Source organism: Plecotus auritus (assembly GCF_963455305.1).
Source record: "Plecotus auritus genome assembly, chromosome: 8".
NCBI lineage: Eukaryota > Metazoa > Chordata > Mammalia > Chiroptera > Vespertilionidae > Plecotus > Plecotus auritus.
In genome coordinates, this window is record NC_137782.1 from 30,099,956 (window position 1) to 30,170,886 (window position 70,931).

Genomic DNA, 70,931 nt, shown 5'->3' on the forward strand with positions numbered 1-70,931 from the left:
GCAGGGAATGTGACAAGCACAGTTCTGTCCTCATGACACTGACATTCTGGTGAGGGAGGAAGGCTGATGACTAACTAGGAAGCAAATTAATATAATGTTAATGAGATGGTGCTCAGAAAGAAAAAAAAGGGCATTATGTGACAAAGACTGGACAGCTACTTTAGCTAGAATGTTAAGGAGGGTATGTGACAAAGAGCCAGCCAGGCAGTGGACAGATGCAGGGACCCGCAGGCAGGAACAAGCTTGGTCTAGTCAAGGAAGAGAAACAGAAACCACTGTGGCTTGAACAGCTGAATGAGGAGGGGGTTGGTGGGAGATGAGGACTCAGAAAAGGGGGCAGGCTATGAGGGGCCAGCGTGAGAAGAGCCAGGAGAGAACACAGCATAGATGTCAGAAAGGCATGGACAGGGAAGGCTTCACTGAGGAAGTTACCTGAAGAATTGTTGAAGTTAGAAATGCGAGCTGAGGCAGTTCAAAGCAGAGCGTCTAAGCTTTGTCATTTCCTAGTTGTGTGGCTTTGAACAAGTTATTTAACTTCTCTAAGCCTCAAGTTCCTCCTCCGTAAAATGCGATTAGTAATAACCTTCCTGCAGGGTTGTTGTGAAAATTAGTGCCTATAACCTGGACGATGCTCAATAATGCCAGTGCGATTTGATGGAGGCTGTCCAGGCAGCGTGGCACGCCGGTGGAAACGCGTCACTCAGGTGCTGAGAAACACGCCAGCTGCTCAGCCCCACGGCGGCTTCCGGTCCCCGCCTGGGCTCTGCCTTTGAGGTCAGAGGGCCCCGCCCATTTGGCACCTGATTGGCTCTTTCCGCTGCGTAGCACCATTCCTATTGGCTATTGGGGGCTGGGGCGGGTCCTAATGCTCCGAGGAAGGACTGTGGCTGTTTTTGCAGTTTTGGCTGAACTAAAAGGACGTCCCTTCCTTCCGGGTCGACGCTGCGAGGAGGAGTCTCATGGCGTCCTGAGAGCCGGTGGGCCCGGCTCGTTGACCACCTCTCGCCTTCCCCTCTGACCTGTCATTTCCGCGGAGCCGGCCGCCTGCCCCAGGTGCTGGAGGCCGGAGTCCCGCGGTCTGTGCCGGGTCCGCGCACCAGCGGCTGCGGATGGGCTACCGCGGCGGCGGGGCCTGATCGCGGCCCGGAGCCCTCAGGTAAAAGGGACCCTCGACTCCTGTCATTGGCTTGAAGCCCTACGATTGGGCTGGCACCTCCACTCCAGAGAGGTCCCCGGCCTCCGCCTCCCGTCTACAGCCCTTCCCTCTCCCCGGCGGGTAGCCCTGGAGCCTGGGTGCATTTGGGATCTCTCCACGGCAGCTGTAAGGGAGCCCAGAGCTGATATGGACTCCTATCCCCACAGCTGGACCGGGGCCCACCTGCCCCGCTCCTTTCTTCTGGGTGTCACCACTTCTCGCACAGCCTCAGAGAATACACCGTTGAGGAAGTTTCAGGGGGCCCAGGGGGGTCTCTGGGTGTGGGGACTCAAAGGAAAAGGGGACGAGGTAACTAGGAATCCCATGGGGGTGGGGGAGAGGGGAAGGCCCTAGGAGGGGGCACTGACCACACACATAGCTGCACAGGCCCAGGGCTGTGGCTAGTGAGCAGGGCTTGCTGACCTGTGGCTTGAGGCTGTGCAGGAAGAGGTCTAGGGCCAAGACACCTCCACATCTGGGCCTCTGTTCCCATCTACAAACAGGGTGACAGGGCCTGCCTCCAGCTTTGCTCTGGCCTTCAGCAGCCTGAAAGGGGCAGGGGAGTGTTGTTTATGTGCTGAGGTTTTGCGGTTGTGCGAGGGGCCATCTGGAAGGCTGCAGGACTCTGCTTCCACAGGACCAGGGGAAGGAGGTGGGGAGTTGTGCCGTGGGGATGGGGCTGTGGGGTCCTTCCACCTGGATCCTTCTCCCACTTCCCAGAGGGGCTTGGTTGCACTGTACTGGGGATTTATTTGTCCAAATCATAACATTTGTTGAGAACTTATTTTGTGCCCGGCCCTGTTCTAGGGCAGTGGTCAGCAAACTGCGGCTTGCGAGTGTCGGCAAAGTCATTATTCAACAGAGCAGCAAACTGCGGCTCGCGAGCCGCAGTTTGCCGACCACTGGGGTATTGGGCCACGAGCACACCTGGGGTGGACAGCTGATAAATAAACACACAGCCAGGGTCACTTCTGACAGAGGCCAAGTGCCGTAAAGAAAACACAGTGTGGGTTAGCCGGGAGAGATGGTTAAGGAGGGCTGCTCTGAGGGGGTGGCCAGAAAGGTGAGACAGTGCTGGGACAGGAGCAAGCCCTGAGGTAGGCAAAAGTTTGGAGAACAAGCCAGGGCCTGGGGAGTAGAAGGGACTGAGGCAGAGCAGTAGGCAGGGGTCAGGTCAAGTTGGGCCTTGAAGGCGAGGGAAGGGGCCCAGGGTTTCTCTTCCTTCTTGGGGCTCCCCGTTGGGCTGCTGGCAGCTCACTTGGAGTGGCCTCTCTAGGACAGTGTCCACCACGGCTGAAGGATAAGGGGGTTTAAAAGTGCAACAAACAGCCTGCTAGGGGTTGGAAGCACTGAAGGGCATTACGGCAACTATGAAGAAGTGTCGCCAGTCTCTTTCTTCTCAAGGCTTTCTGACTTCCCCAGGTTTCCCATCTGGTAGCTCTGGGAGAGGTTTGGTCAGTCCCATTGCACAGATGAGGGATAAGGAAGCTACGGCCGAGAGAGGAGAGGCACTGTCCAGGAGCTCACAGCAGGTCCAGCACGGCCTGACCTGGGCCTCGCTGGCATCTTGCCCTGCAGCCTGGCCAAAGACAGAGGGAAGGACGTGGAGGCCCAAGCACTGGGTGGGAAGATAGCTTCTGGAATGTTAATGACGGCAAGAGACGCCTGCCCAGGTGGGAGAAACAGTCTCAGTTTCTCTGGTCCTGGGAAGCTAAGACCAGAAGTTCGCTCCACAGGGAGTGGGGAGTGAGCCGGAAGGGGCTATGGAATCGCTCTCCTGTCTCACAGTCACTTGAACATTATCTCAGGTCTCCAGACTCTTGAGGGAGGCAGCATACCCCCTCCCAGTTGTAAACTCCCTGTGCTCACCATGGTGGCCTGGTCCTCATGTGGGTACAGCATGCCCCCAGTTATACCTCAACAGTCACATACAGGTACAGAGAAGGGGGCTTTTGTCTTTGGGGGTGCCTGCTGGTCAGGGAGGAACACTTTTCTCAGGAGACTCCCCATGTGACATCACATGCTCTGCCTAACCAGCCGCTGACAAGGAGAGTGGGCCCACCCTCCCTGACTGAGCAGAGCTCCTGTGCAGGGCACTGCTGGCAAAGGGAGGACGGCCCTTCATTTGGTGGACTGCCTCGTGCATTGCAGGCCGTTTGGCAGTCCTGGACGCTGTCTGTGAAAAACCCAGAGCACCCTGCCCTGAAGTCCCTGTGTCACACGGGAGCACCTGTGCACCTGCTGAGGTGTCCAGTATTGCTCTGTACAGTCGGCTTCTACTCACTGAGCTTCAGCTTCTGGTGCTGAGGTTCGGCTTCTGGTGCTGGAACACAGGGCATCATGGAGCGGGGTCCTGGAACAAAATAGTAGCTTGTAGCAAAGAAGATGGGGGCAGTGTCTGCTGAGGATGCTGTGGGCAGTGTTGGCCACACCTGCCTTCTTTGCTCTCTTTTCTCCATCTTTGTGTCTGCCAGCAAGTCTTGGGGTCTAACCTCCCTAAGGTATCCCACATCCCTCCACCCCACCCCACTACTACCACTGTTTAAGCCACTATCCTCTTGTGTCCTGACTGGTGCAGTACCTCCTGAGTCTCCCTGCCTCTACTCTTTTCGCTGTTTAGTCCATTGTCCATGGCAGCTGAGCAATCCTTTCCTCAGGAAAATGGGACCCTGTCAACTGCTTTCGGAACACCCTTCTTGATGCACTTAGAATAAAATCACATTGCATGTGGTCATGTGGCCCCGTCTGACCTGGCCCCACCAACCTTTCTGATCTCATGTCCAACCACACCGACTTGTTTTTTACCCTTTGAACAGGCCAAGCCTGTTTCTATCTCAGGGCCTTTGCATTGTCCTCTCCCTGGTTGCTCTTTGTCCAGATTGTTTAAAGGCTGGCTCCTAATCAGTTATTTGGATCTCAGCTCATATTTACCTTGTATAACAGCCTAATTTGAGGCAGCACCCCTTTATGTTCCCTGGGATTCAGGCTTAGCCATTGAAACAAAGGCCAAGATAACAAGATGGATTATTCCTGTCTGTTGCATGGTAGTCTTCATGCAACCTGTTCAGGACATAAATGGAGCCCTACCATGTCTGGGACCCAGAAACCAACCTACCTTCCTTCCTTCCTTCCTTCCTTCCTTCCTTCCTTCCTTCCTTCCTTCCTTTCTTTCTTTCTTTCTTTCTTTCTTTCTTTCTTTTTTTCAGATTTTTAAAATTGATTTTTAGAGAGAAAGTAAGGGAGAGGGAGAGAGAGATAAACATCAATGTGAGAGCAAAATATTGATTGGCTGACTCCTGCACTCCCTTTAGTGGGGATTGAGTCTGTAATCGGGGCATGCGCCCTGACTGGGAATGGAACCGGCAACCTTTGGGTGCATGGGACGATGCCCAACTGGCCAGGGCCAGACACCTTTCTTATTACTCTGTTATCCTCAATATATGTGGCTTCTGCCTTGTGATCTAAGATGGCTCTGCTCTTGTTCCTACCACCACATTCACATTCCAGCCAGTGGGAACAGAGAAGGGCACAACCTGAAATTGGCAAACCTCACTACTCATGTCCTGTTGGATACAACTTGTTCACATGGCCACAGCCAGGGGCCGGGGACCTGGGAGAGTGGCTATTACTCTGGGGAGGCATGTGCAAGCTAAAATCCAGGGGCTCGAGTTCTCCAGGAAAGGATACATGTTGGGACTGCAGCAGTCTCGACTGTTTCCTGTCCTGTGCCAGCAGTCGCCAACCTTTCGGACCTCACGGACCATCAGTGGTCCACGGACCACCGGTTGGCGACTGCTGTTCTGTACCACTCCTCTGTGCTCTTATTGTCTCAGCACTTATCTCTAGAAGTTTGCTTTTAAAATATGGGCGTTTGCACTGGCTCTAGGCCTCCCCTCCTAGAACGAAGGCCCTGTGGGGGCAGGTGTGTCCCAGCACCTGGACTCCTGCCTGGCTCACAGTAGGTGCTTGGCACTGCCTGCCATGGGTGGGTGGAAGAATGCATGAATGAAGGAAGGGGTGGACTTCTTTGGTTGCCTCTCGCATTAGTAGAGAACAGGAAGGAACCAACTTCTGTTTTTGGACCTACTATGTGTCAGGCATATGTTCTCTTTAGTATTCCTCACTGTTGGTATGTCCTTAAGTTGCAGGTGGTCATGTGATCCCAGAGCTATTCAGTGGCCTGTTGGTGAGAGGGATGGAGGGGCCTGAGCCCCAGGTCTTGCCCAGCCCTTGGGCGTCTTCTCGCTCTTTAAGCCGGAGGCAGCACTCGTTTCATGGCTGTGAGAAACAGTGAGCACGTCCCTGCATTCCCTCTAGCCCTGTCTTGGCCTGCTGTTGTTCAGCAATAGTGTTAGTGCCAAAGCATAGGTCCGTGGCTCAATGAATTGTGACACAGTGAGCACACCTGGGTACCCACCACCCAGATCAAGTATCTAGAAGGTGTGCCTCCCTCCACCCCTCTACCCTCCATTCTCCACAAAGGTGACCCTTATTCAGTCTCTCCATGGGGTTAAACCGCACGTCTGCTCTGCTCCTGTGTGTGGCTTTCCCGAGATTCTTATCTGTGAGGCCCTTCTGTGTTGCTGCCTGTAGCAGTAACCCATTCTTTCTATTTCTGTGCAGTATTCCACTGTTGTTTATGTGAGCACTGCTGTTCTCACATGCATTCTCATTTGGGCTGCCTGCAGCCCAGGGCTATTATAAACATACCCCGAAGTGGAGACATGGGCATAATTCTGTCCAAGTCCTCATTTTATTTTATTTTTTTAAAATATATTTTATTGATTTTTTTACAGAGAGGAAGAGAGAGGGATACAGTTAGAAACATCGATGAGAGACATCCATCAGCTGCCTCCTGCATGCCCCCTACTGGGGATGTGCCCGCAACCCAGGTACATGCCCTTGACTGGAATCGAATCTGGGACCCTTCAGTCCGCAGGCTGATGCTCTATCCACTGAGCCAAACCGGTTAGGGCCAAGTCATCATTTTAAACGCTGGCATCTGTTACATCCTGGTGAGCAGGCCACACCTGGCTCACCTGCCCTGAGCCCCCGAGCTCCCTGTGGAAGTCCCTGCCACTGTCGATGAAGGCCAGATCTACTGATACTCTCCTGAGTCCTGTGACCTGCAAGCCTGCCTCAGTTGTCCACGGTGGCTCCAGGACCCTAAACCAGCAGGTCTCCTATCTTCAGGCTGGACTCTAACCTCTCATTCTCAAATCATCATGTGGGCGCTTGACTGCACCCCACCCTTCATACTTCCTCAGCAGCTCCCTCTAACTCCCATCACAGCGCCTCCTCTTCTCTCACCCTCTCCACTTAGAGACCTCTGTGCTTCTTCTAGGCGACAGTGCAGTGTACCCTCCAGTTGTATCTGTCTTTCTAGGGTGGCAGCAAAGGGAGACAAGGGCTTGAGGGCTACTTGAGTGTGCATGATACCCTGCTCAGGCACTTGGTGGCTGTGACCGCACTCTGCCTCCAAGTGGGTTCTGCCTGGGTGTGGAAGGTTGGAGCTGAAGCTCAGCTACTGAGGACTTCATGTGTGTTGGCTGCTGGAGGCACCTGGCATCACTTATCTAGTACTCACTGCAACCTCACTGGACGGACACTTGTTACTCCCATTCCTGGGTCGGGAAACAGGCACAGAGAAGACAAGGAAGTAAGAGGCAGGCTGGGACATGAACTCTGTCTCCCCCAGATTTGGAGGGACCAACAAAAGTGATGCCAGATAGCTTGCATTGCTTTGCCTGGCAGGCTCAATCACTGAGGGAGCTTTTATTGTTTGGGGGTCATGAGACAGACAGAGCCTGAGACAAGGGACTGGACCCGTGTGTGGGGTTGGGTTGGGACATGTGCAGGAGCACCACACCTCACCTCCTGCCTGGTGTGATGGGGAGCGGGCAGCAGGCTCGCTGTGGGCAGCCCCTCTTGTACTCCACTGGGAGCCTGAGACCAGAGGCCCAGGGCTACACAGCCTCTGTGCTGCTAACCTTGTGGCTCTCACTCCCCTAAGGCTGGGTGCTGGCAAGATGGAAACCATGCAGGAGGTGGTTTGGGCCAACGGGAGCACAGTGCTGTCCCCGCCCCTGGCTCCCAACATCAGTGTGCCACATCGCTGCCTGCTGCTGCTGTATGAGGACATTGGCACCTCTAGGTAAGGCAGTCACAGCCTTGTTTGGCTGGCTGGCTGTGTGTGAGTGGGTTTTCCTGGTGTGTGTGTGTGTGTGAGTGAGAGAGAGAGAGAGAGAGAGAGAGAGCGGGGCGGGGGAGGGGGAGGTGGTGGAATGCAGACACAACCTTACCAGTGAGCTGGTTTTTATACCTGTTTGTTAGGGTCCGGTACTGGGACCTCTTGCTGCTCATCCCCAATGTGCTCTTCTTCATTTTCCTGCTCTGGAAGCTTCCATTTGCTCGGGCCAAGATCTGCATCACCTCCAGCCCCATTTTTATCACCTTCTATATCCTGGTGAGTTCACTCCAATTGGTGACAGAAAACCCAACTGCAACTGGCTTAAGCAAAAAAGGGAATTATTAACTGCCTCTGAAATGGAAAATCAGCTTCAGGTATGGCTGGATCCAGGGGATTAAGTAATGTCATCAGGACTGTCTCTCTGCATCTCTGCTCTCTGGCCTTCTCTCAGATGAGTTCTCCCCTTATGGTGTCAAAGATAGCCAAGAGCATCTTAGAGCTCATATCCTGCCGCCCTGCTAACTGTAGCAAAGAGTACCTCCAGTATAGACCTGTACTGCCCTCTGATTGGCCCACTTTGATTCTGTGTGCAGCCCTGAGCCAATTACTGTGACTAAGGGGAAAGGGATACTTTGGAGCTGGGAGGGTGGGGTCAGCTCAGCCTGACCAGAGGAGGATGATAGTTCCTGGAAGACAATTGGGGAGCCATTACTAAAGGGAAGATGAATGGATGCTGAGTGGGGAAAAGTTACCCGCTGAGCCTTCATCCATCCTTCTGTCCATCCGTCCATCTGAGACCTCTTTGTAGCAGACTTCCTGCCTGTTGGGAGAGCCTGCATTCTCCTTACTCAGTGGTCTTGGTGGGTGTTGCCTGGGGAGAGGTAGCAGGGCTATGGCTGACAAGGCAATCCCAGGTGTGAGTCTCAGATGTGGGCTGTCCAGCTCCCTTTCTTCAGGGATCACGCCTGACTGACTGGAGTCCTCCCTTTCTGTGCCTCTTAGCTATCACTACCTGAGAGCTGAGTGGCTCCCTGGTCTCCCCTTTGTGGCGGGGGTCAGAACTTCCCAGTCAGAAGAATGGGTAGTGGGCAGGCAGAGAGGCAGGGGAGGCTGTTAGTAGACCTGCTGACTAGACCCCCAGCCTGTGAGGTGGTGTTGAATAGGGATGGGGATCAAGGCCTGCTTTCTTCTTTGCCCTCTCCCACAGCCTCTCTGACCATTTACTTACTTATGTATTTATTCAACAGATATCAAGCATCTACTATATGTCAGGCAGATGCTCTTTCTGGGGGAGTGGGCAGGAAAAGAAACCCAGGGCCAATGCCCAGGAACACGAGGCAGGGCCAGGGGAGTCAGCACTGGCCCCACCCTCTTCCTCCTGGGTACTTTGTCCTTGAGAGGGGGCAGTGGTAAGAGTGCACTTAGGCAGACCACCTCCAAACGCCAGCTGTGCAGGATGACCTTGGGCCGGTGGCTTGACCTCTCTGTGCCTCAGTGCCCTCTTACGTGATGTGTGTCCGATCTGATTTAGGTTGTGGCACTCCTGTGAGCACCAAATGACAGCGTCCATAGCTCCTGCCCAGTGAGGGCTTGGTATACCGTAGGCACGTGGCGTTGGTTGCGTCTGCAGCCTGCTCTTCTGAGTGGTGTAGGCCTTCCCAAGGCTTAGACGTGGCTTACATGGCACAAAGGACAGAGTATGTATGAATGTGGGCTCTTTTGTTTGTGTCAGAAAAGGAAAATCCACAGAAGCCAGACTGAGAAACTGACAAACCACAGGGCTTCGGGCACGGCTGGATTCAGAGGCTCAGTGATGCTCCGGCGCTGTCTCTATCTCCTTAGCTTGGTGTCTTTCTGATGGCCCTGTCCCTAGCAGTCTCCACCCTCATGGCAGCCGGGCAGTCCCAGCAGCTCTGGGTTTGCATTCCCTCAGCTTCCTTTCCCAGTGATTGCACCTCTTGTCCTGGCTGTGACTTTCACTCAACTCCCTTGGGTACCACCCCATTCCCAAACCAGTGGAATGGCATTTTAGAATGGCCAGCCCTAGGCCACAGGCCAGTCCCTGAAGTCAGGAGTGGTGGGGTCAGTCCCTTCCCCCAAACCATGTGAAGGAGGAGGGTGGGAGAGGAATGAAGCTGTTGCCAGAGGAAGAGGGTGGATGCTAGGGTGACAAAAGCTACAGATGCTGAGTGCAGTCACTTCTGCAAAACCTACTCCTATGGCACCTTCCCTAGGGTCTGTGATGCCTCTTCTCCATGGCCTCCTTCCTCAGCCCCAGGTCTCAGAATTAAAACCATTACTATGACAAGACTAACGGCAGATGTGGACCCAGCCCTTCCTGAGAACCAGGCACACGTCTACATTTATTTACCAACTAGAGGCCCAATGCATGAAATTCGTGCAAGAGTAGGCCTTCCTTCCCCGGCTGCCGGGACACCGACTTCCCTCTGGCACCTGGGACCCGGGCTTCCCTTGCAGCCCCAGCTTCGTCCGGAAGGTCGTCCAGAAGAACATCTGGTCTAATTAGCATATTACACTTTTATTTTTATAGATTTGATCCCTCCAGTGCTCAGATGCAGTTGTGCTATTATTACTTCTATTTCATAGACGAGGAAACTGAGGCGTGGAGGAGCAGTTTCTTGTCTGAGGTCACAGAGGCAGGAAGCAGCGGAGCTGGGATTTGAATCTAGGCATTCTGGCTTTATCATACCACCCTACTAACCATTCTGCAGCTGTCAGTGTAGTTGGGACACTGAGGCCTAAGAGGGAGGACCAGGCAAGTGGAGGGTGGTCTCCTCATCTCCTGCCTTGTTTAGTTTGGAACCCTTCCATTCTGGAGGAATCAGAACTACTGCAGATGTGGGGGGTGGGTTTGCTCTCCTTGCGATTCCCGAGGTCTGGTTCCTTGACTCCACCACACCCCCTTCTCACCCAACAGGTGTTCGTGGTGGCACTAGTGGGCATTGCCCGGGCCGTGGTCAGCATGACGGTCAGCACCTCGGATGCTGCAACTGTTGCTGATAAGGTGTGGCTGGGCCTGCTGGCAAGGGGGGTGCTGGGCACTGGGGAGAGGGGTGACTGGGCCCCAGGCTGACACTCTGCCCACTCTGTGTCCAGATCCTGTGGGAGATTACCCGCTTCTTCCTGTTGGCCATCGAGCTGAGTGTGGTTATCCTGGGCCTTGCCTTTGGTGCGTCTGCTGCTGGGGCTAACGCTCTCCCTGCCCCTCCCTGGCTGGGGGCCAACCCCACCATGGTCACCTGGGCTGGCTCCTGCTGACTGACCAGCATATTTTTTCCAGGTCACCTGGAGAGCAAGTCAAGCATCAAGCGTGTGCTGGCCATCACCACTGTGCTGTCCCTGGCCTACTCTGTCACCCAGGTAAGAGCGGGTGGGCGGGGTAGGGCAGCCCTGGGGGCCCCCTGGAGGAGGCTTGTAGTCAGCGAAGGCCAGGGATCCACTGCCTCCTGGTCCTGGATCTGGGTTTGAATGTTTATCGGGTGCAGTGTTCTCAAAATTTAGTGCATCTAAGGAGTCACCTGATGTGCTTGTTAACAAGGCAGGTTCTGGGGGCCCCTGCCAGATTTCCTTCTTATAGATCAGGGTGGGGGAGGGGAGGATGCCCATCACCTGCGGTTTTAACAAGCAGCCCATGTAGGAGAATGTAGGTCTGCCCTTTGCCCAGCTCTGTCCCCTGTCCCAACTGGGCCTGTTCTGGGTGCTGTAGTTGGATGGGAAGGATGTGACCAGAGAGTAAGCTGGAGCAGGAACCCCTGGGGACCAGGCTGGGGCTGGGCTTGGTGTGGTGGATAGCTTCTGTAGTGGAAGGCCCCAGGGAGGGGACTTTCCAAGTGGCAGAATCCTGTGAGACCCTTTCCTGCCTGCCCCTGCAGGGGACCCTGGAGATCCTGTACCCTGATGCCCACCTCTCAGCTGAGGACTTCAACATCTATGGGCACGGGGGCCGCCACTTCTGGCTAGTCAGCTCCTGCTTCTTCTTTCTGGTGAGGCAGAGGGTGGACCCTGGGCCTAGACCCGCTGGGAGTGGCCAAGTTAGCCGGAGCCTGACACCGTGGTACCTGGCCTAGTTCTAGGCCTGGTGCTCCCCAGCACCCTTCTCAGCCCCGCTTCTCTCTCTGTAGGTGTACTCTCTGGTGGTCGTGCTTCCCAAGACCCCTCTGAAGGACCGCATCTCCCTGCCTTGTGAGCTGCTCTGGGACACTGCTGGGTGGGAGGGTAGGGAGGGTCTGTTTGGGCCACAGTGGCCTGGAGCTGGAGAGCCCTGGGTGGGAGGGAGGGAGGGAAGGAGGGCTCCTTGGGAGACCGAGGGGTCCCAGTAACACCCTGGGATGAAGTGTGGAGGAGAGGACAGGATCTCACGCTCCCCCCACCCCCCAGCGCGGAGAAGCTTCTATGTGTACGCAGGCATCCTGGCGTTGCTCAACCTGCTGCAGGGGCTGGGAAGCGCGCTGCTCTGTGCTGACATCATCGAGGGGCTCTGGTATGGAGGCTGGGGGAGCTGGGACAGGAAGCCCCCGGCTGGGGAGGTCCCGCCCAATGAGGCATGCTCTGACCGACGGTCCCCTTTGTCCCCCTCCCCCAGCTGTGTGGACGCCACCACGTTCCTCTACTTCAGCTTCTTCGCACCCCTCATCTACGTGGCCTTCCTCCGGGGTTTTTTCGGGTGAGTCCTTCCACAGGGGCCCAGGAGGGAGTGAGTGGGGGCTGGTGGGCTGGAGGTCTTGACAGAGCTCCAGGCTTTCCAGCCCACCGCCCGGAGTTGGAGGGCTCCAGGCGCCCCCGCGTGGCTGCGGGCGAAACCGCGCCTTCCTCTTCCTGAGCGTGTGTACCTGCCTGGTACAGCTTCTAGAGTTCCCCTGCTTCAGATGTAGGCTAAGACAGGAGAGAGGGGCAGACGAGTGTCTCTGTGTGTGTACATGTACATACATGTAAATACACACAAACACATGCACACTCACACATACAGACATGTGCACATTTGTGCACACACACAAATACAAATATATGCCACACACATGGAAATGTACACTTTACTGTACTACATACACAGTAGCTATGCACATTGTTCTGCTCTGGCTGTTTTTCATTTAAGAATAGATTAGTCCATTCATTCCTCAGCACGCACTCACTGTGCCATGCACTGCTATACCCGAGATACAAATGGGAATAAATTATACAAAGTTTCTCGTGCCCACAGAGCTTCTATTCTAGCTAGGGGTGACTAGGCAGAAGAGCAGGGTTGTGGGGAGTCCAGAGTGTATTTGAGCACGGGGTGGGTGTGCACACTTGGAGGTGTGTTTGGGAGATGGGATGCTAAAGACATGTGGGATTGAGAGTTGGACCCCAGGCCTCTGAGGTGGTGGACCATGCATTTCCCCCCAATCCAGCCTTCCCTACCTGCCAGGTCTGAGGGAGTCTTCCTCCTGAATGGAAAAGCTGGGAGAGGGCTTTAGAGGTGGGGTGAGGACTAGATTGATTCCAGCCTAGCTCTGATCTAGCCTCAGTGAGGCTCCTGTTTGCAAATTGGGTGCAGTTTTTTCTCCCTCAAATAGTGATCCTGAGGATTGAGGGGTTGGGTGAGCTCAGAGTGCAGGGGTGGAGGTCATGGCCAGTGCTTCTGAGTATGCTGACCAGGTACTGTTTCAGGCTGTTCACCCTACACGAAGAGCCTCTGAGGTTGGGGTTGTTGCATCTATTTGGGGCGAGAAAGCAGGCACAGCACCTTTTGCCCAAGCGCACACAGCCAGGAGGAGGCTGGGTTTTAGTCCTGTTGGACTCCATGGTCTAAGCGATAGGGACCTCAGGTTTGGCGTTAGGCAGCCGTAAGTGCATTTCCTCCTGGTCTGATGGCCTCATTGCCCAATGAAGAAGGGCCTTTCTGGACTCAGACTGTGGGGCGCCCCATGCCCCTCTGTCCTCCCTACTAGCTCGGAGCCCAAGATCCTTTTCTCCTACAAATGCCAAGTGGATGAGACTGAGGAACCAGACATGCATCTGCCCCATCCCTATGCTGTAACCCGGCGGGAGGGCCCGGAGGGAGCAGGTGCTGCCAGCACACAGTTCGACTCAGCCAGCGGAGTGTCCTACCTGGATGACATCGCTTCCATGCCCTGCCATACCGGCAGCATCAACAGCACAGACAGTGAGCGCTGGAAGGCTCTCAATGCCTGATTGCAGCTGCCCTGGCTGGAAAGAGTCCGGGGCCTGTGGATGGCAGAGGGGAGAGGAGGCCAGGCAGTGCAGAGTCCTCGGAGGACAAGGCCAAGGACCTTGTGTGGGTGGCAGTGCTATGCAGGCTCTGTCCTTCCATCTGGGCCTCCAGTTGCCCTCAGCCATCTCTGCTCTAGCTGTTCCCTACCTCCTCCCCCCTTCCCCCAATTCCGTCTGCCCTTGCCCTGCTCCACAATGTGGTCCAGATTATGATCTCTCATGCTGGCCAAGGACACCTCTTTTCTCCAAAGGAGAAAGCCTGGGCACCCAGAGCTGGCACCCCTCCCTACAGCACTTTGGCCTTTTCAAAGCTCACTCTGGCAGGTGGGCTGAAGTGTGTATATTTTCTTGATCTATTTTTTAATAAAAAGGAAAAGGAGCACAAGGTGTTGCTGTGGAGATTCTGTAGGAGTACTGGGGCTGGGTCCTTTCAGGAGCCCAAGGACTGGGATGTTCAGAGATCCCGGCAGATCCCTCTGCATCCTGAGCCCAGGGAGGCTCAACCAAGAAACACCGGTCAGTGCGCAGGCCCTGCTGACTGCTGGGAGGCGGAGAGAAATCTGGGCCAAGCCATCTCTGTTTGAGTGGAGGGGACAAACGTGGAAGAGAGTTGTGGTTTCTGTGGGCTGTCTTTCCGCTCTGTTAAGTGTGTGGGGGTTGGAATAAGCCCTTCGGTCCCATCCTTTCTCTACTACGGCTCTCTTGACTTGAGCCAGCCACTCCCTCCTGCAGCTCCAGTCTTACCCTCTGTTGAAAGGGATAAGGAGCTCTGTATGTTGGTGAGGACTAGAAAATAGTAAGTGTGGATGACTGGCATTTGGGAATCGAACAGTAATGATAACGTATTATTTTTAGCCTCTGGAATGGTGCTTGGCACCCAGTAGGTACTGAGAAGACACGATGCTGGGGAATGACATTTGTAGTAAGAATGGATGTGATGAGGGGAAGTCAGAGTAAAACACTGGGATGGGAAAATGGAGGGAAGAGGGAAGAGCCACACGTCCATATTGCTGCTGGTGCAGCTAACTTTGGTTTTGAGTCCTTTAGCAGCCAGAGGAAAGAGGGAGTTGCAGCTATGTAATTCCCACTGTCAGAGGGGAGGAGGTCTTAGCCGAGGCAGTGGAGGTGCTGAGAGTCAGACTTGGCACCTACCTCTGCTACTGCCCTTTTTCTCAGGAGGGCACTGAGGGTACCAGCTCCAATATAGCTTGTGACAGTGAGTCCCACGTGCCAGGCTCCCAGAATCCAGGGCCCCGAGGGCTGACATCGGCATGGGCATGGCAAGTGCAAAGACACAGCCAGTGAGCTGAGCTCCGCCTCACAACTTTTGAAGAATCCTGTTAGTGAGAAAGGGAAGCCTGCAAGTGTTGGAGGCCAGACAGGGGTTTTTACAGTCAAATTCAGAGCTGGGTTCAATATTGGAAGCCTCTGATGTATACACAATCTAAGACGTCATAGCGACAGCCTGCTTTACTCAGATTACTGAGCAAGCAGCCAAGTCCTCAGGGAGGTATCAACAGAAGAAAAGAGGTTAGAAGCCTGCTGCTTTTTTGTTCTGATTTTAAAGTTTGTTTCTTTAAATATATGTAGGTGGCAAAAAATGTTCATGCATTACAAGGGATATATACAGCAAGAGGTGAATCTCTGTGACCTTGGCCTTCTGTTTCCTGCCCCCCTCTCAGGAGCACTGGGAAGTGTGTGTGTGTGTGTGTGTGTGTGTGTGTGTGTGTGTGTGTATTACCCCTGGTTTAGGGGCCATAAATGCTCTGTAGCTTCTTTTCTCCACTTGGTAATTGATCTGCTGATCATTCACTTTGGCAGCTGCACACATCATTATGGATTCATGGCAATTTATTTAACCAGTTCCCTTGGGATGGACTTTTGTTTCTAAGACATTTCCCAACAACAAACAATGCAGCAACAACATTTCTTATAAATACGCTTTTGGTAATTCCTGTAAGTGAAATTGCTGGAACACACAATCTTAATTAAATTGTTTTAGTTTTATAGTCTTCTGGGAGACTAATAACTGTCCTCCGATATATGCTCTCCTTTTCCTCCACAGTACTAGAATCCCTGGTTTTTAGCTGGATACACAGCTACCTGGAGTGAAGGCTCTCTTTTCCAGCCTTCCTTGCCGGGGGATGTGGCCATGTAACTGAGTTCTGGCAAGTGCGCTCAGTTAATTTGTTTTCCAACAAGTAGGGAGAGCAAGACTTCAGTTGGAACAAGGAATGTCTTTGGGTTTGCAGGGTCATCCCTTCACCTTCGGCCTCCTGGGCCTCATTTCCAGGCTTCATGGGTCATTGCCAGCTTCACACAGAAGTTGTCCCTTCGGTTTGTGGCTTTCCTCCCTCAGAGACGCTGGGACCAAGCTCATAACCCATTGCCCTCCCCCCTTCCCCTTCCTTCAGGTTCTAGCAGCCTACCTCCACTTTTGGGGCATGGGGGACTATGTGACCTTGGGGAGAGCTGATGCATTGTGGGGGCACAGGCTTGTTTTTGGAGATGGGGCCTGTGAAGTTGAGGAAACACATCATTTATTATTATAGAGCGTCCCCAGGACCCTGTGCTGAGCCACCTCCTGGAATGCCGACAGGGAAGCTCTGTCCCTTCCCTGACAAGGTGTCACTGACAAGCTGCCTGAACTTTGCAGTCCCAGGTCCTGAGCCCAGGAAGGGCAGGCAAGCTGTCTCCTGGGTTGAGGGGAGTCACCCTTAGAGTAGCTTAGCTTCCTGGGCGTGTCTCCAACGATGCTCAGGTTGCCTACACCTGCCACCCGGGCTGTCCGGCACCATGTCACTGAGCCTGGGGCTGCTTGAGAGAACTCCTGCTCCACTTCTTCCTGCAGCCCAAGCCTGCCCCGCCGCCTCCTTAGGGCAGGGTGTCATGAGGGGAAACAGCCAGTCCAGAGAAGCATTTGCCTAGCCATCACAAAGGGAGGCTGCAGCCACAAGCAGCCTCAGTCTCAGAAGCTGGTTTGTGGAGGAGTGAGAGGTCAGAGATATGCACTTGGTTCTAGGCCCCACTGAACAGATTGGTGTGAGTGGCCTGGAGCAGAGTGGCAGTCTGACTGGGCCGGGGACGAGACTCACATCCTCAGAACTACAACAACCGAGTGAGACCTAAAGGATGTAAGTCCTGAGTACCTTGTGTCCGGGGCTTCATACAAGGGCTTGGCCCTCAGACACAGTCCCAGCAGGGCAGGGGCAAGGTAGGCCCTTCTGGGAATCCCGGGGTTGCTGTGGCTCAGAGCACCATTCTCCTCTGAGAGCCGGTTATCCTTGTTCATACCCAGGCCGGCCAACAGAGAACATTCTGCTACACCCTGGTAAGTACCCTGTGAGACAGGTATTCTTTGTGGATCCCATTTTACAAATGAGGACTCCGAAGCTCAGAGGTGTCATTATTGTCTCGTGGGAAGTGGAGCTGGGAGGTGGGCCCCGGGGAGGGTGGGTTGCCATGCTGCACCCCAGCAGCATTGGGAATGGAGGGTGTGAACCAGAGCTGGAGAGGAAGTCCGGGTTATCCAGCAGGGCCCTGTGTTGGCATTCAAGGCTGCTGGTTGGTTATCCTGGGAGATGATTGTTATTCAGGGGGCTGTGATCACAGTGGTTCTAAACACTCCATGTGGGTTTCACTATTAGGACACATTTCCTAACATGGGGAAGCTGAGGCAGAGAGAAGTCCATGGCCAAACACAGGGCAGGTGAGATTTTCCTAGGCCTCTAACCACTGTACCTGACCGCCAAGACACAGAAACACCTCCTGCATAGAAAGGGCGCTAAGCCTTGCCTCTGGGGCCCCTGGACCAAGGTTAGGAAACCACAGACACTCCACAGCCCGTCTGGGGGTGCAGAAAAACACCAAAAGATTGCCAAGGAGGGACAGAGAGCTTCCTGGCATTTATGGCAGAGTGGGGTCCGGAATGCAGACAACCTGGTTCCCATTCCCAGCTCTGCTTTTCCCTCCAGTGTGACCTGGGCAGGGCCCATCCCTCTCTGTGGCTTGATTTCCCCACTTGTAATGTGGCACTGATCAGGCCTCCTAGGCCTCTGTGGAGCCCTTTCCCCCATCCTGTGCGGGGCCTGGCACAGAGCCGCTTCTCCATCTAGGGGGCTGCCTACCTCTGTTCTAAGCAGGACCTTGGCAGGGGTCGGGGTATGGAGCGCTGGGGCTGCTGCTGGGAGTGCTCCTGTAATTGGCCCTGTATATCAGGAGGCACCTGCTGGCCCGAGCGTGGCCAGTGTTTTATTATATTGCTTGGAGCTGGTGACTCAGCTGAACGCATCCAGCAGATCAAGACCCAATCACCTGCTGTGAAGAATGTTTAAAGCTGCTCCAGTCAAGCTCTCATTCGGGGCTCTGGGCACCCTGGGATGCAAAATCAGTTCTGCTCTGCTGGGCCAAAGGGCATCCTGGGGAAGACAGGCCTCATTCCAGGTGGAAAATGTGAGAGCCGCCCAGAGGGGATGGCTCGGGCTGGGCCCTCCCACCATGGCCTATCCCTGGGGTTTGTGTGGGGCATCTGCACTCTCTTATAGTCATCCAAGCAGCCTCCTACCCAGAAGGTGGCCTCTGGAAGGCTCCTGCTCTTCCCCTCACACCCTAATTTCAATTACTGACTCCCACCATCCTCATAAACAGAGATGGCCCATGGGCTTGCTGAAAATTTTTTTTTAACTAGTCAGAATTTAAATATTAGATTTCACATACATGCCCAGATATTCAGTTTCTCAAAAATAAGAAATAATAAATAAATCACAATATGCCACAATCCCCGATTGGGGCATTTTCTCCCCAGTTCTGATAGGTACCCTGGCCTGCAGCAATCATCTGTCTTCTGCTTGGCCCCTGTACGTCTGGGAATTTGAAATATCAGAGAAGTTCTAATGGCACAGCAATGAAGTAACATCTCCCAGGCTGCATCTTGTCCTCCCCCCTTGTGTCATTCCACAAACCTTTTCTGAGCACCTACTGTTTGCTGGTCCAGACACAGGGGGCAATCAAGAAAACGAATCGCAACCTCATATTGCTGTGCTCTTTTGCTTAGTCTACTGATAACCCTATTTCTCACTCTTTAAAAACCTTTTTAGCTTCCACAGCTGAAAGTCCTGTTATTTTAAAATATGTTTTTATTGATTTTAGAGAAAGAGGAAGGGAGAGGGAGAGAGAAAATCATCAGTGTGATTGGCTGCTTACTGGGGATTGAGCTGCAACCTGGGCATGTGCCCTAATTGGGAATTGAACTGGCGACCTCTTGGTGCATGGGACACACCTCAACCAGCCGAGCCACACTGGCCAGGGTTCCATTTCTCACTTTTATGGACGGGCTCTCCAACATTCCCATTCTCAGATTCTCCGCGCCCCGCCCATCAGGCCTAGCCATGTGAGGCTGCAGTGATTGGCTTAGGGATGCAAGTGAGACTTGGGCCTAGCCAATCAGAACCAAGGAGCTGCTTCTGGACCTTGAGAACAAGACCTCTCTTTCTGCAGGGTTGGCTGGGCTGTGGAATGTTGTCTGAAGCTGCTATGAGCAGAGCCAAGATAGGGAGCAAAGCACAGAAACAAATACCAGCACCTGGATCCATCTGTGCCTGAGTGTGCTCTCGCCAGGTTTCCAGGCACAGGAGCTGAAGCGGCCCCATTTTTTGCCCAAGCCAGTTTGAATAGGGCTTCTGTGCCTTGTGGCAAATGTGAATGAAGGGGGATCACACCAAGAAGATGCTGGTGGTGGTGGTGGTGGGGTGGTGCTGAGGGCATGGAGAAGGAGACCCAGCTCTGCCACAGCCAGGGTCCTTCCAACATGGAGACTCTGGATGAGCTTGAAGGTAAACCAGTGTTAATAAAACAAAGGGGGACAGAGTAGGAGGACAGAGGGACATGTGCAAAGCACAGTGCCGATGTCAGTGCAACAATGCTCTTGGCATCTTGGTTTAAATAGAGAATCCGATAATGTCTTAGTTTTAATTTTTTCCTTCTTTCAAATGGCCACGAGCTTCTTATGGTTTGACTCAGAAATTCTAGAAAATAACAGATGCCACACTTAATATTATCCGCAGGGCGAGAAATTATGACATATGACCTCCCATCATGGGCCTCGCAGCCTTAAAGCGAATGTTGGTCCCATTTCACAGGACAGGACAGCCAGGTCCAAGGCTCCTTTGTACAAATAGCCCTTCTAAGGACACTTTTGTACAGACAGACAGTAGAACAGGAGTTTACACTCTCACGTCAATCTCCACGCTGAAGAGGAGAACATATGTGCCTTTTCTGGTGAACATTCCCAATTCCCCCCTCATTGAAACCAACTTGGTGATTGCGAATAGCGCCTGCATTCTTGCAGCTGTAGGAGAGCGGGACCATGTTCTTTCTTATCTTGAAGAGATTTCTTTTCCAGCATAGGAAAGGCTTAGAGTTTTCAAAGCTTAATGCTGAAATCTTATTATTTGGCAAGAAGAGGAGGTGGGGGGTGTCGGCGGGGAGAAAGCAGGCTCAACAAGCTTGAACAGTAGACTCTGGAAAGGCAAAGAGACAAGAGGATTAGCAAGTAAGGCACTGGGGCATCTATCACTGCCTCCGCGGTGAGACACAGCGGGCTCCGAGTGTGTTTCGAGGAGCAGGTGTGTGGGCACACCCCGACCCACGTGCCTTATACAGAGATGCTTTTTCCCGATGAAGTGAGGTCAGGAGGCAGCAGGCGAGGGCTGGTGCCAGGCTTCATGGTCTCATCGGTGCCCAGCTCCCTCTCTCTTTATGTGCGGCCATCTTAGTCTAGGCTCCCACCCTCGAGGTGGCCTCGGTCACAGGATGGTGGCTGCAGCTCTGGCGGTCCTGGGTCCTGTCCTCGGCAGGAAGGAGGAGGAAGGGATGGGGTGAAGAGTGAGAAGAAACCATGCTGTCAGTTGTTCCCGCATCTGTTTGAGGATGTTCCCATAAGCCGCCTTTGATAAGCCTCGCTTTCACCTTGCTGGCCAACGATAGCTGATTTGGCCACCACACTGCAAGGGATCCTGGAACATGTGGGGGTTTCTTTTTCTTTTGACCTGGGCACATGCTGCCCCAGATAAATCAACAAGAAGGAAGGAAAGAAAGAGAGAACGAAAAGAAGAAAATATTAGGGAGGCAGCTGGCCGTCTCTGCTACACGTACTCAAAAATATGAAGAATCAGTTAATGATTCTAACTGGTGGTGGCGCATATCGCAGCTTTACCTTTTCCCACAGTCACTCAAATAGGTATTTTTAAAAGAACGTTATGAATCTGACGTCACAGATACAATGAAACCCCCCACAGGACCCTCCCTTCCACATTCCCTCCCTGACCCCAGTAGCACGTTCTCACTACACCACTATCTTGAATTCTGTGTTTATGAATGCATCAAATAGACCCGTATCCATGAACAATGTGCAGCGCCGTCTTGTTTCTTTACATTCATTAAGCGGGCGCAAGCTGATCCTTTTCCTCCACAACTTGCGTTTTCCTTCAGTCTTGTTGATATTTATCTATGCTGATCCTTCTAGCTGCTGCATAGCACCCTGTTACGCAAACAGCATCGGTTACTTGTCAATGCTGGCAGCCAGGTTGTTTCCAAACTGTGAAAGCAGACGGCGCTGTGATGCACACCCTGTGCCTGCCTTTCTGGTTTCCTGTGCATGGGGAAGAGCTCTTTCAGCGTCTCCTTCTGAGCATCACAGCCGTCCCTGGGGCAGGGAGGTGGTGTAGACCGGGGTGTTCACATTGGGATCCGGCCCTGCAGGGGGTTCTGAGATCCTCGGGAGGAATTGTCAGATCAAAGCTATTTCCAAACTCCTGCTTTATTTTTCAATTAATTTTTTTTCTTTTTAGAGAGAAAGGAAGGGAGAGAGAAACATTGATGTGAGAGAAACATGGATCCGTTGCCTCCTGTGCATGCCCCAACCAGGGATCAAACCCGCAACCCAGGTATGTGCCCTGACCAGGAATTGAACTTGCAACCCTTTGGTGCACGGGCTGATGCTCCAACCAACTGAGTGAGTATAGCCCTTGTCTCATGAGTACACAGTGAAATTTTCCAGACCCGATGTGTGATGACATGATAGCTCGGACAGCCAACAGAATATGTGCTTTAATTTTAATTAAAATTACATTTTGAGTATTTAATTTAGAATAAGGTAAATGTTGATTAACAAAAATCCTACCCACGAAAACTCTTTGGGGTCCTAGATAATCTTTCCGAGTGTGGAGGGGCCCCGAGACCAAAAGGTTCAGAACTGCAACAGACAGACCAGACCCATCATTGAGCTCCACAGGGCTGGAGTGCAGGAGGGACTACGCTTCAGGGCAGGGAGAGCTGGAGGGCTCCCTCCTCCCCTCCCCTATCCTCCCAGACTTACAGGTTGGCTTCCACTGTAAGAAAGCTTTCCTTCTTCCCTTTCCTTTCTTTCTTTAAAATGTGTTATTCAGAGGAAAGCATGGACACCTTGGAGAGTGAAAGGGGTCACAATGATATGAGAGGAATAAACCAGGCCCGTCCCTAGAAAACTGGGATGTGTGCTCACCCATAACTCTCCCCGTTCCCAACTCCAGCTGGCTTCCAGCTCAGGAGAGCTCAACTACTACCGCCCCAGAAGGGCCTGCCCAGCTCAACTACTACCGCCCCACAGGGGCCTGCCCAGATCTGGAAGCCAGGCTTTGGAGGGCTTCCTGCTGCTTCCCACTCTCTCACCCCCTACGCCATTAGGTCACCAAGTCTGTGTACTTTACATTTCCAAAATATAGCCCCAATCTAGGCTTTCCCCTCCTCTGCCAGCAGCTAGGTCCCTGCTGCCCAGCCCATCTTTTCTAGACCAATGCTGTCATTCCCATATGGCCCCATCCCCTTTGCCGACTGAAGCCAGAGAGATCTTTCCAGAGGCAGCTCTGATTTTGTTGCTCAGTCATCCCCTCAATGGCTCCCTTCTAGCATGACTCCCCAGGGCCTCAGTAAGGCCCCCAGTGGTCCCACCCTCCTCACCTGCCTCACCTGAAGCCACAGTCCCCTGTCTACGCTCCAGCACCCAAGTATGGGGACTCCTCCAATTCTGAGTTTTCCAGCACTAATCTACCAGCCACCGAGGGTCACAGATTGTTTGTGGTTGTGATGTTTCATAGCTACCAAATCAGTGTTTTACAACCATTCCACTAAATTCACTTGGAATTATATTAGGACACTATTTTGGCACCCCTCTGTGAACTAATTCAGGCATTGAGACTTGGCTCTGTAGACTTCCCACCGGCCACTAGAAGGCGCTCTGTAGCAGCCTCACAAGGCGGAGCCCACGCTCTCCTTTGTGAGTATCTGCCTGTCTCATCCACAGTGACTATCAAAGAGCCTACAGAACTGGTCCATAAAACAAATCTTGGTGAGACGCTGTATTTAGCCAGCTCAAGCGTGACACCTGATATACTGGTGTAAAAAAAATTGTGTTTGTAGAAGTCAGCTCAATATTCATTTACATATTTAAACTGTTTTATTTGGAAATTTAATGTGCATCCAATATTGAATATCTTTTTCTTGTCATGCTTTATATATAAAGCATCATCCTTTTCACCACGCCTCATGGAGGTGCCTCTGCCCCCCCCTCTCATTTCTTCTCATTCAGGTGAGCCATGATGTGTAAAGGTGGGATGTCCAGTCCCAAAATACCAGGGGTCAGGGTCTGTGCACATACAGCTCCTTCGGTTTGTGATGCTTCTGCTCTCCCCACATGGTTAATTCCTATTTATTCTCCAGCCTCTGCTCAAACCCTAGCCTTTTTTGACCTACCAAAAAGGATAGGCGCCCCCTTCTACCTGTACTTGGGTGTTTGCTGAACAGACACATGTAGAGTTCCTACCATGGGCTAGCCCAGGGGTGGGCAAACTTTTTGACTCGAGGGCCACAATGGGTTCTTAAACTGGACCGGAGGGCCGGAACAAAAGCATGGATGGAGTGTTTGTGTGAACTAATATAAATTCAAAGTAAACATCATTACATAAAAGGGTACGGTCTTTTTTTTTATTTCAATAGTTTTATTCATTTCAAACATTTTAACAAGAATGTAAACACTAATTATTATAATTTGAAACTTCAAAAAATGGAGGAATCATAGCACAATAACATACCTTATATTGAAGATGGCAAAGGCAAAATAAAATTGCCTATCAAAGGAAAGGTACAAAAGCCTTTCAAATTAAACTTAAATATAATAAAATAATTTAAAACTAAAACAAATAGAAAAGAACAAAATGTGTAAACAGTAAATTAAACATTTTCTTTAGTGCAGCTTCCAAATTATGCCCGGGACGTAGATGTAGATGGCAATGTAGACTGGGTTGAAAGGTTTTTGGTCTTTAAAACATCAACTTCAGTGGGAACAGTGTTGTTGGTCTCCTTTTTAGCTAATGCTCTGATACTGTGCTCTCCAGGGGCGTGTCTCCCTACATCACCACGATAACGTGTCTACGCATTCCCAGGGTGATGTCAGGGGACATGTCCGCGGGCATTACAAGGAGCCTCTGGAAGATTGAGAGGTTGTTTCTTCTACTGAATGGGCAGATATAAATTCTCCCACTCAGAAGGAGCTGCGGCCGTGTTTCCCGACATTGCCATGTTAACACTGCTGCTGGTGAAGGAGCGGAGGGGAGAGCAAGAGAACCCTCCGCTCTTTCGGCTCCGCGGGCCGGATAGAACAGCCAAACGGGCCGGATCTGGCCTGCGGGCCGTAGTTTGCCCATGGCTGGGCTAGCCACTGCTCTAAGGTACTTCACCTCCAATGGCTCATTTAATCCTCCCAGCGGATGAAAAGGGAAGGGGCTGCTGTTATCCTTACCGTCGACAAAACAGGCGCAGAGAGGTGTTGAGTGACATGGCCATGCTCCCCCCACTGGTAACTGGCAGAGCTGTGATTCAAACCCAGGCAGCCTGGCTCCATGCCCATGCTCTCAGCTGCTCTGTTATGTTGTCCCTCATTCATTCAGGGTCCTCTGTAATGCACCATTTACTTGTTATATTTGATTATTATGATCTCTTTCAGGATACTCAGCACAAGGCCTGCTTCTTGGTAGGTGCTCAATATACACTATTGAATGAATGTAAACATGCTTGTTTCTTTAGGTGATCAAAATATCCACTTTAGCCTGGCCAGTGTTGAGCGTCACCCTATGAACCAGGAGGTCATGGTTTGATACCTGGTCAGGGCACATGCCAGGGTTATGGGCTTGATCCCCAGCAGGGGGCATGCAGGAAGCAGCTGACCAATGATTCTCTGTCATCATTGATGTTCCTATTTCTCCCTCTCCCTTCCTCTCTGAAGTCAATAAAAATGTATTTTAAAAAATATCCACGTTACCCTAAATTTTTCTTTCACGAACTGAAGCTATATGAGGCTGGGGGAGGTCAGAAACCCTAGACCACTCCCTCCAGCCCAGATCACTGATAGATGGTTGATGCTCAGAGGGCAGAGGTGGGTCATCCTAGACCTGCTAGTGGCAGAGATGACCCACCTCTGCCAGAGGGAGCCAGAGAAGGCTTCCTGGAGGAAGCTACTTTGGATTAGGTTTTGCAGGGTGAATAGAAGTTCGTTGAAGCACAGAAATCCATCCTGAGAGGACCTGGGGTTGGAAGCTCACCTGTGATGAAGGTTCAGTCTTGGCCTCAAATGACCTCCCTTCATTCAGGTTAAGGAGGGACCATGGAGGAGAAGAGGAGCAGCTGTGCGAACATTTACAGAGGTCTCTGTACCAGTGAAACAGGTGTTTTCCAGTCACCCCTTTGGCCAAACTATTTAGTGCTTTGCAGAGAAAAGCAAGTCAAGCCTTGTTCTCTGTGCTTTCTCCCACTTGAAATGATGCTTCTGCCCACCACCTCGGCGCCTCCTGTGTGGCTGGAAGCCCTTAGGATTTCTGGAAGTCTCCTTTGAGACTGCAGGTGTCCTAGGAGTGAGGCAACTAGTGAGAGTAGTTGACCACTGATCTCTCCATTGTTGGCTCCCAGGTGAGCAGACATGGGCAGGGCCACTGAAAGCAGCATTGGCCCTGGAGGGCACTGGCAGAGGTGGGTGGGGTGGGTAGGAGGGCTGGCTCCAACCTCTGGAAGCAGAGGCAGCGTGTGGCCCAGGCTGGCCAACGAGAGCACCGTGGTCCCTTGGATGCATTGATGGTTAGGGCGGTCATGTGATCTTACCTTGTCCCATGAGAGAAAAATCTCAAGCTTTTGTCTGCACTGGTGAGGAAAAGAGAAGGTGTTGGGGTCATAAGTGAGAAGCTGGAGGCCTGGCGCCGATTGCACGCGGTCTTCACCTCCATGTGGGAGGGCCAGCCCACGCATGCAGCTGGTACAGAGAAAACTGGCATCAAGAGACAGGCTTCTGAAGAGACGTCTTTCAACACCTGAATCTGCGTGGGCCCGAGGTCTTGGACATTTAATGACTTGAACTTCTCCCTCGTATTACAGAGCCAGGCTGGGTTGAGTTTCTGATGCTGACTACTGGGAGGATCCAGGGCAGAGGAGAGTTGGCTTAATTAGGCTGTGTCCAGAGGGCATGGCACTGAACAGGCGGGGGAGACACTCCTGTATTTTCCCAGCTACCAGGTAGGGGTGGGCAGCACTGAGTGGTGTAGAGATTACAGGTGGGGAGAAAGCACACACACTCACTTATGCAAAGCCACACAACAGACTTGCTTGGCTACCTGCATGAACCTACAGGCACAGGCCTATAGACTTACAACAGAAACACACATACACAAATACATTTCAAATGGTTTACAAAAGTGCAGTCCAAAACAAAAGTACGCAGCCTGTGACCTAGAAGTTCCGTTTCTGGGAGGCTACCCCAAAGACAGAATAAAGGATGTGTCCCAAGGCTTGGCTCCAGGGAATTTCCCTGCAAGTGCAGCTCGGTAATAACAAAAAGTTGGCAGCTCTCTGGATTCCAGTAAGGGGGTGCTGAACTGCCGTGGTAGAACACAATGGCATGCTAGTCAGCCCTCAGTACGACAGGCACAGCTGTTTACTTATGTGGAAGATGAGTATCATTTATTGTTAAGTGTGTGTGTGTGGGGGGGCGGGGGCAGCGGGGAAAGCAGCTTGAAAATAGTCTGAATGCTACAAACCCATTTGGGTAAAACAGAAGTCAGAATTAGCATGGAATAGGGGCTGGATGTAATGAAGGCTGTTTCTAAATCTTATGATTGTGGTGCTATTTATTCTGGTAGGATGTGAGTGTTGCTTTGCAAGTGGGAAAAAAAAAACACTTGATCTTGAGAAGGAATATGAATTCTACACACATGTACCCTCCTATGTGGGAAAATGAGGGTAAGTATGTGGGTTGAGATTACCATATTGCTTATAAAAGCATACGGTTGGAAACAACCTTGATGTCCAGCCAGAGGGGATTGATGAGAGAAATCAAAGGGCAGTCATTCAATAGTACGGTGATGCAGTTGTTACAAAGAGAGGAAGTTCTAGATAAACTCTTATGAGGCACAGTCTCCAATAAATACTAAGTGGGGGAAAAAGCAGAACAGTGTTTATAGTGTGTGATCATCTGTATAGAAACAGTTGTATGCATATGTAAACATAAACTATTTCTAGAAGGACCCGCGGGAAACAGAAGAGCCTGTCCCTGGGGAAGGGAACTGGTGGTCTGGGATGGGGATGGGGGAAAGGGAGGCTCATGTCAGCTGTAAAGTCATCTATACCTTGAGTTAAAACACCATCTGCATGTGTTCCCTATTCTAAAGCAGGACTTAAACATAAAGAAGAAGCAAGCACAGCCATGCGTAGGGAAGCACACAGCAGAGAGGTCCAAACACGCCAGCAGAAGCATCTGCTCGTCCCAACACACAAGCACCTCCCAGCAGACCCTCACGTGTATCTGTGTGTACAAGGGCCCAGTGCCAGTGCTCCCTTTCCTTGTCTACGTCCTGCAGGTGGCTGAGCCATCCCGTGGGGCTGGGGGTGATGTGTAGGGGGCTTTTGGGCAGCTGGGAGTGGTGGCAGTTCAGTGCTCTGCCTCTTTAATTCCCTCTGGCTGAAATGCCAATTTTCTGCTAGGCTGGCCTGGCTGCTGCCGAATCCCTTCTGCTATCAAACTGCACCGAAGAGCAGAGCAATTAGACAATGAACGGCTTTAAGTGGAACCGAGAGGCCTGATGTTTCTCTGGGAGGGTGGCCTCTTGGCCTTGCCTCTGTCGGTGTGGTGACTGGGAGAGCAGAGGGGGAAAGGGCAGGCACTGGTGATGGGCCTGAGTCGGGTCTGCTCAGGGAAGACTCTAGAGCTGGATACTTAGACCCATGGACCAGTGGGTCTGTGGCCCCCTTCTGGCTTATCCCTACATGCTAGAGTGCACAGGCTCTGGATTCATTCATCCAGTTGTGTATTTACTGAACACCTACTATATGCCAAGCCCTGTTTTAAGCATTGAGATCCAATGGCAAAGGTCCTTGTCCTCTTGAGCGCATATTATACTAGCAGTAGGGGAGGCAGATAATAAGCAAAGAAACAAAAAAGCAAGATGATTCCATAATGAAATGGGAAGATAGCAAAGGGAATGGATGGGGAGCTATGTAAGTTAGAATAGTCAGTGAAGGACTCTCCTAGGAGGTCACGTTCCTGCTAAGACACTGAGGATGAGAAGATGCAGACATAACAAGAGTTTTCCAGGTAGAGGGAGCAGTAGGTGCAAAGACCCTGAGGTGTACCCAGACTTGACTAATTGGGGGAACACCAAAGGTTAATACGGCCGAAGCATGGAGTAAAGGAGAGACGGCCTGGGGCCCCCAGCATGCTGGCACTGCTCCCGGTGCTCACAGCAGTCTGTGGAAGGGGATGTGTTATCCATACAGCCTCAGAGGGAAAGGGCCTTGCCTGAGTTACCCAACAGGGGCTACCACAGGAGCCAGGGCTGTTCAGCCTGAAGAACACCAGGCACCCTGGTCTTTGTGTGCCCAGGCGGCTTTCCCTGGGGGAGGGAGCAGGTGGCCCCAAGGGCGGGTGCCAAGGGCAAGGAGGCACAGCCACTGAGCGAGGAGGAGCTTTTCAACGGAAGCCTCTGGCTATGGGACGCTCTGCCTGTCAGGGGATGAGCTTTCAATCCTGAGAGGTATTCAAGCAAAGAGTGGGCAACCGGTAGAGAGGATTTTATAGAGGAACTCCAATGTTGAGCAGTGTGGGACCACATCAGTGTTTTCCAGTTGCTGGCCTGGGATCATCTCCAGGACTCGATGGGCAGCGTGCCCACCTGTGTGGGAGGCTGGGCAGGGCACCCACCTCTCTTGGCCATTTCCTCAGCTCTAAGACGGAGGGAACAGTAGTACTTGATGGCGCCTTAAAGGAGCTAGTGCATGCAAACACTGAGAAGGGAGCCTGTCTGGCTAGGGCAGACAGTGTGAGAGCTGTTGTATTATTTCAGCAGCCTGCGGGCTCTTATCCACTTTCTTTTTCATCTCTTTTTCTTTTGAATTGAAAACTTCAAATCATATCTATGGTTTAAAAAAGACCCCACCATACAAAAGGATCAGCAAGGAAAGGTGAATCTCCCTCCAACCCCTGGCTCCGTGTTCCTCTCAGAGGCCATGGTTGCCAGCATTTTTTTTTTTTTTTTTTGGGAGGGGTGTTGTCTTCCACAGATACTCCGCACATAAGGAGCCATGCCTTCCCCACACAAATTGCCGAGTCTATATATACTCCTTTGCATTTGGCTTCTCCCCCTCATTCCTCATCAAAGCCACATACGCTGATTTAACAAATTTAAAATTTCTGAATAGAAAATATGTTCTCACAGGGTTTAAAAACTACAATGATTGATACTGAGAGTTTCCTCTCTCCTTCCTGTACCTGACCCCAGACAGGTAAGCACTTGTATTGGTTTCTTAGGGAACCTTTCCCTTTCAGTGTTTCTTCACACAAATCCAAACACACACACACAGGCAGCTTATTCCCAGGCCCGGTTCCTACACCAAGGCCTTCGACTGAACACACAGTGCCGTACGGTACGTCGCTTAACCTGCCCCAGTGTCTTCCAGAATGCGGATTTTCCCGTATCAGCCTCAGAGCCTCCCACTGCAGTGAACAACTGCGTGGTATTCCAGTCTGTGCCCAAAGCAGAGTTTTTGTAACTGGCTCCTGGGTGGGTAGTTTCCCACATTTTCACTGTTCCAAACACAGCATTAACGGCTCCTCTGATAGACCATTGAAACGAATCATTTCATGTACCTGGGTCCACCTGCAGGCCTCATGCTCAGCAATGGGGTTGCTGGATGCCTTGGAGGACAATAGAGACAGCTTCCCTTTGCACTCCCACCAGCAACGGACCTGTGTCCACAGTGTTGCCAACACAGTGTGTCGGCCCCTGGCAAAGGTGCCATTCTGACAGGGGAGAGATGATACCTCAATGTCATTAATTTCCATTCCTTTTACCATATGTGAAGTCAGGCATTTGTCCTATCTTTAGGGCCTTTGAGTTTCCTTTGTTTTTTTGTTTTTTTTTTTTTTTTTAAATCTGTTCATATTCTCTGCTCATTTTTATTGGGTTGTCTTTTATTGATTTCAGGGAGCTTTTTATATATTGGTTAAATTAGACCAAACTGTGGCCTGTGGGCTAACTCAGGTCTGCGGATTTATTTTTTTGGAAATAAGATTCTTTCGGCACACAGCCACACTCGTTGTCTTTGGTTGCTTGCACACTACAACAGCCAAGTTGAGTAGTTGCAAGAGACCTTATACCTAAAAACTGTAAATATTTTCCTTGTGGCCCTTTTCAGAAAAAGCTTGCTGACTTTGTGTTAGACTTTTGTGATATGAGTTGCAGATATTTCCCCCGGTTTGTCATTTATCTCTTGACATTTTTCTTTTGCTGTAAGTGCATTTTAAATATTAATATAGTTCCTTGGGCATAGTATAATAGGGCTAAACACTTGGCTTTGTGAGTGTCTTGCTTCTCGAAAGCCATCATCTTTATATACCAGACTGTGGTTCAAAGTTATGTATGTTTCATTCCAGATCTAAAAAAAAAAAAAGGATGAAAAAGGCAAATTTGAACAGCCCTGCCACTCCCACTCGCACTGGGTGACCTTGGCGGTTTCCCGCTGTGAAGCAAGATCCAGAGCAGGGATGGGCTACCCAAGGTCACAGAACGCGTGCGACCAGGGCCTGGGCTGAGCGTGGTCTCCCTCCCCCGCTCTGTGTCCTCGCAGACCCTCGTCCGTCCTCGGGGCGCATCTGGCCTCAGGAGGTTGCAGGGGCTCCTGACCACTCCTCCCCTCCTCCCCTCCTCCCTCCTCGGCGCAGCCCCAGTGCAGCGCGTGGCGCGATGCTGGGCGCGGGCAGAAGGGGGCGGTGTCGCACCGAGAAGGAGCTCTCGGTCGCCTAGGAAGCTGGGCGGGCGCGGGGCGCCGGGGCTGCCACGGCTCCTCCTGGCTCGGCGAATAGGGCAGGCGCGCCCTGCGGGCTCCCTGTGTGGCGGAGCGCTTGATCAGAACTGGGCCACACCACCCTCCTTATGCGCCCGCCCCTCCCTCGACCCCAGCTCGGGGCCTGGGGCACAACCCCGCTAGTGTCCCACCCCCAGGCCCTACCTCGTGCCCCCACTCAGATCTGGGCCAGTGCTCCTCCCACCCCAGGTCCCCTTTTCCTCGGCCCCAGGTCTTCTCTCTGCCTTCATTTCCTGGCTTAGTCCTCTCTCCTTTCTCTTGTTCTCTCAAGGTAGGAGTCAGACTGCGCTGGATTCATTGTTAACATGTAAAGCCCACCACTGAGCTCCACTCCAAACCCTCTGGGGGCTCCTGTCACCTTAAAATAGAACCCAGCGCCTGGCTCCTAGGCTTGCATGAACGCCCTGCTGCCTGCCTGACATCCCCCACTACTGACAGCGCGCACATCCACCTGCCTTCCTTCCAACAAAGCCTCAAGATTGTGAGGGCTCCAGGCCGCGCGCTTGCAGTTTCCTGCCGCAGTGCCTTCTCCGGTAAGCCCCATTCTCTCATGCCCTCTAGGCTCAGCCGCATGGCCTTCTTGCTGGTCCCTAAGCAGCCCTCATGTTCAAGCGGGTCTCTCGGCCTTTGCATCTGCTGTTCGCCCTGCCTCCTCCCCCCACACTGGCTCCAACTGGCCATCCAGGTCTCAGCTTAAATGTCACCTCCTCAGAGAAGCAACCCTCCAAATCACCACTATACTCCTTTCTCTTGAACTCTGCCTGCAGCATGCTGCATCTGGTCTCACCCTGTGCACTCCCTGTGGGCCTCCCCAGAGCTGTGTGAGCTCCCTCTGGGAGAAGTTTATCTTGTTCACTCCCCAGCACCCCCAGAGCCCATCCAGTGCTCTTGTCCACACTGGAGGTTCTCAATGAATGAATGGATGGATGGATTGGCTGAGAGGGAGGCTGTTTTCCTTCCCTGAGGATCCAGTTAACAGAAAGCCCCTGAGTGTCAGAGCAGCAGCTGGCCAGCCCTCCCCAGCAGCCAAGGTCCATCTGGAGGCTTTGTTTAAAAATGCGGAAATTGGGTGCTCAGGGCACCCCTAAGGTGGATACAGCTCTCTGCTCTCAAGGGCTGTAGGTCCCTCTGGCCCAGTGTTGCTGGGCTCTACAAGGAGAAGCGGGAACTTAGGACTGGCGGGTCCTTTCAGCCCTTCCTTGGAGGCTCAGAGAACCGGGGACTTCCCCATCATCACACTGTGAGGCTGGGACCCGGGCTGAGTGAACAGAGGGGCAGGGACTGGCTCGGCAGGCAAGGGCAGGGTGTGGGTCTTGGTGGCAGGGCACAAGGACCTGTGTCCTCTTGGGGGGAGGGGTGACAGACCTCTTCCTGCCCTAGCTCAGGCCATTGCCCCCTTTCCTCATCACAGCCCCAGTCCCGCCAGCCTCCTTCCTCACAGCCACAGGGGGACCTCTAGTCCTTCAGTATCTGCCGGGAAGCCTCAGGACAAAGTCCACATCCTCAGCCAGCAGGTCACAGTCTCTCAGGTCTGCAGCCTCTTGCCCAGACCCCACTTCCCAGAAGGCTGTCTGCTTTCACTCCCCTCCTGATCTTTCCAGCGAGCGCCTCTCTGTCCTAGCTGAGTCCCCTTGTCCTTCAGGGCTGGGTTCACTGTCACTGCCTGGCTGGTCAGGGGTCCCTCCAGCTCTGCTGCTGTCACTCTGGGTTGGCTGGTTTGTCTCAGGCCTCCCAGGGTTCTGCTCATGGTTGGAGAGAGACCAATGGATTGGAAACTCTCCAAAGACCTGAACTTCAGAAAGGCTTACTCTTTTATTGTATGGCTGAGCCACAATTTATTTATTAACTCATTAAGGCTTGTGGCTTATGTCCAGTTTTACTCTTATAATTAATGCTGCAATAAACATGCTTATTTCTTTCCCTACCCCCTCTCCTCTGAAAAGAAAAATGAATGTATGAATGAGTGAATGAATGAGAAAATTCAGCACTGTTAGGGAAGCCTGTGACCCAGGGGGTTTCCCAGTTCCCTCCTTGCCTCTTCTCCCTCTCCCACCCCTCCCTAAATCTGGTCTGTAGAGAAACCCAGCCCGGCCAGTGTTGCTCAGTGGTTGAGTGTCAATCTATGAACCAGGAGCTCACGATTCCATTCCCTGTCAAGGCACTTGCCTGGGTTGCGGGCTCAATCCCAGTAGGCAGGAGGCAGCTGATTGATGATTCTCTCTCATCCTTGATGTTTCTCTCTCTCCCACTCCCTATCTCTGAAATTAATAAAAACATATTTAAAAAGCAATTAAAAAATGAAAAAAAAGAAGAAATCCAGCCATGTCTGCCTCCAATATATACTCAGAATTGACCTCTCTCCCAACCCCCATTGTCTTCCCCCACTGTTACCACCCTGATCTGAGCTGCTCCACTCTTTCTCTCCTGGTTTGTTGCAACAGCCTATCCCCCCTACTATGCCTCCGCCAAGCAGCTTGAGGGACCGGGCCAAGACTGGAGTCAGACCCTGTCCCTCCATGCCCCCACCTTCCGCAGAGGAGCCCACACAGTCTGTTCCCGTACCTTTCAGGCCTCTTGGCCTGCCTCTCTCCTCAACCCTCACTCGACTCTAGTCACACCCATCTCCTTACCAGTCCCAACACAAGCCAGGCACAGCCTTGCTCCAGGGCCTTTGCATGAGCTGCTCCCGATGCTTGGGTGCTATTCTGCTGGATCCCTCCTGGGCTCCTTCACTTCCTTTGGGTCTCTGCCCAAAAGTCCCAAAGACGCCAACCCTGACCACCCTCTGTCACGCTCTATCCCCTTTACACTGCGGTTTTCCCTTTTAGCTCTTTATTGCCCCAGACATTGTATTTTTGTCTATTGCCAGCCTCCCCGTCAGGGTGTAAGTTCCAGGAAGGCTTTTGGTGGTTTTGTGTCCTGTTGTTTCCTAGGCCCCAGGACATTGCCCAAATACAATAGGCGCTTACTAGATATTTGTTGGATGAGTAAATAGATGCCCGGTGGGGGCAGGAGGGACTGTGGGTGCTGCCTCCTTCCTGCCTGTGTGTGCAAAGCCCACGTTTGGAGCAGCCTTGGCCCTGCCCACGCCTCTTCCTCAGTGTGTCCTGTGCGGTGTGTCTCATTTAACTGTGGCGAGACCCAGGTTTGTTTAGGCAAAGCACTTGGTCTTTGCATTGGAATGAGAAGCTCTGCTGTGATGCACAGGGCCCCCTTTACGGGCCACCCTTAGTGACAGCTGAGTGCCGCTGCCGTCCCTGGGGGCATGGAGCAGGCCTGTCACAATATTTGTTCAACGGGCGGTGGAGGCTAAGCCAGGCTGCAAACACAGTGCTGCCAAGAGGGAACCTCTTGCTGCTGCTGGGCTGCCTCACGGAGCTGGGGTCATGCCGCTCCTGCTCCAGCATCTGCCTCACTGCCGGGGCGGGGGCCGGGGTGCGGGGACTCCCACTGCCCTGCCTCCTTGTCTTCCTTCTGGCCCAGGCCCCCTCCTGCTCTAGCTCCCACTTCCTTTTGCTTGAGCCCCTTTGAAAGACTTAGCTCCTCGACCCTGGCTCCCCACGGCCTGCAGCCAGCCACACAGGCTCCCTTGGGACTCCGCCAGGCCCTGGGCCACCTGGCAGCCCCAGACTTCTTGCCTCTTTGAGTAGGACAAGTGTGGGTAGGACTTGCTCTGGACAGGGCTCCTGAAGGGCCAGGAGCTGGGAGACACATACAAATCCAGCTGTTTGTGTTTAAGTGACTCTTGCTTGTCTGTCTGTCCGTGTCTCACGGTCTGTCTGACACCTGACAGCTCCCCTCTCTGGCTGCCTGTGTGTTCCTCTGCCTGTGACTGCCTGACCCTTTCTCTGTTTTGGCATCTCCAGTGTGCCAGACCCAGCCTGAGATTGCTGGGATCTGTATATAGACTGTCCTGTTGGGTACCCCTGGGCAGAGAGCTCATTTCACAGATGAAGCCGCTGAGACACTGAAGCCCATGGAGGTCACACAGTGCTTACCCATCCCCTACCGTGTCCTGCAGGTTATGGGGCTGCTCTCCTCATTGTCCCTGCACCACCCCTGCTCCTGTCCTACCCCCTGCTAATGCCTTGTCCCCACCAAGAACCTTGTCCCCGGTGTGGCTGCTCCTTCAGCACAGGCTGCCTCCCCAGCCTGGCACAACCTTCCACCTTGCACTCCAAAACACAAAACGTAACACTGAATTATACACTGTGCTCCCTAATTACTTTGTGCCTTATCTCCTCAGCTTGTGTGAGCTCCTCAGGCAGAGCCAAGCTCTCGGGCCCAGCATGGTGTTCCTTGCAGGCAGGGCTCCTGGCTGCGGAGGCTGGGGGGTGTGGCCACACCTTAGCCTGGAGCCCATGGTGTCACACTAGAGGCCACAGGCATGGGCAGAGGCAGCCCATCCGTTAATTTTACAATATTTATGCAGCCCTGTGGGCACAGTGATACACAGGATTGGAAGATGTCCCCTTCCCTGTCCTCCCAGAGCCAACTGCGGGAGACGGGCTTAAGTAGTCCTGAAACACCTGGAGCTCTAACAAGGACCTGACCACACCTGTTCTCTCTGAGGCCTGTCATCCTGCAGTTCATCCTCCCCTCAGTGGCCAGAGGAAGCATTGCTTCCCTCCAAACCCTACTCCACGCAGAATAAAGTGCCAGTCTCTGTCACCCCACGTAGCTGCAACCTGCAGTCCAGTCCCACTTTCCCACAACTCCAGCTTCCTCGGAACACAAGCTCTCAGATGCCTTGCTGTTCTTGCTCTCCTTGTCCCAGGTACCTGCATGGCTCCCCCTCCTCCCTTCATTCAGGTCTCTGCTCCAAGATCTCCTCCCCAGCGAGACTGCAGCAGTCAGGGCTCTACAGAGAACCAGTGGGATATGTGTGGGCATGTGCTCGTATATGAGTGTGTGCATATATGTGTATCTGTTATTATGTGTAAGTGCTTGTACCTGTGTTTTATGTGTGTGCATGTATGTGTGGGGATGTGTATATGTGCATGTGTGTGCATTCACACATGTGTGCATGTGTACTTGTTTGTGTATGTGTTTGTGTGTATGTTCATTTATGTCTGTGTATGTTAGTGTGTATGCATGTATATATGTGTATGTGTGTGGGCATTTGTATGTGTATGTGTGCATGTGTGGAGAGAGAGAGCTATCCTATCTAATAAAGAGGGAATATGGTAATTGACCCTCATGCCGTTGCAAAGATGGTGGCGCCCGCTGTAGAGAGTGCCTGGGAAGGCACATGGGCATTTCTTTAAATTGTCAGCTGAACCCCAGGCGACAGGCAAAGCCACGCCCTGGGAACACGCTTTGCCAAAAAGTCAAGGGTGTTATCAGCTTGACCTTCATTTCAGCCCAGGTGTCGGGTAGTGGGTTTTGATATGTAAATCCAGTCAAGCACCAGGAATGCTCGGGCCTACTCAAGAATGCAAACAATCTCCTTTGTCTTGACTTTTGGTGAAACTTCCTGGTATTTAGGGTTATAAAATAAACACGCTGCATGGGCTCTGGGTCACTGTCTCTCCCTCAGAAGAGGACAGCAGTCCCACCTGGTCCCAGCTTTTTCCTTCCATTTTGTGTCTTGTCTCTTTCTTTCTTTTATTTCTCAATCCCCAGCTCCTCTACTCAGGAACTGGACCTGCTCTGTAGCTGCGCTGGACGCGGAAAAGAGAGAAAATAGTTACAGCCCACAGCCAATAAAGAGGAAATATGCTAATTGACTGCCATGCCCTCAAAGATGGCGGTGCCCACAGCCAATAAGGAGGAAATATGCTAATTGACTGCTCTGCCCTCAAAGATGGCAGTGCCCACAGCCACAATATGGCGGCGCCCAGTCCCCTCAGCCCTGCCGGGGCACCTGCCTCCAGAGTCCCCCAGTCCTCTCAGACCCCCAGCCGCCCAGGGCCGGCCTGAGATGCAGGCAAGCCTTGTATGGTGGCTGCCCAGCCTCCCAGGGCTGCCCGAGGCTCAGGTAACCAGGGCTGGCCGAGGCTCGTGCTGCTGGCAGTGGCAGCAGCAGAGGTGTGATGGGGCATCGCCTTCCCCTGATTGCAGGGTCGCCTCCCACCCCTGAGGGCTCCCAGAATGTGAGAGGGGCCAGGCCGTGCTGAGGGACCCCCCCCCCCCCCTCCAGTGCATGAATTTTCATGCACCAGGCCTCTAGTATATATATAGAGAGACAGATTTATTTTAGGAAATTGGCTCACTCAATTGTGGGAGCTGGCAAGTCTGAAATCTTTAGGGTAGATGGGCAGGCCAGAGACCCCAGGAAGAACTGATGTTGTGTCATGAGTCCGAAGGCTGTCTGCCATTGGGAGCTCCCGTGTGCCTGCAGGCACTGGTGTGAGGTGCTCTATGCATGGCCCACATGAAGCGCCTCCACCTTTACGGGAGGTGGGATTGGACGGGAGGGCAGGTGGTGTTCTCCAGGAGGTTCACTTCTAAGACTTCCGCTCCTTCCAATGAGAGAAGCCCACTTGGAGGCCTTTCGGTCTTCCCTCTGCCATTGCTCTTGAATTTACCTCCTCTTCTCTCCGCCGCCTCTCCCATCACCTGGGCATCCTGGCTCTGGTATCCAGGCTGCCCCCGGCTTCCTCCCTTGCCTCTCGGCCCTCTCTGCATACAGATGCCATTGTGACTTTACCAACTCACAGCCAACCCTGATGCATCTCTGCCTAGTGCTCTTCCGACCCCCTTGCCTCTGAGAGAAGTTCTGAGCCCACAGTCAGGGTCATCAGTGACCTGCCTGCCTTGCCTCTGTTCTTCCTCCATATCCCCTGTGCCTGTGGGGCCTTACACTGCTGGGAAAACTGCTAAAACTTGACAAGGTGGGGTGGGGGGGTGGGGGTGGGGTCCTGGCAGGCACCATCTCAATTACAGCCAAACCGTGTAATAGGCACCCCAGTTGTGATGTGACGAGAGGGTGCCTACCTCTGTGGTCTTCTCCCTCCAAACCCACAACTTCAATGTAACCACAAGAAGTGACAAACCCAAATCGAGGGATACCCTACAAAACAACTGGGCAGTGCTCTTCAAAAGGGTCAAGGTCGTGAGAGATAAGAAAAGACAGAAGAGCGATCCCAGACTGGGGGTGGGGGGAACAAGGGGACACGCTAACTAAATGCAAGATGGAGGCTGGACTGGATGGACGTTAGTGGGTAAACTGGTGTCCAGCATCTATTTCTCAGCCTTGATAAACGCACCTTGGTGATGTGATGCATTAACAGGACCCTTCGGAAAATCTAAAATTATTTCAAAATGAAACATGAAGAAACTCCAGCCGCTAAAAATTCTTTATTGTGATTCTCATTAGAATGGTCATACATGCTCATTGCAATACTTCAAATCAGCAGAGCCGCCTGGGCTGATGGGACCAGCCCACCCCGCAGAGGGAAGGCTGGTTGCAGATATGTCCTCCAGGTTTCATGCATTCGTTAGCACCTATCATTCTCACCATCCTGCTTCTATCACATGGGCTCTAAAGCACACTCTGTCTTGCCACCTGCCTTTCCAATTTTTCTTCCCACAGGATGTCTCCTAGGTCAGCTGGTGTGAATGGTCACAGTTTTTCGAACAGACTTCTCCATGAGTTCGGCATTTTGTGTCCTTCTTCTTGTCTGAGCTGATCAGACAGACACTTTATTTACCCAGTGATGTGATCAGTAATGTGATCAGTGAGCCGCTCCTGGGAGTGAAGTGCCCGTGTTACCATGTTTGTTCTAAGCTCATGCTTGCATTATCTTCGGTCCACATTTCCTTCCCACGAAACTTCTTAAGTCACATGGCCATTTTGCTGGGGTGAGTCTAATTAAAACCAGATGCTATAATCCACAAACCCAGTTACCCTGTCCCTGTGCGGAAAGAGAACGACTGTGCATGCCTTCTGCACTTGGCCTCCCATCCCTTCCTTCCAGGGCACGTGGCTGTTCCAACACCCAGGCCTTGAGGCCCACGCGAGGTGGCATGTTGCCTTTATAGGATGCACTAGTGAGCCTAGTTCTCTCTCTCTCTCTCGATACAAAATAGAAGTTCTAAATTTTCTTCTCACATACTGTGGTTGTGCATAGAAGTTCTAGCATATTCCTGTACCATATTCACCATGGCTTGGCCTGCTTGGAGGGTTGGTGCTCCATTTTGGGGACCCCTGGGCTGGAGCGCCCCACCCTCTATGAGGCTAACATGTTCTCCAACCTCTAGCTAATCTCGCATTTCCCAAGAAGCCCTGCCTGATTCCCAGGCTGCACCACGCTCCTCCCAACTCTGGTCCACAGCCACCACCCTCCCTTAGGACAGGGTGCTGGCCACAGTGAGGCCTGGGCGGGGGAGCCTGTACTTCCGCTGCCCAGCATCGGGCTGTGCTAAAGGAATGGAGGGAGAGTTTGCATTTGCCAGGAACACAGAAGGTGGTGGTCCTGATGGGGAGAAGCATGACACAGGTCAGGGCAGGAGGGAGTCCAGAGTGGGCCTGGCCTCTCCAGTTTCCAAGTCGGGGAGGGGCCCCCATCTACCCCGTTGCCTGAGCTAGAAACGTGAGCCCCCAGGAGTCTTGCTCCTTCCTTCTTCACCCACTCACACCCAGGCATGTGATTCTCCACCCGCCAGGGAGCTCACATCTGCCCCCTTACTCCATCCCCAGGGTGTTGAGTCCACATCTCCAACCAGAACTCACCCCACTTGCCTGCCCAGGTTCTTCCATGGCTCCCACTGCGTTCAGGATGAAGGTGATCCTGACCAGGCACCAGCGGGCTTGCTGGCCCCACCTCAACCTCAGCCCTGCCACGCTTCCCTCATGCACTAGCTGCACACCAGTGCCCTGGTGTCTGCTCCGCCCCTCACACCCCTACATCCACTTTGTACTTGGGACCTTTGACATGCATGGAACTTTTCCACTTGACAGAACCTCCCAAATGTCATCTTCTCAGGGCATCCCAAAACTAGGTCAAGGCCTCTTGTTATAAGCTTGATGTGTTCATTTTCCATAAAACTCTAAATGTCCCAAGGGCAGGGCAAGCTGTTTTCTTCACAGCAGACTCCCCAGACACCCAGTGAATATTGCTTTAAGGTGTAAATGAAAGGATGGGGCATAGTGAGGGTCTCCCCGCTGTGAGGGATAGCAATGGGAAGAGACCCTGGATCTGGCTGAAGGTGGCCCCTGCAATTGAAGGTAACATCAGAGATCCAGGGTGGGCTGAGCTGGGGTGGGAGGTGTGCGGGAGGATGTGATGGTGTGGGTAAGGCTGGAAGCAATTTTCTTGGGTATCCCAGCTTTCTCTCCCCTTGAGGGTTCTCTTTTGTGTCGCTGGCTGTGGCCACGTCTGCATGGTCGGGCCCCTCCCCTCTTTCTGGAGTGTTCCTGTGTGACCAAGAGTGGGTGGTGTCTGGCGCGCACCTGTGTGTGTGTTTGTGTGAATCAGATCTGCCTGTTTTGTGGGCTTAGTACGTGTCTGGATCCATGGAGGGGTGTGTGTATTTGTGTACAAGCATATGATTGTGTGGGAAGGGTTGATGGGGTAGATGTGATCCTGCTGGGGTATGTCTGTGATGATTTGAGTGTGTCTGCCCTCATGTTGTGGGTGTGTCCCCAAATGCCTGTGGGGCTGTGTAGTTGGTTTGTGGGTTCCACAAGTACCTGGATATGCAGGTTCCCCCAGACCAGTGGTCGGCAAACAGCGGCTCGAGAGCCACATGCGGCTCGCGAGCCGCGGTTTGCAGCTCTGTTGACTAATGAGTTTGCCAACCACTGACCTAGACTCTCGATTCCAATAATTACAGACTGTTGTTGTTCCTTGTGATTAAGCCCCTATTCCAATGGTCGGCAAACTCATTAGTCAACAGAGCAGCAAACCGCGGCTCACTCACGAGCCGCAGTTTGTCGACCACTGCCCCAGGCCCATTTTTGCTCCCTACTGGCTCCCCACCCAGTTCCCATCACCTAGCAACGAGGGACTCTAGTCGCCCCAGTGGCCTGGAAGACAAAGGTGTCTCTGTGAGGGAAGAGCTGTGCTCAGAGGGGGAGGGTCTGCAGACCTGCTCAGAGCAGAGCCTTGTTTGGGCCTCAGGCCCGCTATCGGGCTGCCTCTCCCAGCTCATCCCTGTCCCTGGACAGAGCTCTCCCTCCACCCCTGCCTTCCTGTGGGGCTGGCAAGGGCAGGTGCTCGCAGACACACTTGCTGCTCCCACACTGCCCCCCACCCGCCAGGGAGCCTCTCGTGGCCTCAGCTGGTGGGGTGTGAGAACAAGATGGAGTGAATACCCGGTGCACCATCTGGTGGGGTTCGGTTCTGCAGACTGGGGCCTGACCCTGAGCACATTCAGGTGAAGGCAAACCCATCCAGAGCGGGGTGAGCAGCTCCCAGAGAAGGGGGGAGGGCACCCAGATCTGCTCCTCCAGAGACACGGCTTCCTTCCCTGAAAGCCAGAGCCCGAGGGCATTCACCTGCAGCTTGGGCCAGGGGACTGGCCATCCGGGGGGCAGGCGAGGGAGCAGCTCCCAGTGTTTCCCCTGGTCTTCAGTGCTCCGAAGGCCTGGCCTCTTCTGGGGACTCCAGCCTCCTCCTCTCTGTACTCTGCCCATGTGCCAGCCACATGGGCCAACAGGCTGGACCGATTCTTCCTCAGGGCCTTTCTACGGCTCTTCCCTTTGCCTGGCGAACGTTTTCTCCAGGTCTTCACGGAGATTGCTCTGCCATCAGGGCATCAGTCAGAGGCCACCGCTTTGACAAGGCCTGTCCCAGCTCCTCTAAGGCAACTTCCTGTACCCCGCCCCTACTGTGTTTTACCCGCAGCGCTTCTCCCTCTCTAAGATGATCTTATTGAATAAACTACTAATGAAATTAAAATAAATTACTAATAAATAATAATAATAGTAATAGTAATGAAGGCAGTTTTATTTAGTACTTACTGTCTTCTAAGCCCTTGGTACATTTAAACTCAGTTACCCTCACGCTCTAGCTGGTTTTGCTCAGTGGACAGAGCATCAGACTGCAGACTGAAGGGTGCCGGGTTTGATTCGGGTCAAGGGCACATGCCCAAGTTGCGGGCTTGATCCCCAGTAGGGGGCATGCAGGATTCTCTCTCAATGATTTCTGTCATCATTGATGTTTCTATCTCTCTCCCTCTCCCTTCCTCTCTGAAATAAAAAAAATATATATATGTGGAAAAAAAACACAACAACCCCAAAACTCAGTTACCCTCAGAACAACCATGTGATGTGGCAGCTACTGTTATCTCCACTTTACACTTGAGGATCCCGCGTCAGTGAGAGTGGCTCACTCTCATGGTTCCAGAGAGACTGTCCATCTCGTTTGCTGCTGTGTCCCTGCCCCGGGCACATAGAAGGGGCCCGGGGATGTGTTAGTAAGAAAGGATTGTGGCAGGAGAATGCAGAGTTTCTCGGCCCTTGAGAAAGGGGTCCAGGTGCCTCCCTCCCTGCAGCTGTTGCTGTAGCATTTGCTGGTGAGGGCCACAGCCTAGCCAAAGCCCCAGAGGAGGAAGGGGCAGCCAGAGGTCTCTAGCTGCTTCATGGAATCAACATGGACTTGAAGACTTCCTGCAAAACCTCTGGCTCTGGAGATGGGGACCTGCACACAGAAGCCTCCATATCTTGCTCCTCTGAGTCTTGCATCCCAGGTTGGGAAACTGCTGAAAATTGCTAAAGATGCTCAATGCTTTTTTTTTTTTTTTTTTTTTTTTTTTGGCACTCAATAAATATGTATGGAATGAACAAACAAATACACAATGCTTTCATACACATTTCTATCAAGTGGAACAATTTCCCCCAACTTAATAGTGACTTACTAGACAGATTAACAAAAGAATAAATAACAAAAAAACATTCACTGTTAACTTTTTAAGAAATCTAAATAATTTTTGGGCTCTGCTAATTATTATCCTTATGAATACATGTGATGCCATCAAAGTAAAGAACTTAATTTTGCATTCTAACCTTTGTTTCTTAACTTTTTATTTTGAAATAAGTGTGGATTTATAGAAGGTTGAGCAATAATACAAAGAGTTCCTGTGCACCCTTCACCCAATTTCACCAATGGCAACATCTTATGTGACTACATTATAATATTAAAACCAGAGACTGACATTGCTATGTGTCAGATTTGTGTAACCATCACTGTGGTCAATGTGCAAAACTGTCCCTCATGATAAAAATCCTCCTTGTGCTGGCCCTTAACAGTCATAACCACCTCTCCCTCCACCATTTCTAACCCTTGGCAATCAGTAGCTTGCTCTCTATCTCTATAGTTTTGTCATTTCAAGAATTTTATGTAAATGGAATCAAACAGCATGTAACCTTTTGAGTATGACTTTTTTTTCCCCCCACCCAGGATAATGCCCTTGAAATCCACCCAAGTTGTTGGATGTATCAATAGTTTGTTCCTTTTTATTACTTGGGTATAGTCTGTCTCCCCTAGAACATGAGGGCCATGAGGACAGGAATTTGTCCCTCTCACTCATCCCTGTCTCCTTAACACATACTAGGTGCTCAATAAATATGAGTTGAATATTAATGGAATAAATAAATTTAAAAATATAAATAAGCCTGTCCAGCCAGTGTTGCTCAGTGGTTGAACATCAATCCATGAACCAAGAGGTCACCGGTTTGATTCCTGGTTAGGGCATATGCCCGGGTTGCGGCCCGATCCCCAGTGGGGTGTGTGTAGGGGACAGTGATCGATGTTTATCTCATCAATGCTTCTATCTCTCTATCTCGTTTCCTTCCTCTCTCTCTAAAATCCATAAAAACATATTTAAAAATATATAAATAACCCTAATCCAGGGCAGAAAGAACTTCAGCCTGCAGAGGATTACCCAGAGCTGGGGTGTGTGAGGAAGGGAGAGTCCTTGCTTCAGTTGCCCAAAAGAGGTGGAGCAGTGTTGACCTTAGGGAGGATGTCAACCTCTCACTCAGTATCCCCAATTACAAACAAGGGGGTGATGCAGCCTTCCCACCTCCTAGGAAAAGCCCCGGAGTCATTTTTAGGGTGTGTGCATGGGGGAGAATATACTACTACAGATGACCTGACCAAGGTTCAAATCCTGACTCCAGTCCCTCTCTCCACACCCCCTTCGCCTGACGTCATGCAACCCCAATGTCTGCATCTAACAGTGAGTTTGATAAAACGTTAGCTGCCTGCCCTGGCCACTGTAGCACAGTTGGTTGGAGCATTGTCCTTTACACCAAAAGGTGGCGGGCTCGATTCCTGGGCTGGGCACATACTCAGGTTGCAGGTTCAATCTCTGGTTGGAGTGGGTGCAGGAGGCAACTGATCTATGTTTCATACATTGATGTTTCTCCCCCCCCCCTCTCTCCCCCTCCCTCTCTCTCTGACATCATTAAACAAATAAACAAAATTATACCAGCTCCCTGTGGTGCAAATGAAATGAAGTGAGATGATATTAGTTTGCTGGGACTACCATAACAAAGTAACACAGGCTAGGTGGCCTAAACAACAACTTATTTCCTCATAGTTCTGGAGGCTGGAAGTCCAAGATAAAGATGTTGGTAGGGTTGGTTTCTTCTGAGGTTTTTCTCCTTGGCTTAGAGATGCTGCCTTCTCCCTGTGTGTTCACATGGTCTTTCTTCATGTGTGTCTGTGTCTACATTTCCTCTTTTTATAAGGATACCAGTCATATTAGAGGAGGACCCAACCTCATGACTTCATTTCACCTTTAAGGCCCTGTCTTCAAATATAGTCTTAGGTATTAAGTGCAGCCATCCCATGTTCTAGGAAAAGTCCATAGGAAAACGTTCATAGGTTAAGACTTCAACATATGAATTTTGGGAAGATAAAAATCCAGCTCATAAAATGGATTTTATTTTTATCCAGCATAGGTCCTCTGCAAGGTCAAGAGAAACCTTGACACTTCCAATTCTGTTTTGTTTTTAAGAGTTTTGCTTATTAAAAAATGATGAAATGCCTCAATGGCTTAAAAAGTTAGTCTCTATTTTAAATGATGGCTTTAACAAATTAGTACTTTAAACACAATTCATGCAAATAATGCACCCTGATTATGCTAATAACAAGACAATTCCAATATTTAAAATAAAATGATCATTTAGTGCATTCCAGATCCTCTGGCCATGGGACACGATTTTTAAGTTTGTCATGAACAGCTTCTTTTAATCTTATCATGCGTCTCCGTATTTAGGGATAAAATAGTCTAAGCTTTTGATTCCTTGAATGTGATGTCCTTGCCAGGCACATCCTAAGCATTACTCTGCAGACAGCAAATTTCTCCTGGTCTGTCCAGGATGGGGGCAACCCTCCGTGTCCTTCTGCAGCCTGCAAAGCATGTGCCCAGGCCCTTAGCACTGTGGCCAGGAAAGCCGCTCAGTGAGTGGGAGGGGAGCCAGGCCCAGCTTGGGTATCACCATGGTAACGCTCCCCACTCTCTCCTCGCTGAGACCTGGGCATCTGTGGCCATGGAGACTGGCCCCCGCCACTGGCACATCTGCATAGCAACCAGAGAGGGAGCCAGCGCAGCTGGGCCTCGCTTCAGGAAAGCAGGTACACTCAGAGCTTTTATAAATCATTAAGGAGAAGATGGGCGCCTTGATGGGAAAACGGACAAAGGACACGGACAAAAGAGGAAACCACAAGTGGCTAATAAATATATGACAAGTGCTCAACATTACCAGAGATCATAGAAATGCAAATGAAAACAAGATGCCTTTTTTTTTTTCAAGCCAGCGTAATTGGCAAGAGATGTGGAAAACAAAAAGATAAGCCCCCGTGTTGGGGGGTGTGCAGGGAAATGGGGACTTGCAAAGCCTGCTGGTCTGAGTGCACATTTGTAGAACATTTCTGGGAGGGCAATTTGGCAAAATGTATCAAAAGCCTTTAAAATGCACACACTTCTCTAAGCAACAATTCCAGTCCTAGTAATTTATTCCAAGGTAATAATTAAATGAGTAAAGATTTAGCTAGAATTGTGTCCCTGCAGGGGCAATTATAATAGCAAAAAGTTAGAAGCAACCACAATCTGGGGGGGAAAAAGTGATTCAAACATGTATTTTGCATTCATATAATGGAATGCTCTGCAACCATTAAGAAATGTTGCAGAAGAACGTTTGATGGTAGAAAATGCTATACACAGTAATGTGTTAAGTAGGAAAGGAACAGATGATAAAACAGGCGTGTAAGCATATGGAGGTTTAGCAGGGAAGAGCATTCAGGGCCTTTTTCCTAATGTGAGCCCAAGTGTTCAGCACTCTCTGAACTTGAGGAGGAGATGCCAAGACTCACGAAAACTCTGCCCCCAGTCCCTGGAGAGAACTTCCAGAAGATTCTGTGCACATGAGAGCATGTTTGAATGTACATCAGGAGAGGGGCAGCAAAGTGCAGGAGACGTGGGGACTCTGGAGCCCAGGCTACCTCCTTACACCACCACTAAACCGTTGGGCTCAGGGACGGTCCTCTTCCACCTTGTCGTCAGGTTAAGCAGGGGTCCTCAAACTTTTTAAACAGGGGGCCAGTTCACTGTCCCTCAGACCGTTGGAGGGCCAGACTATATTAAAAAAAACAACTATGAACAAATTCCTATGGGCACTGCGGGCCCGGGTAGAGTCGGCTGCTAAGCAGGATAGGCAGCGGCACCCGGCGGGCCGGATAAATGTCCTCAGCGGGCTGCATGTGGCCCGCGGGCCGTAGTTCGAGGACCCCTGGAAGGGATTCACGGCTACACTGGCCACCCCATCCCAGGCCATCTGTTTCCAACCCAGACCCAGTTGGCACAAGTGGATAAAATCATGAAGGGTCAAAAAAATGTGTTTTTAAGGTAACTGTCCAGATTTGGGAACCTTGCTTTCATGAGAAAAAATGGCTTTAATGTAGGGCATTTAAAAAATGTAAACAATTTTTTTGATTTGTGAAAAAATGCACATAACAAAAAATTTATCATCGTAAACATTTTTTAAAAAAATATATATTTTATTGATTTTTTTACAGAGAGGAAGGGAGAGGGATAGAGGGCTAGAAACATCGATGAGAGAGAAACATTGATCAGCCACCTCCTGCACACCCCCCACTGGGGATGTGCCCGCAACCAAGGTACATGCCCTTGACCGGAATCAAACCTGGGACCCTTCAGTCCACAGGCTGACGCTCTATCCACTGAGCCAAACCAGTTTCGGCCATCGTAAACGTTTTTTAAAAATACTCACCTGAGTGTTAAAGAGGATATGTTTATGGATTTGAGAGAGAGAGAGGAAGGGAGAGAGAGAAGGAGAAAGAGAGAGAGAGAGAGAGAGACATTGATGTGAGAGAGAAACACTGATTGGTTGCCTCCTGCACTCAACCCAACCAGGGATCAAACATGAAACCAAGATATGTGCCCTGACAGGGAATCAAATCCACAACCTTTTGATGTATAGGACAATGTTTCAACCCACTGAGCCACCCGGCCAGGGCTCCTCTTAACCATTTTAAGTGTACAGTTCAGTGGCATTAACTACATTCACATCTGCAGAACTCTCATCATCTTCCCACACTGAAACTCTGTGAGGCGAACGTGATAACCACTACACTACGGAAACGCTGTGGCCCCACACTGAAACTCTGTAAACATTAAACACTAGCTCCCCATTTCCCCTTCCCCAGGCCCTGACAACCATCATTTTACCTTCTGTCTCTGAAGTTACTCTAGGGACCTCTTATAAGTGGAATCAGACATATTTGTGTCCGGCCTATTTCACTTAGCATAATGTCCTCAATAGTTCATCCATGCTGTAGCATGAGTCAGAATTTGCTTTCTTTGAAAGGCTGAATAACATCCCATTGTCCATATAGACCACATTTTATGTATCCATTCATCTGTCAGTGGACACCTGAGTTGTTATGTCTTTGCGCTATGGTGAATACCTCTGCCATGAACATGGGTGTGCACATATTTCCTCGGGATCCTATGCAGTGCATTTTTGATGAAGAACCACCCCGCGGAGTTGTTACCGGACAGGGGCTGGCCCGGAGCAGGTCTGCCTCAGGCCTGCCTGTAGTGTGTGGGTTCTTGACTTCATGTAAAGATTTTGTGACACAAGTCCAGGTGGGTTTGAGAGCATGTTCATTAAAGGTAGCGGTAATGAAACAAAGGAAGGAATTAGGGTCGAAGAAACAACAGGGAGAGCCTAGGGGGGCTCTGCTTTGTGTCTAGAAATGTTACAGGGAAGAAGCGAGCCAGGGCAGGGCTGCTTAGCTCACTGGGACGTGAAGGTCACAGTGACGGAAGCGAGCCCAGATGGGACTGCTTTAGCTCACTGGCAAGTCAGAGAAAAGGGGGCCTTGGAGAGAGGATCAGGGGGTGAGCCCAGGTTGAGGTGCTGCTGCCCACTGCTCCCTCCCCTGGATGCAAGTCCTATGGGGACCCTTAGAAATAAAAAGTTCATGCACAGGAAGGGGCATGGGCATGCTCTAGGTTGAGCCCGCATTGAGTCTTTGTCCTGAGGGATTTTTTCCTTATAGGGGAGAATCTTAAGGGGAGGGTTTCAGTAGAATATTCATCAGCTTCCAGGTGCATTTTTAATATACTGATGCATCAAGATGAGTGTATAGGGGAGTTTTGGATTATTCTTTGGCCTATGTTACTATTATCTTGGGTCTATCTGGCTTTCATGGGGTTTTTGTTATTTGCTCCCCAACTTCATCTGTCCTTGGGTTTAGCTGGCACAGATGGCATTAATTGGGCCTTTGTTTTCTATTTTCCCAGGCCAGGGTGATGTCAGCGATGTATTCTCTGGTTAGGGAGGAAGGTATAAACCATTTGCTCTCAAGTGTCCTTGGTTAGGGAAGAGAAGGTTTGCGATTCATAGGCTGGTTGCAAGCTGCCCAAACTATTTGGCCTTATTTAATTTTCTTGTCTCAGTTTCCCCGCTCCACCTGCCCAGGAGTTTTCCTAGCTTCTCACGGTCCTGCTACAGAGTGAAGCTAGAAAGGGTGATGAGAATGTGCTTTGATTCTCATGTGGAAAGTTGGGTCAGTTGGATAAAACAAGGCAAACCAGGAGACATCAGTGACACTCCATCCAGAAGAAAGCGCCAACTCATAAGCAAGTTTAGGAGGACCATGAGATTGAGGGGAAACGTTTTGTCTTCCCACTCGCATACCTAGAATGTACAAAGATGCAGCATAACAACTTAAACAGTCACTAGAAAAGGAAAAATAGTGAGAAGTCATGTAGAAATAAGGAGGGTGAGAAACCCCTCAGAACATTCCCTCTACACAGCACAAAAGAACTCAAATAAAAGATAAATCCTGTCAAATTACTAGTAGGTCAATTTGGTAGCCACAGTGTGTATGTGTGTGTGTGTGTGTGTGTGTGTGTGTGTGTGTGTGTGTATATATATATATATATATATATATATATATATATATATATATGACAATTTACAGGAAATGAGCTATTACATATGAGGTCTATGGCAAGTTTGGAACCACAGTATTATTGGGCATTGGAGAATCTGTGTGGACGAGGGTCCAGATAAATGATAGGTGAACTCCCTCTGAAGTCTTTTGTGCTGCTTCTGATCTTTTCTCGCTCCTGCCAGCTAATTGTTTGTCTTCTTTGTGTGTCTACATCTTTGTTGAGCTCTTATATCTACTTTGTACTCTTGTTTTATACAGGCAGTGACTTCAGTAAGTGAGGTCATTTATGATTGTAATGTAAAATTTAATTCATTTGTTAAAAACTCATTGTCTTATTCTGCTGCTGCTCAGGAGCAATATTTCTAGTAAAATGGTATGCATCTGCCATGTGTTTATCCTGTGAGATTTCTCATTTTTCATTTATTGCAATATCTTCCTAAACATCTGGTGCCCAATTATTTTTGATGACTCATCTCTGTATGAGGCAGTTTTTCATGACGAGCCGTTTCTTTCAGGTTCAGTGGAGGAGGGCCAGGTTTGCACCCGTGCTGGATGTAATTGGTGTGTGGGCATAGAGCCCTGTTGGTCTGGTCACAGACCAGAGTCTCTCTTTCCCATGTGGTCACACGGCCGGCTGGTGTGTTGCAACTATGTTTTCCCTCTGTCTGGGACTGATTGTGGAGCTCAGCCCACTATGTTTCAGACTCAAACTGAGTAGAGAAGATAGCACATTTTTTTTCTTGACCAAAAATGATTTTGCTCTTACAGTTAAGGATTTTGTTTTTCACTTGGATACATGCTTGTCAACTCTTTCTTGCCCCTGCAACCAGGGGTATTTTCTCTGTTTTCTCCTTTTATCAAGTTTTTAATACTTTACTTTTTTGATTTGGCATTTCAGCTAAGTCCAACTTCTGATCAAGGTAATATTTGATTTTCTTGCTATTTCTGAGAGATTCCAGTGAGAAGGCCAACTAAATGGGGCTGTTCTTGAAAATTTTGTTTGTATTTTTAAATTTTCAAACAGTTTTGCTTTCAATCAATGTCAGCCAGTCTACATATCATATTTAGTATGGGTTATATGACAAATTCATACCTAGGTCTTTAGAAAATACAGATTTCAAGAAAAATGTCTAGATTTTCATAGAGATTAAATGATACTGTTTTATCTTGGAATACAGTGTAGATTTCATCACCACATAACATGTTACTATTTTCATAGTCTAGCAATCTGGCTTCTTAGTTGGAAAGCTCAGGAACCAACTTTAGCTCATTTACTGAGAAATAAAGCTTGTTAAAAGAATAGTGGGTATCTCACAGAATTATAAAAATATCTACAGAATCATTTTCAGGGCTAAATCTCTGGACACCACTCTCAGAATCCCGCTGCAGGACTTGGAATCATGCCCCAAGCCCCCATATGTGCATCTTGGTCTGGCAGAGCCTGGGTCACGTGTCCTTGCCAGCTCTGAATGAGACTGGGAAGCAGGACCCTGGGTTCGATGCTGCTTCTAAGTAGTCAGTGGGCTCTGCTTCCTGCCAAAACTCATAAGATGGTGATTTGTCATGCATAGGAGGGTGTCTTAGTCAGCCCAGTTTGCTATAACAAAGATACTGTAGACTGGGGGGCTTAACCAACAGACATTTATTTTCTCCCAGTTCTGGAGTTTGGGAAGTCTGAAATCAAGGTGCTGGCCAATTTGGTTCCTGGTGAGGGCTCTCTTCCTGGTTTGTAGACTGCTGCCTTCTTGCTACATCCTCACATGGTAGAGGGAGAGAGATCATCTCCATTGTGTCCCTTCTTATAAGGCCACTAATCCTCTTTATGAGGACTCTACCCTCAGGACCTAATTACCTCCCAAACACCCCACCTCCTAATACCATCACATTTGGGGGGGGGTAGGGCTCCAACATATTTATTTGGTGAGGGGTGGAGAAATGAAAACATTCAGTCCACAGCAGAGGGTGATTCACTTGCTAAGCAGCAAAACAAACAGGCTTTCTTGACAGCACCATCTTTGACTACCCATATCAGCATGCACTTTATTTTCCACACTTCCACATATTTAAATGTACATGTGTATTGCTGCTGACACAATACAACTCTCTTAGTACCAAAAGCATTCACCTTTTCAAAAGAGTGTTCCTCCAAGTTTCAAAATCTATGAATCTATGTCCAAGCTCAGTGTCTCAGGAGATGCCCATTATTGCTACTGTGAAAATTATTAACAGAGAAAAGGTTCAGATGCTGGGTGTCCAAGAAGAATAGAAGAATTCTAAAAGTAGGTCCAGTTCCTAGTCTGAAAGCAAGGCCTTGGTGAGTCCCTCTGCCTATTTCCAGTATATTTTTTGAGAAGTTTTCTTTAAAAGGGTTTTATAAACTGTAAACCAATTGGTGAAGGTGTAAGCAGTTCACTCGCTAAGATGATTTTAATCCTCACTTGTAATTCGTCATCTGAGCAAATCAGTGTGACTTTGTCTTTGCTACAAGAGTTTTGTTCTATAAAAATGCCTTTTCTTAGGTTATTCTTGGTGCTAAATAATAAGATAAAATAGCCTGTGTTATGGCAAAGAAAGTATTGATATGTAACCCACTGAGGATTCAATTACATCATGATTTACTTTATCAAGATGGTCATGCCACTTGTTCTTGGGTCTTTTTTTTTTATTTAAATATATGTATTTTATTGATTTGTTACAAAGAGGAAGGGAGAGGGATAGAGAGTTAGAGACATCGATGAGAGACATCGATCAGCTGCCTCCTGCACACCCCCTACTGAGGATGTGCCCACAACCAAGGTACATGCCCTTGACCAGAATCGAACCTGGGACCCTTTAGTCCGCAGGCCGACGCTCTATCCACTGAGCCACACCAGTCAGGACTGTTCTTGGGTCTTAACAGGCTTTATATTCTCTTGAATATTCACTCTGAGGTCAAGAACTTCTCCATGATGGTGGCCTTTCTGGGATTTGATATTAGATTGAATTCTTGAAACTTGGCGGGCTCCTTGGCTTCTCCTTGTCCAGGTGGTACAAGTTCACTGCTGGATGGTGCTGGTTTAGTTCTGGTTTGTTGATATCCGTAGACCCCACTGGTTGGGGATCATCTGCCATTGGCTCTCTTCTCTCTCCCTCATGCCCTGTATTTGCTCTGTCTATCCACACTCACTCCCCACCGGTCCTCATTAGTGCCTTGCCTTCCGAGAGGACAAGGACAGCACTACTTCTGACAGCCATTTGCTGGCCAGACACAATAGGTATAACTTACTGAACTGTCTGCTCTTTGAAAAGTATTGAGGTCCTGCAACAACCTGAGTTGGTAGTGCTATTTTCTTTTCTTTTTTTTTTTTTTTTTTAAATATATTTTATTGATTTTCACAGAGAGGAAGGGAGAGGGACAGAGAGCCAGAAACATCGATGAGAGAGAAACATCGATCAGCCGCCTCCTGCACACCTCCCACTGGGGATGTGCCCGCAACCAAGGCACATGCCCCTGACCGGAATCGAACCCGGGACCCTTCAGTCCGCAGGCCGACGCTCTATCCACTGAGCCAAACCGGTTCCGGCGGTAGTGCTATTTTCATAAAATAGGACACATCCACGGGATTATAGATGGAATGTGCTGAAATCTAGTGGTGAGACTTGTGTCAACAGAGAACCATGCTCACCTGAAGGCCCAGAGGAGAATTTTGGTGAAATCTCGAAGGTGATCAGGAGGGTGCTGCTATGTTCTCTCACTGGCATTGCCTCCTAATTATAGTTCCGCAGATTCCTCTGGGAGCAGAGAGCTGAGTCCCTGCACAGACCTGGTGCTGTGCACAGGCGGTGGCGACAATGAGGAGCATCTGGACCCTGCACAGTGAGCCAACCTCCATGGCAGCACCCCAGGAGAAGGGATGCCCAGCATCCGCACGTGATGCGTTCTCCATTTGTACCTGACATCTGATGGTGGTCTTCCCCCAAAATGGAAAGGCAGGATGGCTTATGTATTTGGGATAGTTCTCTCTGTTTTTCTGGATGGATTCCAATTGGATGTTTAAAATAACATTTAAAAAAAGAAAAAAAGAAACTGAAGATGAACCTGTTTTGCTTAAAAAAATAAATGGAAATCCAGTTGTTTCCATTGTGGTTAAAAATATAGATACATGCATAGAAAAACTATTAGAAGGATATATATTAAAATGGTAACAATGGCCCTCCCTCGTTGGTGGGTACAGATGATTTTATTCTCTTCTTGTTGTTTTTCCATGTTTTCTAAATGCTCTAGAACATCTTTTTTAGAACATGCACTACTTTTAGAGTAAGGGAAGAAAGTTAAAAACTATCCACATCTGAAAATATAGATTTGTGCAGCCAGTAACTTAAGGGAGCAGTTAGTCACTTGATGAAAGAACATTTAAGTTTGCAAAGGGGTTCACAGTTCTGTGAATAAAATAGACCTTTGATAAATATTTGCTGAATCAATTAATAAATGAATTCAGTCTGGGGTTGCCTGAGTGGCAGGCTCCCCAGGGCATTTTGAATAAAATCAATTTACAAAAACGTGATTTGCCCTGACCCCCGCCCCCCTTCTCCCAAGACATCTATTGTGAAAAAGTAGATCAGATGTGACTGCACGCTCTGGCTCCTGCTCTGCCACTGCTCCCCGCCCTCCCTCTGTGCCCCGCCCCAGCCTTCGATTCCTTAACTGAAAAAGGGAATAACAGCCACCGGCTACCATGGTGTTTTGATGTTTTCGAAGGACTTTTTTAGAAAGTGTAAGCTGCTTCCAAAGAGTAAGAGTTAAGAGTCTGTGTGACTATAAATACTGGGACCAGAGAAACAGAGGTAGTTAAAACAATTTTTTATTGTCAGTTGTGAACATACAACAGAAAATTGCAACAAACAGAAATGAAAATCTCAGTGAGTTACCACAAGGCAAATACTACTCAGGGAGTCAGCAACCGGGGCAGAAAATCGAACACTGTACGTGCCCTCAGAAATCTCTTAATGTGTCTCCTAACCCTTACCCCTCCCTGCTCCCCCAAAATGACCATTATTCTGACTTTTATGGTGATCACTTCCCCTCTTTTCTATACAGTTTTATCACTCTACTGATGATCCCCAACTTAGGATGGTTTGACTAAATGATTTTTTGACGTTACAACTGATGCAAAAGCAATACGCATTCAGTAAAAAAAAATGAACTTTGGATTTTGATCTTTTCCCGGGTTAGAGATATGCAGTACGATACTCTCTCATGATGCTGGGCAGCAGCCCCAAGATGATTTTGCCCAACTGTAGGCTAATGAAGGTGTTCTGAGGATGTTTAAGGTAAGTGAGACTTTGTTATGATGTTTAGTAGGTCAGGTGTATTCAATGCACTTGTGATGTTTTCTAGTTACGATGGGTTTATTGGGATGTAACCCTGTCACAAGTCAAGGAGCGTCTGTACCAAGTATGCATCCCTAAAACATGATTGCTTGGTTTTGCCTGTGTTTTTTTTTTTCCCCTTTCTCCTCCTCCTCCTCCTCCTCCTCCCCCTCCTCCTCCTCCTCCCCCTCCTCCTCCTCCTCCCCCTCCTCCTCCTCCTCCCCCTCCTCCTCCTCCTCCCCCTCCTCCTCCTCCTCCCCCTCCTCCTCCTCCTTCTTCTTCTTTAATGAAATGAAATCTTGTCTTCTTCTTTTTTTTTTTTTTTAAATATATTTTATTGATATTTTACAGAGAGGAAGAGAGAGGGATAGAGAGCTAGAAACATCGATGAGAGAGAAACATCGATCAGCTGCCTCCTGCACACCTCCCACTGGGGATGTGCCCGCAACCAAGGTACATGCCCTTGACCGGAATCGAACCCGGGACCCTTCAGTCCGCAGGCCGACGCTCTATCCACTGAGCCAAACCGGTTTCGGCATTGTCTTCTTTTTATTTGGCATCTTTTGTTTAGCATCGTCTGTGAGATTCATCAATGCTGTTGTGTGTAGTGCAGTGCATTGAATTGTTGAATGGTATTTACTTCACTGGAGAACTATCGCTGCTCACATTTTTGTTTTCCTGTTGATAGACATGTGGTTGTTTCCAGTGTGGGCATGTGATGCCTGGGGCTGCCATGACCATCAAGTGGCAAGTGCAAGAATGAAGAGCCGAGCCAGCATGCTGAGAATGGCTGAGTGGGAGGGTGGGAGGGTGGGAGGGCCTGATGTTGCTGGGTCAAGGGAGGAGCTCCAGAACAGCCTTCTTCCAGGTGATTGCTAAGGAAGCAGTCAATGTCTGTATGGTTTAAACAACTGGTCACCCTGCCACACACAGCCCAAAGCCTTCCTGAGGAACACACCAACCAGTGGACTCACTCAAACATTCATCAACATTTAATTAAACATTTACTGAATGTTCCCGCATGCTGACACTTTATACTTAATTTAACCAACTCAACTTTTGACGATACCAATTATTATCCCCATTTGAAAGATGAAGAATGTAGGAGTATTAAGGTAGTCCTAGGTGCTTTGGCAGATAAAGACAGATCTCCATGGCTTAGCACAACAGAAGCCTGGATATCACTCACATAAAGTTCAATGGGTGGTTGTGATGGGGTAAAGTGTGGCTGCTCCATGGAGTCATTCAGGAACCCAGGCCTATGGGGACTCTGCCACCTTCAACACGTGACTCCTAATTCATCTTGGGTATAAGGCAGACCTGAGAAGAAAACATGTGGCCTGGGAGGAGAGCGGGGTGGGGAGGCGGGGTCTCACAGGAGGAGTTATGGTCCAGATCTGGGCAGGGTGAACATCATCTCTGCCCATGCACGTTCACTGGCCAAGCCCAAGGGCAAAGAGTCTGAGCCACATTTCCTCCTGAGCAGTTAGCCAATTTCTGTTTAACAGGACTCAGAGGGACTGCATAGTTCACCCAATGAGATTCTCAGTGACTCAGGGGGGCCATGCCCTGCTTTGTGTCAGAAATCCAGGGCTGCACTAGGAACAGGGGTGGTGCTAGCTCAGCCAGGTGCTGCCCCAGGGCCAGTCCTTAGTGAATGCAGATGTCCCTCCTGAACTCCCCTCCATTAAGGCTTTACCTGCCTCCTGGCAAAATATTTTACCGCCTCCAGTTAGTGCATCTGTTCTAGGTGTTTGACTTGCATGGGAGAGGCTGTTTGAAGTAGAGGCGGAGAAGATGTGAGGGGAAAATGGGGTCTTGGACCAGTTCTGCTGCAATCTAACTGTGAGGCCTTGGCACATTATTAAATGTCTCTGTGCTTGTTCCTCATTTGTGGAGGGCACGAATACTGCCTCCAGCGTAGAGCTGCCGGGAGGGTGAGAGGAGTAAGTGCGCAGAAAGCAAGAGTTCGCTGAGTGCGGGCCTGCTTGTGATCTCGTGAGTCCTCGGTCTGCATCTGCCCATTTTACAGATGAGGACACGGAGGCTTATAGGGTGAATTGTTCCTCCTACCAGTCCATTCTTCTTGTGGGTGTGGTTAGGGGAACTCAGGGGCCACCCTACGCAGGCCACGGGGAAGGCCCTGCTTGCTGCCTCCTCCTCCTCTGTAAGCTGCCTCCCTGGAAGGCCTTTTCCTGCCTTCAGATTTCTAGTCCTCTCACTTACATCTGGGACTGGGGCAGGGCAGGGCCTGCTCCTTCCTCCAGCAGTGTGCTCTGTGCCAGCATATTCACACCTCCAGCTGAGCAGATCTGTGATTCTGCCATGCTGTACTCACCCACATGCAAAGTCCGCAGAGCCTACTCTGTTCTGCTCTTGTGGCTCCCCACCCCCACCCGCTGGCAGCTGAGCAGTTCAGAGGAGACCTCAGGATGTTTGTGCATGGAGAGATAAGGCCACATAGGAATGTGAAGTGCTAGACTCCAAGGTTAGGGACACCTTAGGGCCCTTTTCTAATTCCATCTCCTGAATGTTTATCTTCTTCATAGCAGGCTAACAGCTCTTCATTCCTCCTTCCTTCCCTCCCTCCCTGCCTCCCTCCCTCGCTCCCTCCCTCCTTCCTACTTATTCGATGAATTTTTATTGGGCACCTACTAACTGGCAATTTAAAAGAAGGCCCTCAGAGAAGGCCTCACCTAGAAGGCGCCAGTCTGGGAGAAAAGTGTTTTGGACAGAGGCAACAGCCAAGGCAAAGGCCCTGGGGCAGAGTGTGCGGGGCTTGTTGGAGGAGCAGGGAGGAGGGGATAGTGGCAGGGTCAGAGTGAGAAAGGGAAAGGAGGTCTGGGAGGTTACAGGGTGAAGGCAAGACAGACCCGAGTGTGCTGGGAAAGGATTGAGGCTCTAAGGAGAGGAAAACCAGGATCAGGGTCATGGTTTAGCAGTGAACAAAACAAACTTTCCTGGCCTCATCTCTGCCCTGACATTCTAGAGGAGGAAGAGAGGAAAGAAATGAAATAAATAAGAAAATGATATTGCCTGTTAGAAGGTGATAAATCCTGGGAGGGGAAAAAATCGGGGAATGGAAATAGGGAATGTCAATGAGATGAGAATTTTAATTTATAATAGAATGGTCAGGGAGGGCTTTCCTGAGAAGTGACATTGAAGCAAAGACCTCAAGGGGGTGAGGGAGTGCCCTGGTGAGTATCCAGGGAAAAGCAGCTTGGACAGAGGAAACTGCAAGTGCAGAGACCCAGGGGTGGGGGCGTGCCATCATTAGCTCTCTCTTATTATCATTACCCACAAAGTGGGGATTTCATGATAGAGTGAATGTGGAAGTCTGAACACTAACAAATGTCATATATAGTTATTTTTATTATTCACTAGAGACCCGGTGCACGAAATTCGTGCACTGGGGGAGGGTGTCCCTCAGCCCAGCCTGAACCCTCTCCAATCTGGGACTGCTGGCAACCAACCGTTCACCTGCCTGCCAGCCTGATCACCCCCTAACCACTTCCCTGCCAGCCTGATTGACTCCTAACTATTCCCCTGCCGGCCCGATTGCCGCCAACAGCCCTCCCCTGCTGGCCTGGTCGCCCCCAACTTCCCTCCCCTGCCGGCCTGGTTGTCTCTAACTGCCCTCCCCTGCTTGCCTGGTTGCCCACAACTGCCCTCTCCTGCTGGCCATCTTTGACCACATGGGGGCGGCCATCTTGTGTGAGGGCGTGAGGGTCAATTTGTATATTACCTCTTTATTATATAGGATTCTTTTAAAGATTGTCCCAGTCAGCCATGGCCACAAACGTGTTGTCTAACGCACATCCCCAAAACTCAGTGGCTTTCTATGCTAAGCACTATTTTCCCACCCAGGCCTTTGGGCAGCAGGGCTTCTGCTGACCCAGACTAACCACCAGGTTGGGCCATGTCTGCTTAGTGTCATTCATATTCCTCAGCAGTGGCTTCCTGCACATGTTCTTCTCATGCATAAGGGCAATACCAGCCAGCACGTGTGCTGAAAGCTTCTGCTCACCTTCACGTCTGCTCACACGCCTTTGGCCAAACTCAGCAACAAGTGGGTAGAAAAATATCCTTTGCCTCCAGGTTATACGGGGAGGAGTGAAGGACTGAGACAAGGATGTGGGGTCAGCAAATTCTTCTGCAAAGAGACAGGCAGTAAATAATCCTGGCTTTCTGGGTCATACGGCTGCTGTCACAGTGATTTAGCTCTGCTGTGTGACAGCAGCCACAGACAGTACGCAAACAATGACTGTGGCTGTGTTTCAATAAAACTTTATTCACAGACACCGAAATTCAGATTTTATAAAACTTTCTTGTGCCAGAAAATATTATTCTTTAAAAATGTTTTTCAACCACTTAAAAATGTAAAAGCCATTCTTAGCTTGTCGGCTATACGAAAATAGGTGGCAGGTGGCATTTGGCCTGTGGGCCATCATTTGCCAGCCCCTGTAACAGAGACCTAAAGATTCCAGCAGACCTTGAACCAGAGAGCTCAGTGCCGTGCCACACGAAGCCCCCTGTGTCCAGGTTTCCAATCCCATATACGACCAACCGCACAAAGAACCAGACCTGGACTAACTCCATTGTAAACGCATCTGCATCTCTTGGACCACCGACCCCTTCCTGGGGCCTCCAGCCCTGCCGTCGCGGCACGCTCCCTGCCCCTGGCTGTTCCTCTGGGGACACGTGCAGAGCAGGCTGAAGGAAACGTCTGTGAGATTTATGGTCATACGAGCCCTGAGGCTAATGAAGAAGAGGGCATTTCTGAAGTGTTAGGAAGGGTACGGGGGCAGAAGCATCCATGATTTCTGATGATGATGGGCAGTGGGAGCCACAGAGCCTGCTCCGCAGCCGAGTGGGTAGATGTCACAGGTGGTGTGACTCAGGAGAGAGGGTGGCTGCCAATGGGCTCCGCAGATGGAGAGCGTAGTTATGGTGTTTCTCAAAGCTCTTGTTTTTATTTCTTCTGGGTGTGAGTGTGTGTGTACGTGCGTGTACATGTGCATGTGTGGACCTCCCCACCACAGGATTCTCAGTTTGAACTTGTCTGCACCACCTGGTACTTCTGGAGATGCAGATGCATTTAAGATGGTGTTAGACCAGGTCTGGTTCTTTGTGGGCTTGAGCATATATGGCAACCTGGGATCGGGAGCCTAGGACACAGGGGGCTCCATGTGACACTACATTGAACTCTCGCTTCAGGATATGTCTGTTTTCAGGAACCGTAAAGAGTTCATTAAACACACTGAGGTGTTCCAGCAGAGAGGTTGGGGGAAAAAGCATCAAAAGGAATTCGGAATTGTACCAGAAGGATAGGGGTTGAGGGCTGGACTGGGAAGCCATCAGCCACTGTTTCAAACAGTGATGCAGTTAATTGAGCTGTGGTCTACAATTCATTCCCAAACTTGGGGACGCTTGGATAATTGTTTAATCATCACAACAACCCTGTTGGGAGGTACTGTTATCCCCATTTCATAGATGAGCAAACAGAGGCAAAAGGAAGTTTAATAATTGTCTAAGATCCTCCACAAAGACTGGTGAAGCTGGGAGTTGTGCTGCATTATTTGACTCCAGCCTCTGCTGGCTGCTTCCTTTTGATGTATTGTCTTTCTTTATCAAAAGAAACATTGGTGAAATCTGAGTGTTTACAGATCAGCTCAAAACCCATTACTTTATGTGTCATTCACAATGCTCCCACCTCCCCATCTGTCTTTCCCGGGACAGAAGTCCCCTCCACACCCACGTTTTGTCCTTAGGAGAAAGGGCCTGTCTCATTGTGAAGAGGTCTCTTCCTCCCAGCTTCCTGTTGGATGTAATCCCCAGAGAGAATGCCTTCTTTTGTTTGGCAGACTGTTGAGGGCACGAGGGGTCATGGCCTGGAGCTGGGGTGTAGAGACAGGCAGCCATCATGCCTTGTCCCTGGTCTGGAGACGAGCCTGTGTGCAAAGAGCTCACGGTTCCTGGAGAACCCAGGGCCCCGCCATACAGCTTCCTTTGCCCCAGTCTCTCCTGGAGGGACTCTTCTGTCTGCTGAGACCCTCATGTCGGGGTGTGCAGGAGGCTCACCATGCTTGGGGAACAGAGTCCTCAGGTTTATGCAAATAAACCCATGTTTATCAGCAAAATCTGCATTGTTCCCTTGTTGCTTGAAAACAATTTTAGCTGGCAACTCTTCGGCCTTTTTCTTATGAAAATATTTAAAATAGAAAAATAAAAAGAAATATGGAAAGAAATCTGAGTTCTATCACTGTTACAAGTTTGCCACAGTTTCTCCATCTTTCCTCCTCTTTTTATGCATCTCTCTTTGCGGAACTTATTGAGAGTAGCAAACCCTCCAGCCTGCATCTTTGAGAACAAGTGTGTATGGCCGGGGGACCTCGAGGCTTCTCAAGCAGCGCTCCTAGGATGTTTGTTGCTTCACCAATGGCACTGTCCTCTTATTTTCTTTTGGGGAACAGAGTCAATCTGTGTGACACGGGCAGGGCTGACACCTGTGGTCCCCTAGGCCTCGCCACTTCTCCAGGCCTTTTTGGAAAGCCCTGGGTGCCCAGCTGGCTGCCCTCTGAGGAAAGCAGACTACGGAGCTGGCGAGGTCCGGGAGAGCCTCCTGCGCCCAGTGTCTGGTCTGCCCACCAGGAGCCCAGAGGCACTCTGTTTGGTTTTGCTTTGCTTAAACCAGTTTGAGTTAGGTTCTTGTCACCTACAAGCTGTGACGTAATACCAGTGCCCTACCCCTCCCTATGTACTCGGTTATGTAAAAAGGTTAAATTGAGATGATCAATTTGAAATGATGTGTGAGAGCATTTACAAAGAAATTTGGCCATTAGCTCTCCACTTGGTTACTTTCTGTGATTTAGTTACCTTCAGTGAGCATGGTAGTAATGGTGAGCTGTTAACTGGCCTAACCTACTTATCAATGATGAAACACGTGGTTCTGTTTGTTTTGTGAGGAGGGCAGTGTGAAGAGTCACTGCAGGGAAAGGGATGGAATGGAGAGGAGCCTCCGTCATGCCAGGGGATGTGGAGACAGGAACCTTGAAGTAGTTTGTTGGTGATAAGAGTTGCTCCAGTCCTTTGAAACCTCTGCCTCCTTGCTTAGAAATATGAAAATGATTCAGAAAAGAAATTAATCAGACAACAACAGAGAAATGGAGGATGGGGTGGGAGGCCATTCTAGGGGGCACAGAGGAGGCCAATACTGTGGGCCTTTCAATGTCTCTTAGCTGGTCTGAGCCTACGATTCATATCTGTGAAATGGGCTCAGCAGGCCACGGGGACCCACCCATCCCACCCACGCAGGACCTCCGGAAGGACAGCTCACCACAGATGCCTTCGCAGGACTCCCTAAGAACAAGGATGATCCCGACAGGAGGCGGGGAACTTTATGTCCCTAATTCCATAGGCGCTGCTCTAGAAGGGCGTCTGCAGCACCGTCTGCTCAGCTTTCCCTCCCCGTGGCCTTAGTGGAGATCCCCCTCATTGTAATAGTCTGCTTGCCTGCAAAAAATTAAAGAGCACTGGATTTGAAGTGGAAAGACCTTCACATTTACAGAGTTTTTCTTGATTTGATTTGTAGGAGGTTTTTTTTATTTTATTATTCTCTTTTCAAAGGACCAGGTTTGGTATTTATCATTTTCAGTGCTTTTATATTATCTAATTTATTTATTTGCTTTTATCTTTATTATTTCTTTTGTCCTGTTCTCATTTGGGTTTGTTCGTTCAAAAATCTGAGGTTGAAAGCCTCCTCTGTTCATGTTCTCTTTGTGCATATGAGCAGGTTTTTGACAATAAAAGCATTTAAATTTATAGGGGAGCCTCAGAGGCCAGCTAGGACTGTCCCAGAGGTTCCGATGGGGGAGGGGAGGGGAGAATTTCTTTTCATTGTTTTCTAGGCCTCTGCTGTGGGCTTGATTTCCTCATTGACCTAGATGTTATTTAGGACAGTGGTCAGCAAACTCATTAGTCAACAGAGCTGCAGTTTGCTGACCACTGATTTAGGAGATTAGTTTCAAATCTCTGATTTTCTTTCTTTCTTTTTAAAAAATATGTTCTTATTGATTTTTTTTTTTTTTTAGAGAGAGAGACATCGGTCAGCTGTCCCCTCCCAACACACCCCGACTAGATATCAAGCCTGAAATCTGGGCATGTGCCCTGACCAGGAATTGAACCAATGACCTTTCGGTGCACGGGACGATGCTCAACCAACTGAGCCACACTGGCCAGGGCTGATTTTCTTCCTATTTTTAGAAAGTATTTCTTTTTAGCTCTATTATATCATGGTCAGGACTGTGTCTCTAAAGAATCTGTTTGAACATTGTTTTGATTTGCATGTGACTAACTATAGGATCAGCTTTCAAAGATGCTGCATGGCCCCTCACCCAAGGGTATCTTTCTGTTTGTTGGGTATAGGGGTAGCTGTTTATAAGATTCATGCACTGGGGTGGGGGGGTGTCCCTCAGCCCAGCCTGCACCCTCTCCAATCTGGGACCCACAGGGATCGTGCCTAAACCGGCAGTTGGATATCCCTCTCATAATCCGGGACTGCTGGCTCCCAACTGCTCACCTGCCTGCCTGCCTGATTGCCCCTAACCGCTTCAGCCTGCCAGCCTGATCACCCTTAACCACTCCCCTGCCAGCCTGATCGACACCTAACTGCTCTCCTGCTGGCCTGATTGCCCCCAAATGCCCTCCCCTGCAGGCCTGGTCACCCCCAACTGCCCTCCCCTGCTGGCCTGGTCACCCTTAACTGCCATCCCCTGCTGGCCTGATTGCCCACATCTGCCCTCCCCTGCTGGCCATCTTGTGGTGGCCATCTTGTGACCACATGGGGGCAGCCATCTTGTGCAAGGGCGTGATGGTCAATTTGCATATTACCTCTTTATTATATAGAATACTGTCTTCTCAGTTGTATAGTTCATATCCTCTGTGTTTATTTTTTGTTTACTTAATATTTCATAAACGGTTTTAGTGAATTTAGATGTCTTACCATAGATTTCTCTGTTATGGTGAGACATCTAACATCTTTATATCTAACATTTAAAAATGTGTTTAGTTGCTATTTGGCATATGAAAGTGTGAGAAAAAAAAGGAAAGACATGCCTAATTGAACATTTTTGTGATTATCCAAGAGCATGGACTCCAGAGCCGTACTGTCGGGGTTCAGTACTGCCGGGGTTCAAACCCAGTGTCCACCCTGGCTGCTTATGTAACTTCCCTGTGCCTTAGTTTCCCCAAATCTACAATGGTGATTGGAGTTCTGTCCCCTGGAGCTGTTGAGAGGAGGGAATGAACCAGCATGTGGAAAGCAGTCAGCACATTGCTGCACATTAGTCACATGAGTGAATAGTGATGTCATAGATGATGTCATCACACAAGGAGCCTCTGAACAACATTTACCATGTTGGCTTGTCTGATGTGGAGATTGCCATCCTTGCTGTCTGTAGTTGGAATTTAAATTACACACACACACATACATGTGCCCACGCATGCAGGAGTCTTAGCCCAGTCTGGCGCCTCCCCTGCTCTTCCATCCCCTTCTTATCTTCTGTCCACTGGATGTGGAAGCCTTAGCCATGCCATTCTGTCCCACAATCCATCCAGTTTTATTGTGTGTTTGGTAAATAAAGGAGAGGTTCGGTGGCTCCCAGCTACACCCCCATAGCCTGCCCTTTGCATCTCAAGTTCCCCCCCACCCCCCAGCCATTTCTCTTTATTTTTGTTACCTCTTTTCTTCTCAGGGAAGTTGTGCTGGCCCAGGGGTGCCCACCTCCTGCCAACCCTCCAGGTGGATCCTCAGCTCCCTAAGGAAACAACTCCCAGAGTCCAATTAGCAGGCTGTGTAGCCTGGCTCCCCCAGCTTCTGCCCACACTGATCATGGTGAACTTGGCCCAGCATCTGAATCTCCTGGGCCCCAACATGCCCACCCTAACCTCTCTCGGCTCCAGGTGGTGAGAACCCCTCCTCCTCCCTCTCCCGGGCACCCCCAGTGGCATTGCTGCTCATTCTCTTGCGGCTGAGGCCTGGGGCCTTCCTCGGCAGTTCCTGCCACTTCCCTCTCCTTCCCTGAGGCTCAGGCAAACATGTGTTACGATTGTACACTGTTAAACCTTCTTTCTTGAAAATGTCATATAATTGAGGTCAAAATACAGTGAAAACTAAGTGTCTCTCCTGTCACTGTCATCCAGTTCCTTTTCTTCAGGGCAATGACTCTTGCCAGTTTTATGAGCCTTTCTAGAAGTATTTACACACACACACACACACACACACACACACACACACACACACACAGAGTTTTCTCCCACACATAGTAGCAAGTCATACAGAGTCTTCTGCTTCTTATCTTTTTATCTTAACAGTCTTCATACCATGTTATTCCATGTCAGCATATCTAGATCTGCTTTCTTTGTTTCTTAATGGCTGCGGAGGGCCCCCACGGCACGATGCACTCTAAATTATGTGGCCAATCCCTTGGGTGGGCACTGAGATGGCGTCTCTGTCCTCTGCTGCTCTGCCACCCTTGTGCATACTTATTAGTGCTCAAGTTCTCATACCCCCACAGGTGAGGTTCCCAGGGGTGGGAGCTGAGGCCAGGGCAGGTGCACTTGTGATGTGGACAGATACTGTATTGCCAAGCTCCCTGCACAGAGTGTGTTGTATCTGTTCGCATGCATTCTTACCGAACAGTGTTAACATCAAACTTCCTGGTATTCATTAGTCTAACAGGTAAACATGGCCGCTTATTGCATCTGAGTATGTGTTACCATAGGTGAGAATGACCATCTTCTAATATGATTTCTTTCCAGTGAACTGTCTGCTCCTAGCATTCGTTTCATAATGTTTCTTGGTGATTTGTAGGAACTCTTTATATATTAAGAAAATTGGTCTTAAGACTTTCATATCTCATCTCTCATTATTTCTTATTCAGAGAAGGTGGCAACTTTGCATAGCAATTCCCATCTCATATAATTCCAAGCACAGACACTGGGGGACACCTGAGGCCCTTTTAAATGTTGGGGACTCAGGGATCCCAAGCAGGCCAAGGCCTTAGGGTCAGAATCACTAACCATTTCTTAGAAAGATCTCACTGGCAACTTGAGTTCTTAACTTAAGCCAAAGTGAGCAGTGCTGAAGCTAAGCCCTGCCTCATCTGGGGATGCCGCCTTAAGCCTGCCTCCCCAGTGCTGGAATGAGGAAAAATTCTGGAGAATAGATCTCACAGATTGTCCTGCAGTGAGGCAAATGGACTGGTGTTTTAAGCTCCCTTCAGTCAGGCATGGGCTGCCCTCCCCTGGGGGTGGGGGAGTGGCAAGAGTAACCTCCCAGGTGACCTCTGAGATTCCTTCGCTGGGGAATCTGTCCTCAGGCCCAGTGTCTCCTTCAAGGAGCACTCACCGCCCCCGCCCCCCCCCCCCAATCCCTTTGTGCTCTGCTTCACAGCCTCGGGTGCTGGAGGCTTTCAGCAAGCCCCAAAGGATGATGGGCATGACCTAGGGAAGTCAGTTCAGGCAAATGCTGGCAAGGTATGGTCCTCTCCAGAGCTGTCCATGACTCCCCATGGCCCATACTCCTCATTCTCTACCACCCACACCAAGACACCCCGGTCTGTTACCAGTGGGAGAGGTAGCCAATACATGAAATAGGAGCTTGACTGTATTTCAGAAAGTGGTACGCGCTCTGGAAGAAACCACAGCAGGAAAGGGTAAGAGATTGTGGATGGGGAGTGGTGTCAGTGAAGGACCTGGTGAGCAGAGACCTCTGGATGCAGGCTGTGCAGGCCATGGGTAAAGGATGCCTCTGCATACACAGAATGGCAGGGGCAAAGGCCCTGGGGTGGGAGTGTGGGGATGAGCAGAGAGGCTGAGTGGCTGGAGCTGGGTGAGTGAAGGGAGAAAAGTGGGGGGTAGGGAGGGAGCCATAGGCCAGTCAACTTCTGTGGGGGCCTTGGCTTTGTAGACTCCAGCCAGATAACCACATCTACATGAATGCTGTCAACTCACACACAGACTTGTCTCCTCACCTCTACTTTCTCAGCCCCAGCGGGGGCTCAGGCCCACCAGGCCTGAGACAGTATCACTGGGGACAGGACATTAGCCTGCCTCTGTCCCCACAGCCAATCTGTCTGTGCCTCCCCTTTTCCCATGCCTCCTCTGAGCTCTGATTCCAAAGCTCCCCCATCCCTGACCATCTCACCAGATGTCCTGGAGGCACTTCAAACCCAGCAGGCCCCTGTGTCTTCCCCATACCTGCTCCCCCTCCACGTCCTCACCTTGGGGTGGCCCAGCTTCTGCCTCGTCCTGGGGCCAAGAATCTGGATACATTTGGGACCCCTCTCCTTGCCTCCACTTGCTATCACTCACATGGTTCCCTTTCCCCACCTCCTCATATGCCTGTGACTGCCCACATCTTCCACCAGAACCACAGCCAAGGCTGCTGACCACTCTCCAGGCTTCTGCCACTCCAGGTCCCAGCCCATACCAGCTGAGCCACCAAAACATACTCAAAACCCTAACAGTGACCATGTTGCCCCCTACTGAAGACTGCCATCTCAAAACCTCAGGCCTTCGCATGTGCTGTTCTCTCCGCTGGGAATTCCAGCCCCACGGCCTGCTAGACCAGCTTCCCCAGGAGACGAGCTCCGAGGTGTGGCCGGGCTCCCCTCTCCCCCACAGCAGCCTCCAGACCAGAACAGCTGGGATTCCATCCACTTCTGTGGACCAGCAGTGGAGTGGAGGCTTCTCCCTAGCTTTGTCACCTTTGCTCCCCTAGGGTCCAGCCTCACCCCACCTCCAAGGGCCTGCTGACGCTGGGGGCTCTGGCCTCTAAGAGACCTGGGACTCCTGTGGCAGGCTGGGCTTCTCCGCCCTGGAGAAACCGGCCTCAGTCCCTCTACTCTGGGCTGACAGCTGGACAGCCCTCATTCCTGTCCCGTCCTGTACCCCCACCCGCTGCTAATTAACGCCTGGAGCGCCGCTGCTGCTTTGCTCTGTCTCATCTCCAGCATTTTTCATGTCCAATCTACCGGGGAGATTTCCTCAAGGCTTTGAAGTCTCCGGGCACGCGAATAAAGATGTCACCCTGGCACACACAGTGCTTCTTAATGAGGGTGGTTTGATGTGGAAGCTGTGGGCCCAGAGGGAAGCAGCTCTCCCTGCCCCCCATCTTCTGCAGAGAGTGGCCAGACCTGCTTGCAGCAGGCAGGTGCAGGGGGAGGGCCCAGGTTTGGAGCAGAGCAGGCTAAGGGGGATCTGAGCCTGGCAGGTCCCCCGATGAAGGGAAGGTCGATAATTCTCCTGTTATCCATCCCCCTCCCACATGCCCAGGAAACCAAATCCAGAGATCAGTTTAGATACACAGAGTTGGCTGAAGAGGGAGGACAGGTCAAGTAGAGGTGCAGTGAAGACAGGGCACTTTGAGGGGGCGGGGGGGGGGTGTGGCGGGGGAGAAAAAGATGAAGCCTGGAGCAGTGGGGCTGGGGGAGATGGAGCCTGGCAGGGGGCTCCTAGGGAGGAGACAGAGCCTGGGGAGGGTGGGGCTGTGTGAGGCAGGAGAGGGGAGAGCATCTGAAGAGTGGTCCCTATGTCCCAAACACCGCCTAGGTAGCCAGCTCTAGGAACTGCCCCACCACCTCCTTCTGAAGACAGGTGTTCTAAAGCCGTGGGTGAGAGGTGCACAGACACAGGGCAGGCTTGCTGGGAAGAATCCCAGCTCTGACACCTGGGTGAGAACCTTACTTCTCTGTGCCTCAGTTTCTTTATCTGGAAGATGGGCTGATACTAGGCTCTGTCTAATAGACATGGTGAGGACTAATGAGGTAATTTGTGTCAGGGACTAGACATGCCAGACAGAACAATTATAACCCAGTTTTGGTTAAATATACACTGAGTGGCCAGATTATTATGATCTCTGAACGCATAATAATCTGGCCACTCAGTGTATATCCTACATAATAAAAGGCTAATATGCAAATTGTCCCCTAGATCAGGAGTTTGACCAGCAGGCAGGCCGGCCAACCGCCCATGTCCCCTCCCCCTGGCCAGGCTGGCCAGACCCCACCCATGCATGAATTCATGCACCGGGCCTCTAATATATATATACACGTATATACACTGAGTGGCCAGATTATTATGTGTTCAGAGATCATAATAATCTGGCCACTCAGTGTATGTCTCAGAGCTTAGGCCTAGTTGGGGGCCCTGAACATCCCATATCTTCCTTCCTTAGCTTATCTATCACCCCCTCATTGTCTGTGCTCCTGGCTTGAGCTCTGCCAGCTCCACCCTAAGCTTCAGTGTCATGGGTGTGGGAGGGGTTCCCTAGTGCTCCTGGTGAACACAGTCACCCGGCCTCCGGGACATCATCTAACTGTACTTGACTTCAGGATACTGACCCTGGGAGGCCCCTGCCATCTGGGACCACTGATCATTCCTTTCAGCCTAAGGCTCTCAGCCAGCAGTTTCTTAGCACCTACTGTGTGCCTGGACCTTGTATATGAATGAGCTCAATTCCCCTCCTAACAAACTAGAATGCAGGCACTGTTATCAGTCCCATTTTACAGGTGTTGAAAAGGAGGCACAGAGGGACTGAGGAAGTTGTCCAGCATCACAGGGCAACTGGCAGGGGGACTGAGTCAGGATTCCTTTTGTGACCAACAAGGGTGTTAGCTGGACTTTTTGATTTCAGGTCCCCACATAGGGTGAGCCTGTATTGAGGCCCAGCTGACCTCATGTAATGCCGGGGGTCTTGTCCAGCATCTAGAAGGGTTCAGGAATCTGGAGAAGGGGCTGCTGTAAATTATTAAAGAGTCCAGAGACGAAATATAATTTTGGAAGGCATTTTGGGGGGCCAGAGGAGCTTGGCTGTAAGAACCAAGTTCTTTCGAGTCTCTGGACCCCTTGCTTTTAATTAACACAAACTGACCTAAAGCAAGGTAGATATACATATCAAAGGCAAGGTTTAGTATACAGAATCCATTGTCAGATTGGGGGAACTGCCTATGGCTATTCAGGCATTTGGCCAGTAGAAGGCAATAACATGTAGATTGAAATGCCCTCAGATGGCAGCAAGCAATCATCTATGGAAATCTTTAGTTGTGGGGAAATGCCCTTTGCCATTTCCAGCAGGCAATCCTCAAGGTTCCAGCAACCTTTTGATGAAACTTCTGGCATTTATGACATGCTGGAATTAGCTTCCAGCACTCATGGCTCTGAACACTCCAGTCTTGAGGTATTCCTGATTTGGGGTGGTGTGGATTGTGCAACCTTGAGCCCTGTGGGGGCCCCAAGAAGCCAGCAGAGCTCAGAATGAAAGCATTGCTCTCCCCAGCTATCCACTGAGGGCTCCAAGGGGTCCTGGGTCCCACAGGAAGGTTAAGTGCTTGAGCAGTGTGGAGCCAACAGGGCAGAATGGGGCTGAAGGAGCCCCCAGCAGGGGCACTCAAAGGTCCAGAGTTGGAAACAGGCCTGGCAGCGGGACAGTGACCTGCAGCCTTGCAAACACGCAGTGTAGGTAGGTCCTTTTTTATGAGGCTTGGCTAGTCCTTCAGGCTTAGAATTCCTGCACCCCAGCATTTGGACCCATCCTGCTTTTGTCAAGCACCTCCCTTTAGCCTCACATTAGTCTTCTCGGGGAGATATTACTGTACCCAGTTCTACTGAGGAAACAAAGATCAGAGAGGTTAGGTGATTGGTTGTTTGAGGCTGTACAGCATTGGTCTCCTTCCTTTCCTTGTCTTAGCACATTTCCCTAATGGAGCTATCTGGGCCCACCTCCCAAGTGAGTGACTTGCACTGGATCCTTGTCTCAGGATCAGCCCCACCCAAGACACCCAGCATGTGTCTCAGACAATCAGGAAGCACCCGTCTGTGTCTTTGCTGACATTGCTATGGCAATCTGATGTTGACTGTACACATGCTCAACCTTTTCTCACTGGGGACCCAGCACTAGCCGGCCCCTGATCACCCTTTTCCATCCCGGTTGGGACTGAGTTTAGACACTTCAGAACTCAGCTTGCAGCCTGTGTGGTAACACTTTAGAAGCAAGTATTAAGCACCTGCTGCACGTTGGGACAGCATCCCCCTCCAAATGGCAGAGTGACAAAGGGATGGTGACCTTTATGATGGCCATAGAGCCATCTGGAAG

General features: G+C 50.5%; 1 protein-coding gene across 1 annotated transcript; it reads left to right on the forward strand.

The window, feature by feature from the left end:
• The first annotated feature begins 845 nt into the window (after nt 1–845).
• Nucleotides 846–14,003, forward strand: TPRA1 (transmembrane protein adipocyte associated 1). Its single transcript, XM_080686725.1, has 11 exons — nt 846–1,156; nt 7,209–7,349; nt 7,529–7,661; nt 10,324–10,410; nt 10,503–10,575; nt 10,687–10,766; nt 11,279–11,389; nt 11,528–11,588; nt 11,784–11,886; nt 11,989–12,069; nt 13,334–14,003. The coding sequence occupies exons 2-11, from the start codon at nt 7,225–7,227 to the stop codon at nt 13,575–13,577; spliced, it is 1,098 nt and encodes a 365-aa protein (XP_080542851.1). The 5' UTR covers nt 846–1,156; nt 7,209–7,224; the 3' UTR covers nt 13,578–14,003.
• The last annotated feature ends 56,928 nt before the right edge of the window (nt 14,004–70,931 follow it).

Bases quoted from the DNA above. Each gene is read 5' to 3' on its own strand.
- TPRA1 (XM_080686725.1), top strand. From the start codon at position 7,225: ATGGAAACCATGCAGGAGGTGGTTTGGGCCAACGGGAGCACAGTGCTG. The intron at 11,589-11,783 runs GTGAGCTGCTCT...CCCACCCCCCAG, and splicing joins GGACCGCATCTCCCTGCCTT to CGCGGAGAAGCTTCTATGTG. The intron at 11,887-11,988 runs GTATGGAGGCTG...CCCCTCCCCCAG, and splicing joins GACATCATCGAGGGGCTCTG to CTGTGTGGACGCCACCACGT.